This window comes from Manacus candei, unplaced genomic scaffold (genome assembly GCF_025592945.1).
Source record: "Manacus candei isolate 608988 ecotype Guabito, Panama unplaced genomic scaffold, ASM2559294v1 h1tg000063l, whole genome shotgun sequence".
In the NCBI taxonomy this organism is placed as follows: Eukaryota; Metazoa; Chordata; class Aves; order Passeriformes; family Pipridae; genus Manacus; species Manacus candei.
In genome coordinates, this window is record NW_026138111.1 from 2601146 (window position 1) to 2667827 (window position 66682).

The following is a 66682-nucleotide window of genomic DNA, read 5'->3' on the forward strand; positions in this document are numbered from 1 at the left end:
GTTGAGCATTTTGCAAAGCACTTCCATCAGCATCAGTCATCCTTGCTGAGTTCCTTCAGCAGCTGCATCCACCCAGTCCTTGCTCTCACAGATTCTCAGAGACCTTACTGATTTTAGAGGTGCATGGACAGAAACCTGCCAGGAGGGTCTTTTTGCCCCTTTTTCCGAACCCAGTTTTCAAAATTAGCGATAACACCTGTTACAGTGTGCGAGAGCTGTGATTAGCACTCCAACCAGGCAGAGGCTCAGATGAGGGAAGAAAGGTTTGGGGTCAAGGGGGGCCTGAGAAAGAATACGTTTCCCAAAATACATCAAGTTTTGTTTTATCACAACAAGATTGTGAATTGACATATTTCCCTTCCCAGAGCAGAGATGCCACGAAGGCACGCAAAGGGTTTGTGGCAGAAAGTGTTTCTGCTTGGCCATCTGGGCTCCAGTGCCTGAGAGGGGATTTGGCTAACCCTGAGCACAATGCCATCTGCCAGATCCATCCATTTCTCCTTCACTGTCTGTGTAATACTCCTTTTATGTACCCACAGCAAATGGCAGACCACCTGTGTGTTTTATCTTTTAAAAAGAACCCCCAACTTGTCTGGCTCTGAAATCCAGGGTAAGTTGAGAAAAGTTTTCTTCTGGACACAATGTTATTTTTTTAATGTCCAAAGCTGAAGTTGCACATAGAGCCACGTCTGTATTTAATTTATACTGAAGGCATGGATAGCTCATGCAAGAACACATGATTGCGCATTTTTTTATAAGCTCAGTGTTTGTTTTACTGCAGTGCCAAAAACCCAGAATCAAGATTAGGATGCAATTGTGCTAGGTGCTGTACAGACATGATGAGGGAAAGCCATTTTACATTGAAATACAGCTTGAAATCAGAGGACTGTCTGTAGCTAGAAGTGTCAGTGATTATTTCCACTCAATCCAAACGGTTTTGTCTCCCTTTTGAGAGTATCTGTCTTTATATTGCAGTGCCAATCTCATCTCAGAATTTCCAGGCTCCAGGGGGGGATGAAGTGTGTTATTTGTCATGCTGAAGGGAACACAAGCTGCATTTCAGACGAAAGGGTTATTCAAGGGAAATGACACCACCAATACATGCTTTGCTGCAGAACAAGCAAACTTACATTGCTACTTGAAATAAGAGTGGAGCATCTCAAATCGCCCAAATTCCTAAACATGGGAGAACCAGCCAAGTCCCGGTTTCTCAACACATTTTGCTTGGGTCTGTGAGGGAAGACTGTTTTTTGGAGTGTTTCCTCTGGAGCTAGACAGAGTTTTGTTTCAAAAAATTATCAGTGTTTACTGACATGCATCTTCCATTCATCACAGCTATTTACTGATTCACTTGCTGTGATTGATGGGATAGTAAATTATGAATGTTAAATAGAGAACACTCTAAGATTTGTCAAGGTGACTGAAAAATATTTAACATTAAAGAGCAATCAGTATGTTTGGGAACATCCCCTCCTTTGCCTTGTACTTCTTTTTTCTCCCATCCCTTGTGGTGTGTGTCATGGGAGTTTCTGGCTGAGCCTTGGCCATGGCTTTGGCAGCTCTGATCATTGTACAGCTTCTCCAGTGGTGGGCTTGGATGCCAATAGAATGAATATAAATTTGAGATTTCTTTCTTTAAGAGGAAGGAGGGAAACTAGTGATAGCTGTGATTATAATCCAGTGTTCCTAGTAACTGATGCAAGAATATATTATCCCGCACCTCTTCAGATGGTAGTAATTGTACCTGTACACATGGACTATTTGTGTTAATCAAAGTGACCTTATCAGAAGAGCAAATTTAGCAAACCTCAGCCATATGAACAGAACCATCACAGTCATGATGAGGCTGTCTTGAGGGAGATGTTTCAACCACTCTGAGAAGTATGCTAAAGAAATTTCATGGCTCTGGGGTTGTTTGCCAGCTGCTCATCCACCTACTCCTGTTATTTGACTTTTCTCTCCTCAGTCCATTCCTCCATACTACATACACTTTGTGTCCTGCCTGCCCACTGCTTTCCAGAAAGAAAGAGACCAGACAACTTCATGGTGAGGGAGGACTCCGTGCCTGCAAGGTAGTGGCACCACTGAGCAAACCCCAATGACTAGTTAGGATGTTGTGCAGTCAAGGGGCTGAACTGCCTCTGGCTGTTGAGGAGATGTTATGACCTGATATAATTCCCCTTGTCTTGCTGCTTACTCATTAAGCTGTGTTTTGAATCCTGTGGCTTAGACCAGAGAGCATATCTTTTAGGGACAGTTGACTTAGTGAGTAGCTAGAAGGTTGGCAAGCTACCAAGGGAAGTTGAACAAAAAGGTGATTTTCATTCTCCAAACGCTAACAAGCTGAATGCTGACAAAGTGCCAAGCACTTCCTAGCTCTCATAGACCTGAACTCCGAATTCACAGCCCTCCTGAGGAATTTAGGAGTTGCTGTTAAGCCTATTAAATTCCACCGATGTTTTTAACAACAGCTTAGATTTTACCACCAAAAAAAGAAAACTTGCAGGTCCTCTGGATTTAGTCCATCTTATCTCGACAGCTGAAAGAGAACTTGGCTAAAAAGGATAAGGATGCCTTTTTTTTCTTTCTATAGATTTATTAAGCTATTCTACTTGCTTCAGCCCAAAACAGAAAATGCTCTGACGTATTCTTGAGTATTTGATCTGGAGTGATGTAGAGAGTTACTGCTCTGGCACTATAGACACTGCTCTCCCTGGGCAGGGGCAACAGAACCTGGGCAATGAGCTCCTCAGCCATCCTATGGGTGTATTAGTGTGAGTGGTGCCACTGGCACTGATGACAGCTCAGGTTAATTGAAGAGGGGACAGGCTACTCTTCAACTGCCTGCCCCATGGGCCAGGAGCTGAGGGTTAGAGGAGACACCTGCAAGAAATACCATAGGAACACAGAATCATAGCATAGATGAGGTTTGAAGGCACCTCTGGAGATCACCTAGTCCACCCACCCTGGTCAGCATAGGGTCAGCTACAGCAGACTGCTTAAGTCTGTGTCCTAAGAACACTTTTGAAGATTTTCAGCAATGGACACTCCACATGCTCTCTGGGCAACCTGCACAGTTGTCTGAGCAACTTCACAGTAAAAAAAGTTTTTTTTATGTTCAAGTGTAATATTCTGCATTTCAGATTGTGTCCATTTACTCTTCTCCTGTGACAGACCACTACAGAGAAGAGTGTCTCTGTTGTCTTTACTCTCTCCATCAGGTGTTTATTTGTACACACTGATAAGATTTTCCTGAGCCTTCTCTTCCTCTGTGGCAAAGTCCCGGCTTTTTCATGCATCAGATCCTCCAGTCCCTTAACAATTTTCATGGCCCTTTGCTGGACTGACTTCATTATGTCCATGCCTGTCTTGTACAGGGAAGCCCAGAATGACACAGGACACCAGTCCTGAGCAGAGGGAAAGGATCACCTTCCTCAACCTATTGGTGATGCTCTGCCTAATGTAGCCCAGGGAGGCTGGTGGCCTCCTTTGCTGCAAAGGCACACTGCTGGCCCATGGCCAGCTTGTCCACTAGGACCCCTAGGTCCTTTCCTGTAAAGCTGCTTTCCAGAGAGTTGCCCCCCAGTCTGCTCTGCTGCCTGAAGTTATTCGTGCCCAGGTGATGGACTTGGTGCCTCATGAGGTTCCTGTCTGCCTATTTCTCCAGCCTGTGCCTATGCTGACCTCTGAATGTCAGCAAAACACTCTGGAGCATCAACCACTTCTCCAGGTTGCTGATAGGGCACTCTCTCCTGTTGTCCACGGCATTAATGAAGATATTTGACAGTATTGACTCCTGGGGTACTCAACTAGTGAATGGCCTCTGTTTGGACTTTGTGCCACTGATCCACACCTCACTGTGCATTTATCTGCTCATACTTCACTGGTTTGCCTATAAGAATGTTTTGGGAAACAACATCTAAAACCTTGATAACATCAAGACAAACAATGTTCATTTTACCTTGGCCTTTATGAGATTTGCCTTCACAAATCACAGGCACCAAAGACCGGTGGCAAATACTCTTCCTGATCTGGTCTGTAGCAGACACTGATCATAGCATTGCCTACATTTGTCAGCCCTCTTATTCAAACCCATAAACTCCCAGCTGGCTCATTGTCCACCCCAGGCAGACCTCTATCCAGTGTCTCCAATCTTGCGCATGAAGGACAAACCACCTCCCTGCTTTCCCAGCCTGTCCTTCCTGAAGAGCCAGTATCCAACCACAGCATTCATTCAGCTGTCATATCATGTCTCCGTGATCCCAATCAGATCACAGATCTCATATTTCCTCCTGTGTGCTCCCCATTCTGCATGTGTCAGTGTACGGGCACCTCAAGGGGACAGTCAGTCCTACTGGTTTCCCAGAAAAGGTATGAGACCTTCCCCCAAAATTCTGCCCTCTCAATGCTTCCTTATTTCTCCACATGCATTTGTATTACCCTGTATTCACTGCAGGTTACAGGCTGCTGACTGTGAGAGGAGATCCAAGCCTCTTTAAAGACAAATCGAATTTCCTTAGGCCAGAGATTGAATTTCAAATTTCCTAGCCCCTTAGTCACAGAGACTTGAGAGGAAGGAAGCTGTGGCATAAGCCACAGGTCTCATCCCAGTACCATCCTCTGCTGGGGACTGCTCTCCTTTTAGATCACGTCTGTGAAAGCCCAGAAGTATTTCTGACTATGTGTGGCTTCACTATAATAGGCTTGTGTAATATGGTCATATCTGATTGCTGCTCTTGGGTTGCCTACCTCATCCTTGGAAGAAGGTTTGGCAAACTGGTATCTTGGGTATCTGAATCTGTCCCAAGTTTTGTGACACATACAGAATGATGGTCCTACTGGAAACCAAGTCTGCTCCCTGGTAGAGAGAACATGGAGGAGCTTGATTATTTCACTCCTTCTGCCTTTGGTTTCCTGGTCATGATAGATAACACTCTTTTGCAAGATCATTGAAAGATAGTAATAACTTCCTGACCCTCCACAACTGTTGTGAAAAAGTATTTATTGAAATAATAATGAGGAGCACCACGGGATAAAAGTCTGAGAGGAAAAGAACCTGTTATGGGTGTTAGAGTGCAGCAAATAGAACCTCTGGCATCTGGGGAGAGATGAGTTTCAACAGTGGTAGAAACCCTGCCTAGAGGTCAGTTCAAGTCAGAAAAAAAAAGTTTCCTAGCAAGATGTGAAGGATAAAAAATAGCTGTATTGTTTCCATTATAAAGTCATTGTTGACATGTGTTTCAGAATAACTTTACAGTTGATGAGATGGGAGCAGAAATTTGAGAGTTGGCATAATAGATAATTCTTCCTTGTAAAAGCTTCAGAGAAAACAGGATAAAATATAACTCATGGGATTCTCTGGAAAAAGTTGGGTTTGCATAAGGTGGTTCAGGTTTTCTTGGTTTTATTTTCCCATAGGCCACTTCAAGGCTGTATCCAGTGCTCACTGCAGGTAGGTAACTGAACAGATACGAGGGAGCACAATGGTGGGCTCCACAAACTACCACTTTCATAATGGGTTTCTCCTGATTTCCATTACAGGAAACATGATATTTCATCTTTGTTTCTGTTCCCATGGCTTCCCAAGTCAGTGGGTTACTTTGAGGGATCTGCTGATGGAGATCTTCTGAATTGCAGCATATGCTATGAAGCCAGTGTTTCATGGGAATGTCTTGAATATGGTTACAAGATGCATTATTGCCACATAAATGGAATCTGACTTTGTAGTGTGTCAGCTGCTTCTGGGTTACTGTTTATGTCTATAGTCAACAACAAAATAGTAAATTTTGGGAGCTCTCAGACTTGGTGTCCTTGGGAAGATGAAGCATTAAGGTATTATGGTAGTCATCACTTGTCCTGTCAGGTGAAAAACATCAAGTGAGGTTCATTCCTGATCTCTTCTGAGCTATTGTGTTGGGTATGTGTGGGAAATCACCTTTATTTCATATGGCTTCACTCTCCATCATCTCATTGATGCTGACTATGCTTACTGCATGTTATCAGCACTTCTGCTGTGAGAGGGCAGAAAGCCACTTTTCCAGCAGCCAGAGCACAACCCGTGTTTGGTAGTCAAGGGTCTTCATTCAACATCTGTATTTAAGAGAGGTGAACTCAAAGCGAGCAAATACCAGTTGGTATTGTTCTGTAGAGCAGAATGTTTCACCAGCATCTGGTCTGAGACTGCTGGGTAGTGCATATCAGTACAGTCACTGCAGATGAGCAGATATATTTTGGATCTCTGTAATCTGTCAGAGAGAAAGCCCAGTGGAGGACAATTAAAAAGAACATTATTAAGTGAAGCTGGATGCACGTATTTAATGGCAGTACTACTAAAAAAATCTCTTTCTTTTTACCTTCTGCTCTCTTTACTCTGCATCCTCTTCCCAAAAATCTGCCAAAGCATTGCCAGATTTTCATAAGAAATGTTTCCACCATGAAATTAAATACTGGTTGTTACAATATCCATGTTACAGGTTCATCTCCACAAATCAGTTTAATCGGCATGGGAAATGTGCCCTGCTCATATTGCAAAGAGAAAGGTGGAGGAGAAGACTGGCTTGGGTAAACTTTCCCCAAACCTACTGTAAAACTCATTTGAAAAGGATGTTTACGTTTCACTCAGAGCATGGTTTGACCAATGTAAAACACAGAAGCAGCCCTAACTGATCAAGATGAATCCCAGTAATGGCTTTTCAAACAACACACTGTGATCAGATCGATTCATGCACATGGAAGTAGAACCTTGGGGACTACAAGGGAGTTTTAAGCTTGGGGTTTGCAATCATTTCCTGATATTTTCTTCTCTGTAGTTAGAAAGGGGGAAAAAACCACTCATAAAGAACAACAGAAAACCACGCTAATTTCTTTTGGGATTTTGGTTTGCTTCTATTTTTAGAAGTCTGATGACCTTCAAATGTTTTAAGCAAAATGTTTACATTAATATTTTAGGAGCACTGCTTTTTACTACTGTCAAATCCAGTTGTGCTTCAAGAACTGCAGAGTCACAGGCACATCTTGCTCTAAAAGAGGAGAGCAGGACTTCAATCCTGGTCTGAGAAACTGAGCAAACAGGCCCAACAACTTATTCTAGTGAAAATTGGGTAAACAACCTAAGTGGTACATAAAGGTTACCACATGAAGGAATGACACGTGGTAAGGCTCTACTAGAATGTTTGCTGAATCCCAGTCTTTCCAGTTATGTTTACTTACGCATTATACACATTTGTACTTATGCGGTGCATTCACATGCACACGTGTGTATGTGGATACACACACACTCTGCTGCCTGCTGTGTTTTTCCTGTGTAATAAGGCTTTTACTTTTTCTGTCTCTGGACTCTTGGGAGAAGCAGTCAGTCTGAGAAGAGCTGCTGTTGGTACAGGTTGAACACATGAATTTTTGTTGATGACAGGGCAGTAGTGGACTTTTTCCAAATTACCTTTCCTCTGCTGACGTGTCAAGTGGATACCTTCCTTCAAAGCTGCACTGTAGCAGTTTTATCATCAAGTTGTTTACAAACAACTGTTGGCATTGAACTGGTGAGCTTTAAAGGACTATCAGGATGTCTATAAAGCACATGCACTGAAATTGCGTTTATTTTGTAAGCTCTCTTGGGAAATTTTTTATGATTAGTAAAAACCCAGCTCAGTTCTGATAAAGCCTTCCCATCCTTTCATCCTAAGGAGCCTCAGTGCTGCACCCAGAAGGGGTACAGTCAGTGCTACTTGCAGTTTGAGCTCTTGGATGTAATGAGCCTACAGAATCCAATTAGGAGACCAGACGAGGAGGGTGGAAATTACAGCAGCCTGCTACAGAGCAGGCTGGATTGGCCACTGGATCCAGCAGTTGAACAAAATACGGTTTTACACAGTTTTTAACAGTGAACCCTTTCAGAAAATGTTTCATTTTCAACTGATGTTTATTTGAAGACAGTGTTACACAAGGTAAACACATTTTTCAATTCCTGACACTCTCCCAGATGAAATCTGTCCCTAGCTTTGCTCATGTGAACAGTGCTCTTACCTGTGGCAGTAGGAAACACTGTACAACAAAAGTGTGAACATGCAGAATAGGTTCAAGATCCAGTTGGGGCTCAAGCACCCACTTGTATTAAACCAGTTTTGGAACAAAGGCCTTGCAAATCTCCTGTGAAGACTACAATCACAGGATTGTTTAACTTCATACGCTTAAGTAGCCACTTTAAGCCAAAAGAATTGTGCAAGCTTAAGATCAGCATATACAGACATGATCTGCTAATTTAGGACTGTACAAGGGCTGATAACCTGATTATGTAGTCATACTTGATACAAACATTCAGGAATACAGATACCTTCTGATCAAGTTTGGTTTTCCCAGACTAGAAGTGTGTCATACAATCTCTTCCCTGACCTTACTAAGCTCACTATGGCTCAGTACCAAAGTAGTCTGGCTTTTGACCCTGGTCTTGAGGACTTCTTTGAAGCAGGTCCTGAATGTGGCTCCTGACTCTCAGAAGAGAAATGTATCAAAGTACTTTTAAATCCAACTTAGCTATTTTTCTGTTTATGCACACTGAAGTGGCTGAGTCCAAAGCTGTATACTACAGGCATGCACATATCCCTGATTATATTTTCAAATAAATGTCATTCAAAAGTATGCATCTGGAGAATAATGCATAAGTAATAATCATTAGATAATGATTTGATTCAGTGATACGTTGTCGATTAGCATATGTAGGAAAGTGCTTGGGATTTCAATTAGTATAACCCTGATAAAATATCTAAGAGCAGTGCTCTTGACATTTGATCAGTGCCATGTTTTGAGTTTCTGGAGAAGCCTTAAAGGTTAGTGCTATATTTCATCCTTCCAAGTTCTGCATTCGAAAGCTCAGTTCCATGAAGCATCACCTGGTGCCAAGGAAAGGCAGCCATTATTTAAATTACATTCTGACATAAGCTGTGCAAAAATCTCTGTTGCAATCTTCTTTGCAGACAAAATCAGTGCCTTCAAGAATGGCTTAAATCAGATGAAATACTTTTGAAGACAGGTGCAAGATGAGGGGGGAGAGGAGAAGGAGCTAATAAGCCCTGGACTGCAATTTGGCCACCAAAAAGAGCAAATGGAAATAAATCCAACTTGGAAGGGCAGAAGGGGAGGTAAAATATAATTTTCCACCCACAATAACATCGTCTGGGAAGTAAAGAAACAAAAAAAACCGGTGGGATTTAGCATCCACTAGAGAGATTTGATGGACTGAGTCAAAATATCTGGAGGAGACAGGGACTGGAGGGACAATGGTTGTAGGACATCTATGGGTGGAAGGATAACTGCCCTGCTTAATCCAGTTATTGGGCATTGGGACAGTGAATTAAACCCTCCTCTGGACCTTATGTTCACTTTCAGCCCAGCACCACCCTGGCTGCGAGGGAAGGATGATGGGGCAGTCATTAGGGGCGGTTTGTGTGTCATGTTCTCCTTCTCCAGAGCCTGAGCTGGCCTGGGGAGAAAGCCTTGAGAACAGCACCAAAGTGTAAACAAGCAAACCTAGTCTGCATCTTAGGGAGCGCTGAGCAGAGGGGCTCATGCTGAACACCTGCTGCAGCTGTGGGGTGACTTCTGCCCCAAGCTGGAGGAGACACAGGGGAGGCAGAACACCACAGAAATATCACTTTGGTGATACCTTTAACGGGAAGGCTGAGCCCCTGGCACTAGAACTGAGGGCAGTCTTGTGACATGGCAGTGGGAGAATGTCTGAGGATCATTTCTGATGAAATACTGGGGCAGAGTGTTCACTAAGAGCCAAGGAATGAGCTGCTGAGAACTGATGGAACGCTGGCTGGAAACAATACACTGTCCTACAGGCAATTGTTGTGACTCAATGGATGACATAGTCCTTGTCCCAAAATTCTGTCCTTCGTGGATTAGAAAATATGTATGTAGGAATACTAAAAATACCTCTGCCTCCCTCATGCCTGCCTGACAAAAGGACATCTCCAGCAGGTACACCTACGCAGCAGGCACAGGTCTTGCAGAGAAGACACGTCTCTGTGCTTGCACTGTTCATCCTTACACAGCAAGAGATGGTTAAAAATAGCCTGTACTACACAAACCTCTTAAGACCAGTCAAGGAGGACTTACAAAACCATCTCAGGTGCCTTTTTACTTGTGCAGCTGTGTATGCCTTGTTTTTCTGCCTTTATACAAGTCAAGTGCTTGGAAGACACAATTTGTGGTGTGGTTATAAGGTACAAAACAAAGCATCAGATGTCCCCCAAAGACATGATTTTTAAGTCTGCTTTTAAGGCAGCATCTGATGAAACTGTAGAGATTTTTTATTTTGCCAGGAAAGCTTTGTCAACTTTATTTCTATCATGTAGTTGATAAACCAAGACTGGTTTCTGAAGCAGTTCAGATATAATAGCTGTTGGTTTTTTTCAAAGGCAGTATAAAAGGCTTGGAAGAACAATTCTTGGATTTCATAGAATTGCATTGCAGAAACAACTTTTGCACCTTGCTAAAAGTGGTGAAGAAATCTGAAACAAGACATGGGATGAACATGTATACTTACAAGGCTTAAATGGTCTGAGCTGGGAAAGGAAATACTGCTGTATTTGGATATACAGTCCAAATGATACAGTAAAGAAGCAAGAAGCCTGTAGAAGCATGTAGCATTTCTCACTGAACCAGACTCCTAATATCTGTGACCTTTGAAAGAAGAGTTTTAAGCAATAGTGATGACATCTGGTTTGTTCTCATTCCTGAACCTTCTTGTCTGTAACAGCACAGAATAATCAGAAATGCCGTGTACTCTTGGCTGGCTGCTTGCTTTTAAATTAGCATTCCAAGTCAAAATAGAGAATTTTGTTAAACACAGTCACACAGACTGGTAGATTTTTAGTTTCTGCTCTTCGGTCTAAAATTCTTCAAAGCCTTAGTCTTCTCAAAGGAGTAATTAAAAGGAAAAAGTGGGTTTGAAGTGCTTGCAGAGATAGTCCTTGCAGAGCAGAAAGTTCTTATGTCTGGACTGCTTGTGCAAATCTAGTCCCAAGATTAGTTTTTAGTCTCAGGAAATCTCAGTATCCTATTCCACCAGAAATGGGTCTATCCAGGCTAAATTGCTGTGCATCGAAAAGACAGGATCAAGCAGCTCATAGGAGTGCTGACAGCTTTGAACTGGGCAGAATGAGAAGCTTTCATGCCTGAGGAAACAGCTGGGTGCCCTTTGGCAGCTCTGGATTCACGTCAGGCTGAAAGAACTAAGAAAAATGATGGGCATGTGTGCAGTGGCTGTACCCTCATACTCACAGGCTCTCACTCTCTTCATACAGACACACATACATATAGATGTGGGTGCATATATAAGTTTATCATTCATAATTACATTATTTACATGTTATATATAGTATATGTCGTCTGTAGTAGATATACTTTTTATTTACAGGTCTCCCTATAAACATATGGGTATCTGTCTGTGTGTACACACACACATACACACACACACACATACACACACACACACACACACACACACACACACACACACAGACAGTCACAGCATTATTTTAAATTCCAGTGGTACTGGAGTTTCCAGGGTCTCATGGGAAGGACACAGTAATGCAGCCAGACCCTGTGTGTGATGTGCAGAGCCACACAATCTTCTCAAGAAATGTTTGTTTACAGTCTACCAGGTAAACTGTTACATACAAGGCTGCAAGCACCAACAGACACTGATATGGCAACCCAAGATTGAAGCAGGTGGCAATGACAAAGATTTGCCTTAAAGAAACTCCTAACACACGAGAAGCTTCAAAGATCAGAGCGTCACATTTCTTTTAACATAATCAAATGGGAGTGTGATGCAACCCACATTGACAAGGGATGAAGTAAAAGTCTGGGTGTTCCTTGGCTACTGGCAATGGGGACTGCACTGATAGCTGGTGCCATGTGCAGGAGCAAGGAGCTCATCACACAGAGCCAGATTTGCCAGCTAGCCCTTCATCCCAGCTTCACAGGGCAGTGGCAGATATTCACACAGCTGGCTTCCTGCAAACTGACCAGTCATGATGCCCTCTGCAATTCCACTACACAGGCTTGGAGATTACAACAGTGTTCCCAAAGGGAAATGAGGAATAGGATTCTACAGTTTACATCTGGCATATCTTAAATATGCCATAGAAGTCTGTTCTGCTGCTCAGGTACATACTGAGAGCCACAGAGCCAGTAGCTGTGACACAGTAGGTACCACAAGCACTGGATCTCCCCAAAGGGGAGGAGGAGTGCATTGGTTGCCCTACAGCCACTAGGACAAATTGCATTCCTTTGTAACATTTGCCAAGATGTTAAACATTGTACAGCAGGGTATGAAAATATGCTAAAGCCAAACTTTGATTTTCAGATTTACACAGGCCTGAGCTGTGTGATTACCTCCAAACATCAGGCCAGGAAGAACAGTGAAGATAATTTGCCTGAGTCCTCACCTAATTCCCCCAAATTAGTCCTTGATTCAGTTCCAGTAACTACAGTTGAATTTGAGGATATCCTTCAGAAAAAAAATTGACTAAAAACTTCTCCAGGGATGGCAAATCTATGACAAACATCATCCTCATAGTGAAAATAATTATATAATATTTCTTGTTTTAATTTACTTATAAACTCTAAATACAGAAGGTTGTTTTATCTTTACCTGTAACACCAAAACTCTTTGGCAGGGTCTTACAGACATTTTAGAGAAGATAAGTAGACTTTTTTCTCTTCTGTAAGAGGTTCTTTAGGCCTTTAGGCAGTATTTGTCTGTGTTGAACTGTATTGAACTTTCTCTGATCTTTTTATATCCCTCTTGGAATGTGAAGTCCAGGACTGGACAGCACATTCCAGCTGCATCCATGCCAAGTGTGGAGGCAACAAACCTTACAGAGGTCCTGCTCAGTGACAAGCAGGGGACTACATTCAAGATCAGCATTGATTCTGAAGGTCCCAACATCATATTGCAATTTCATTACAGCTGATTATCTATCAATAAGTCCTAATCTCTTCCAGAATTACTGCTCTGCAAGACAGAACATCTTATCAGGAAAACACAACTTGTGGTTTTTTTGTTGTATTTTACCAAACTGAAATACACGCTATTTGCTTGTGCCAGTAATTTACCAATTCCCCCAATATTGTCAATAATGACTGTTTTCTTTTGGATCTCTCCTGAAAAAGACAAAGATTGAATGTCAATTTTGTCTTACCTTTTATCTCAGTCAGAATACAAGCAAAGCTTCCCTACACGAATCTAACTGTATCCAACCAATCGAACATTACTTCTAAAATGAGAATGTAATATCTTTCATAAATCTAGGCTGTGCAATACTAATCCTTTTACCTTCCTTTAATTATTTGTTAGTGGATCACAGCACCTGTTCTTCCAATATTATTGGAGATGGGCAGGTCAGTAATTAAGGCATCAGCAGGGCAGAACAACGAATTCCCTCTGTGGTGGGCAGCAGGAAGGCATCATGGGCTCATTCTTTCCCATCTGCCCTGCCCACAACCCAGGACCCCATTCCAGCCCTCTGGATGCAGCTCGACCCTGCCCTGCAGACCCCCAAACCAAGGATCCCATGGCCTGGGGCTGCTGAAATCCCTGGTTACATTCCAGTGACCCTAGGGTTTCCTCACTGGCAGCTGTTCTGGCCAGACTACTGGTCAGCCTGGTAGGGAGGCCATTCCTTGTTTCCTCCTGCATGCCACTGCACAGCAGCCTCCACTAATGCTGTAGGCAGCTTTAGTGTACATAGCCTTCCATGTACCCCAGCAAAGAGGCCCCCATGCTCCAGCCACATCCTCGTGGCCTCCACAGCTTGTGAGCACCCTGCTCCCACAGCAGAGGCTGAGCAGAAAGGTGCCCAGGAGGGCAAGGTCCTTGATGACGTCCAACAGACTTCTCAGGATGGATGTAGAGGAGCTTTTGAAACCAGAGGAACACCTAGCTGTTCTCTGTCATTTTGAACTGCCTGTGATGATTCCCATATCCCCATCCCAGCCTGGTGGACACCCTGTAGGGAAGAGGAATGGTGTGGGCAAGATGTGCAGCCATTGTGGCTGGACTCATGAGAGTCTTTCTTTCTCTGCCCCAGACAGAACCTGCCTCAACGATTCCTCACCACACCCAGGAGCAAGCCCAGCAGGGTACCAAAGGCTACAAACGGACACCCTGGCAGTGCACTGTTTTCTTCCAGACCCTGGCAGGGCCTGGCATTGTTCTTGTATATTCAAAGATGTTGCTAACCAGAGTGGGCTGCAGGTGGAGATCATGGTGATATCCTCACTGTGGACATGGTGCTTTGCCTGTGTTAATGACTTCAGTCAAATGTCAAGAGTCCCAGAGCAACTGAGTTGCTAATTTTGTCTAGCAGTTGCTTGTTCATACCCACAATGGGTGTGGAAATACAGTAGCAGTGGTAGGACAATGTTGATGTCTTCATGGTGTGTGAGAGGAAAGTGAGAGGAATGGTTCCATGGGGAGGAGGGGCACAGCCCGTGGGCTAATGCTCTTCCTGTCCTCAGAGCAGAGAGCACAGGGGCTGAGTAAAGTCCCACATCTGCTCCACTCTGGGTCTGTATATTGCCCTGGCTGGCAGACATCTCTGGGCAGGCTCCATCTGCTGCCTAGGCTGTACTGGGCTGTGCAGCACATCTGAGGGCACATGGAGGAGTGGTGGCATAAGGTGTGGGTGTTACGACATCCCACAAGCAGGCAGGAGCAGCCTGTGGCAGTCGTGCACACGGGCATGGAGTCAGCTGGAGGGAGGCAAGGACATAGCTCTCTGCAGGGACAGTGCTGATGAAAGTCAGTCCCCATTCATTTAGCTGTTCTCTCTCTCTTTGTAGACATACATACCTAAAAGACAATAAGCAAAACATATATATATTCATATATATAAACAAACACATCCACATACTTCATACACACACACACACACACATACACACACATGCACATATCCTTTCCAAGAACAGTGTGGAAATTCTGTTTGCAGTTTTCTGGAGCTCCCACAATCAAATCACTCAGAAAGGGGGTGGCTTAAAGCTGTGGTCAGAAAGCAATTTCTTTTCAGCTATTTTTTCCTTTTCAGCTAGTCTTTGATAAATTGAGTGGTGTTTGCTTAAAAGTAAGTGTCATGGTTTAACCCCAGCTGGCTACTGATCCCCACAAAGCCACTTGCTCACTCCCCCTACGTGGGGTGGGGGAAAGAATCAGAAGAGTAAAAGTGAGAAAATTCATGGATTGAGATAAAGATAGTTCAACAGGTAAAGCAAAACCGCTGTGCATTCAAACAAAACAAACCAAGGAATTCATTCACCACTTCCCGTGGGCAGGCAGGTATTCAGCCATCTCCAGGAATGTAGAACTCCATCATGCATGATGGTTACTGGGTAAGACAAAGGCCATCACTTGAAACATCCCCTCCTTCCTTCTTCTTACCCCAGCTCTATATGTGGAGCATGACACCATATGGGAGGGGATATCCCTTTGGTCAGTTGGGGTCAGCTGTCCCAGCTGTGTCCCCTCACAACCTCTTGTGCACTCCCAGCCTCCTTGCTGGTGGGGTGGTGTGGAGGGCAGAAAAGGCCTTGACTTCATGCAAGCACCTGCTCAGCAATAATGAAAACATCCTTGAATAATCAACACTGTTTTCAGCACAACTCCAAAACATAGTCCCATATCAGCTACTGCGAAGAAAATTAACTCTACCCCAGCCAAAACTAGCTGAGTAAGGCAACATCTATTTGCCAAAGGACTAGTTGCAGAAGTATTGTGAGAAGGTGGAATCAGGGAGTAATAGAAAATGCCCCTCTTCATATTGCTGTGATGCCAAGGGGAATGTTTCCTCCCCCACTGCCTTTACTCTGCTTCTAAGAAGTTGTTGGTGCTCAAATAATACTGTACTAGTGTGTGATGGCAGCTTGAAGTTCTCTTCTTTGGAGGCTTCATGCATTTAACTGGAGGGGTTGCCAGGGCAGCTTCCAGGAGGTGGATGCTATATGCAGGCATCCCTTAGGACTGAGTGTGCATGGAGTTGCCCTGACTCTGCAAATCCTCTAGACCAAAAGTAGAAATATACAGTCATGGTCCAGAGCAAAAGCAATCAAATCCTCTGTAAGCTGCCAAAAACAGCATTAGCCCAGGTTGTTCCCTTGAGCAGGCTGGTGTGGGAGCCCATGCAGGCAGCACTGCTGCAAAAGCCTTAGGAAAAGTCACTCCTGGAAAGAAAGCACTCACTCGTGATTTTCCTGATGAGTGATGTCTCTTTAAATAGGACTCTCTCCCAAAGAAACAGCCTGCCCTGGGGCCTGGCAAGGAGGACAAGGTGACCAGCTAAACCTTTCACCTCCATAAGGGCTTTGTCAGGATGAAAATGCTGGGACAGGGTGCCATGGTCCTTCCCTGAAAGGTCCAGTCAGGGCACTGGTGATGGTAGACCAGAGCCTCAGCAAGCTCACACCAGAAGTCAAGCTAAGGGTTGTCATGTAGAGGCTGTGCACAGCGTTCATGCACAATCTTGGTATGGACATCCCTGGAGAAGGGGAGCCCTCATGAAGGGTTTGTGGTCTTGGAGGTAAGCCATAGGGTCATTCCCAGGGAAGACCACTCCTTGGCTTATGGTAAGAATAATGAGGGTTGCATGTCCATTGGAAATGGGCTTTATGTTCACTTTACACAACGAAATTATGTGATCTTTTTGGTTTCCAGTTTCTAGTCGCTTGCCTTGTCCGTGCCTTTCTCCAATACTGTAGGCACCTTCCTCCAGACAAGCTCTGGCATTGCCTGAGCATTTGGTGGGGCTGTGCAGCCCCCAGAAAAACCCCTTCTGGCCTATTTTTCCAACAGGTTGCAGTGGACAAGAGAGGGTTGCCAGCCCTCCAGGGACCCTACCACCACTGCACCACACAGCATCACACAGATCACACTGAGCTCCTCTACATTGCAGCCAGACTGGGAAAGCTTGTCCTTTCCCCTGCAGCCCCCAGAAAAATGTGATACAGGGCATTTGGCCAAGACCTTGTCACCCCAGTAACCCTTCTGTTGTTTTGCCTGTACTGGCAGGTGGCTTTGCAAGATGTAATGCTCAGGGTAAAAGTCAGTTTCCCAGACCCTGCCATGTGCAGGAGTGACCTGGGCAGAAAGCAGAAGCTGCTCCCTGTGCTCTCCCCTCTTCCCCACGGACGAGCTCAGCTGCCTCCCTCCCACTCTGCCTCCCTTGACAACCCAGTCCAACTCCTGCATCCGGCATTTTGCGAAAGAAACTGTCTCTTTTGATCTGCTGATCTTTGATCAGCTGGTATAACTAAAGATCATGAATTAATGCTGCTGTCACCTCACAGTGAGCCCAAGTTCCAGATATTCTGTTTGGTCTTGAGGTGCTCTGGTAGTGGCATTTTTATGATTGGTTAAATAGCAACTGTGTGCAGAGAGCAGGGTTGACAGGAAGGTGACAGTAGTCCCTGTTGCAAGGATTTAGCTAATTATAAAGTAGCACTCTGCTGAAGTGAATTGCCACAGCCCTACTGGAAAGCACAAGCCATAAAAATTCACATCAGCGGAAGACACTTCCCATCAGCCAAGAATTTGCTGTAGCTTTGCCTCTCATATATAAATATTTATGTGGATGGATCTGGCTCCATCTTGCAATTTGACAGTCTATGAAATACCTACAGCTTCAGACCTCCTCCTCACCCCTCTGCCTCATTACAGCTCTAACAGAAAGTACTATAAACAACAGACCTATTGCCAGACATTAGGATTTTTATTTGATTCCATGACATCCAGATCATATTACTATTGGCAAAAATTAACATGCCTCTGAAATTGCCTTTGTTATCCTTGTGGATATAGGCTACAGAGATTCATTCTGAAACATCAAGAGATCCAGAAAAAAACTACACATTTCATTTCAAGTTGAAAACTTCCTTTGTTTAGTGTCTTCAAGAGAGCACACAAATAACACATTACGTTTTTAGGGCATTGTCTGCTTAAAGCCTAGAGAACACGGTGGATATTGGAAGAAAGAACAGAAAAAAATGGATCACTATTTTTTCAGATGTTTTCTGAAGGAGTGCTTGTGAGCATGGGTGAGAGAAATAGAGACATGGTATCACAGACTAAGTCATCTGGAGGAGTACCTCTGCTCAGTACCAGGCTGAGGCACACAAATATTGATTTTTAAAATATATTTGGACCTGCAGCTGCACCCCCAGGGAAGGCTGGGGCTGCCCCAGGCTGTCAGGAGGAGCTGCTTCGTGTTCGTGTCACAGAAAAGCCGCAGACATGGCTCCAGCGTGGGCAACCTAGGGACTGACTCAATCCAGTACCCTCACAACACAGCATTGTGACTCATTAAATGCAGAAATGCTGAATAGCAACCTCTTTTACCTAGGGCAAACATGGCAAATTTAATTCCCTTGTGCCTCAAAAGAGGATTTGAAAGGATATCTTCCAGGACCAGGAAGTGTGCTGGCAGGTTGTGGGTGTACTCTCGTGCTGAAGCTGCCTGATGGCATAAAAATGGTTATTGGGCATCCCAGGGACGTTAGAGAACCAAGGACACTCATGGCTGGCACTGGTCTGGAGGTCGTTGTGCTCATCCAGGCTGGGGAGCCCCAATTTCTCCTTATTATTGCCCAGGCTGTCCCTTTGTGGTAGCTGACCAAGTCTCTGGATAAAGTGCAGGAGTAACCATGGGGAGAAGGATTCAAATCCCTTCTTCCTCCTGGCAGGTGCTTGAAATGGGTCTGGCCAGGATGGAGTCAGCTTTCCTCACAGCAGCCTGTACAGTGCTGGTGCTAAACCAGTGCTGATAGTACACCAAGGTTTAACTATTGCTGAACATGCTTGTACAGCATCAAGGCTTTCTCATTTCTTCGCTCTGTTTTCCCCCAGCAAGTAGGCTGGCAGTGGGTAAGAGACTGGGAGGCAATGCTGCTGGGACAGCTGGTCTGAACTGGCCAAAGGGATATTCCAAACTGCGTAACATCATGTCAACAATAAAACTGTGGAGAGGAAGAAGAAGGGGAGGTTTGGAGTTTCTAAGGGTGCTGTTGCTCAGAGGGCAGCTGGACATTGCTCTGCTTGTGGGAATAGTGACTGATTTCCTTTGTGTTACCTGTGGGGTTTTTCTCCTTGTTCCTGCACCTGTTAAACTGCCTTTATTTCAAACCATAAGTTTTCTTGCTTTTGTTTTCCCTATTGGGAAGGAAAACCATTTTAAACTGGAATCAATGGAGTAATGAGAAATATTCTCAAGTGCAGAAAAGGACACGCCCAAAGAACAGAAGAATTAAGAGAAAGCAAACCAAGGTCTGTAGGAATATGATGTGTTACATTCGAAGCACCAAGGACGTGCATCTAAATTTCCTGCAAAAAAAGAAAGCTTTGGAAATGACAATGGCATGCATTAAATATAAGTTAACACAAAGTATTGAGAGGAGAATAGTGTACAATAGTTCAATTCACTGAAAAAAACAAGCATGAAGGCTCAATTTTGATTCTGTATTTCAATGTAATTCTAGAAAGAGAAAATATATTTTTCCATGAAAAAAACCTCACTGCATTAATGATTCCTTCTTTTCAAAAGCAAGCGGGAGAATGCGATGTGACAGGCATAAATGTGTGTAATGTCTAAGAATTCTAACTTAAAAGATTTCAAAGTAGTGACAACTCAAAACTCACAGTAGTAGTAAAATCACATTCCTAAGATGCTGAGAATAATTGGATTCATATTTAGATTTGAATTAAACTATGAAAGCAGATAAACTACTCAGTGAAGAATGTCAGTACTTGCCAAGGACAAAAACTTGTTTGTCTTATGTGAACATTATCATTCTACCTCCATGAGAGGGGGAAGGGGAATGGTCTGGTGCAAAAGGTGCTAGTATGAAATCTAGGTTCAGTTCTTTGTAGCTATCCCCTGTGCAAGTAATTAAGCTGCACAACACCAAAAGCATTTTCTTACCGAACTCCCATCAGACTTTCAGTGAGAGACAGGGATGAGTCAGGCACTCCTCATCTGGGCACCAAGCAGGTGCCTATACTCCACTCCCTCCTTGGTGTTTCCACCTTGGCTAAGCTGATGGGAAAGCCAATTGCATGAAAACCAAGTGCACTCTGGACAGCTGTGATTTAGCTTGAGAGAATCCTGCTGCTGACACTTGCCCAGCATCTACAAGAGCCAAAACATCAGCCTCTGGTTAGACAGCAACCTTGGTACATGCCTCCTAAGGCACTGGTGGCCTCCAGCTGGTTCCAGCAGTGATGGCTCTAGAAGAGAAGGACTGGAGCCACCACAGCTCCCATGAGATGACAGATCACAAAAAAATGAAGCTTCTCAGCACAATTCCTGCAGGAAAATAGGGTGTCAGGATTTTTTAGTAATTCAGATAAAATCATGCAGGACTGGAGCAGATCTCAGGAAATCAGCTGATCCAACCTCCTGCCCAGCTGCCCTTATAACAATTCTGAACAAGAGCTACAGAATGTTTTCTTAAATAACTTCCAGGGATGAAGGCGCTTCTGTAGGAAGCTCAATGTGTGCACAGTGTTTAAAGTGATGCAGAGAGCAAGAGATCAGGAGTGTGGCTAAGTCATGCCAAAGCTCAGGAGGAGATCAACCATTTGAGTGCCCAGGGATGTCCCAGTTGCTGAACCACACCAGGTCAGAAGTTCAGCAGTGCTGGAGCTAATCTGTAATACAAAGTCTGGGAACATGTCACATAAGGGCATTCCAGAAAAAAAAGTAGGACTGGGTCCTAGTCACAGTCCTGCCAGTTATTTCTTGTCATCTTGAGCAGCTCCCCTCTGCACTTCAGCTTCCACACCTGCAAACCACAGCAAAGAGCATGTGCCTACTTCATCATAAGCATTTGCCATCAGAGCTAAGAGTCATTTAGTGTCATTAGTGTTGTCTAATTTTGTGTTATCTTCAATAAATATGGATGTGGCAAGATATGCTCACAGCCAAAAAACTTTTTATATGCTTAATTGCCCTATTTAATGAGACCAGGTGGAACAGCAGGGTCTACTTAAATCATCCTCACCCTTCAAAGGGTTTGAGCAGTATTTTCCTTGTGCAGCATGAGATTGTGTTGCAGCATTGACCACCAATCCCTCTGAGAACAAACATATTCCTTGCCTTGTCTTGTTAATAAACGCTAGAAAATAAAAACATCTTCACACGGCTTAATCTCCTCCTCTTCCTCAGTCACCAATAAAAATACCTTCCTGACTTTACTGGTAAAACATTTCCTGGGTCACTGGAAGCCACAAAAGGCTTTTCTCCCTGAATTAAAATTGTAATATATTATGCAAGCAATTCAGCAATGGAGAAAGAGTTAGAAACCACAACAGAGCATGACACCACAATAGAGCCCCACACAGAATACACATGACTTTGCACTTTTTTCTCCAGAATTATAAAAGAACTGGCCTGGCCAGTTGGGTTAGCCAAGATTTAAATCCCTATGATATTAAATGACACAACCATGACACAACTGGGTTTGCATAATGGCTTTTCACAAATTTGCAAAACGACTTTTCTAACTGTTGGCCCTGGCTATTTTTATCTCATGGCTAAACTCTAACCCTGTAGGAATGCTGTTCCACTAAAATATCAGCTGTTTCACAGGTAAACACTCATCTGGGAGGCTGTGGACCATTTTATGTTTATGGGCCCATATTTTCCCCAACAGATGTGGGATCCCCCTGTGACAAATTTAAGCTTTCTGACAACAGGCTTCCCTTTTGTTGATTACTTACCTTGTAACAGTGGGATTTAATGGGCTGCAGGTTGAAAGTTGTTGATTTAAATATCAATCAACTTAATTCTGCAGAAGGATTTCTTTGCATTTGTCATACTGCAAGAGAAAGAGGTCAACCACTGCAGGCTGTGGGGAGGAGGGGGGTAAAGGATTAACTTACATAGTTATGGGGTGGTTATGGGAGGCTCCTTTCCAGGATTTCATGTTTCAAAGATCTTCTGGGATGCAGGGCTGACAAGACCAGAAGAGTATCCAGTGGAGACAGCACCGGGCACCCCCAGCCCCACAACAATCCCTTTGCATTAAGCCTTCCTCCTTCCAGGGATTACACCTGAGCTGTGTGACCACAGGTGCAATTCCTGGGTCCCCTTTAGGCCAGCATCATTCTGGCCATGTCTGGCCATATCTACACCTTTCTCACGGTGTTTCCTCCTTGACTGCCCTCTTTATCTGCCTTTTGTCCTGGGCCCTTTTCCCCCAATCCAGTGCGAGGGGACTCAGCCACAATCTGCATCTAGTCCCAGCTTAACTCTGGCTCCACAAACAAGCCAGCAGTTAGAGCATCATCTGAGATGAAAAATGTGATGTACTCTGCACCACCCCTCCACTCCCACCCCCAACTTTTGTAGACTCTTGGCCTGTACTGTAACTTTGAGGCAAGTACCAGGGACATTCCCTGCACATGAGAATGTTTTCCAGAAAGGAGCTAGTCCCCAGAAGTGGTGCTGTTTTCCCACTCTCCAGCTGGATTTATGCTGGGGCTTCAAAACCGGAGGTGCAACATGAATGTCCAGTGATAGCTCATGGGCTTTGACACAGAGGTGTTAGCATGGGAGCAACTTCAGGAGAGACCTTCGCTGGACCACTAGTCAAAAACACATATTGCAGGTAAACAGCTGGGGAGGAGGGCCTAGGATTTGTTTGCTCTTCTCTCTGTGTCTTATCTCCCCCTGTTTCTGCAATGTTTTCTTGCATGGTATATTACTCAGTCCTACATTGCATGACAAAAAAATTTGAGACTGCACAAAGTTATGAGTCGGTCTGCAAATGGGAGTTGTACCCCAAAAAAATTTACCCATGGACCCACGTCCTACACACCATAAGGCAGCTTAAGAAGCACCAGCCTGAAATATTTGGTTGTTGCACAAATTCCAGAAAAGCGCTCCATGAACTAGATACCTTTGGGATTAGCCTATTACAAGTCCTTCCATTGAGGCATGTGATATAAAGCCTGATTTTAGGGTTAGAAACTTTCGGTCTAAGCTGCACGTGCAGTGTTGCGCAAGAGGATGTACAAGGGAAAGAAGCACTGTCAGACACTGGCCAGCAAAACTGGCTCTTTGGTCTGGAAAGTTCTGCCTCTGGTTTTGGAGTTGTTGCTCACAATCCTCTTGCAGATTTTACTGATTTTTTGTGAGCTTTGGTCCTGGAAATATTAACTGCTGTCAATTTGTTTGATATGCTGTTGCTGCTCAAGGGTCTGAGTACTTTGAACTTTGACCTGAATAACACAGTGAGACTTCTGTTTGGGAGGAGTTAGAGAGCACCTTTCAGCTCCTGTGTGATTTGAATCACAAGTGAAACCAGAAAACGTGTGGCTGGAGTTAGTTGTATAACAGCAGGGCTGTGTTACACAAGTGCCAAATCCTCTGCTGAAATCAAACAGGGGACTTGTGAATCAGGGGACACCACCAGCAATGATGGGCTGGTCAGCAGATTGCTGTCAGACCTTGCTTACTCATTGACTAAAAAGAGCTGCCAAAATGGTGCTTTGCCCTTCCTCTCACCTCAGGCCCTGATTCAAATGTGTTACAAAGGCAAGGAGAGTGTTTCGGGTTGTTTTGCTCCTCTGTTTGACGAGGGCAGTGGCCGGCCATGGGACAAGGCAGCAGTCAGCCATGGTTCCTCGGGGAGCCTCACCACCCCACTGCACACCAGGGCTGGAGCAGTGGCACTGAGCTCTGATGCAGGGCACGGAGACAGGTCAGGCCATGCCAGCGGTGCATTGGCACTGTCAGGGCTGGAGGCAGAAATTCTAGGCACAGCAGTGGGAGCACTCGAGAAGCCCCCTGTTCCCACACCACAGCCGCACTTGGGCTGCAAGCACCACAGGCAAGGCTTCACCTGGCAGCTGTGAGGGATAGTTCAAAGCAGTATTTGCTTTTAGGTCACTTCAGTAGAGTTTTCAGTGATGCTGGAGTGCTTCCTTCCATGCTGTTCCATGTGCCTGGGGCAGGAACCCACTCAGTTGCACCTGCAGGATAGGTGGACGTAGCTCCTTGCTGCTGGGGCTGGGCAGGCTCTTTGCTGAGTTTCCCTTGGGATGAAGCTCCTGGGGACTTTAATCCATCCCTTGTCACCTCCTGCTGCTGTATGATGCTCAGAGTTTCTATTTTAAGCAGAAATAGTTGAAATGAGTATGTCACAGTTAAGGTGACTCACTGCTCAAGAACACATTCCTCCAGGTTTTAAAAGGACACCATAATCTGGTTTTGGAAGCCTGAGCAGCCCCACTGTATGCTCCAGACATTCCTGAGTAACTTGTAGTAACCCTCTGTGGAGGTTAAGGCAACTCTCTTTAAAGATAGCTGTTTCAGAATGAGAAAAGTGAAATTACCCTGTCCGAACAGATGTGAGAGGACTGAGCGAGGAGGACCAATGTGGTTTTTCTGCAGTAGAGATGTTTCAGAGCACTGTGAGCTGAGGGACCAGTGCTTTGCAAACACAGTGCCCTGGGATGGTCCTGGCAGCCCCTGCTGCCCACCAAGCCACCACCCCCTGCCCAGCACGATGGGGCAGAGTCCCCACACACCTCTCAATGCCTCCTTACACATTGCCATTTTCTCCCCAACTTGTGCTGAAGGGAGCAAGAAAAACTCTGAAGCATCCACCGGGTGCTCAGGGAGGTCACTGCCTTAGCCCTGCCATGTCTCCACCACGGGTCTGTTATCAATGCTCAAATATTGGTTGTTGGCAGGAGGGCTCAGCCTGTGCGCACCCTGCTTGCACCAGTGCATCCTGAGTGCCAAGGAGCAGGAGGGCTGCTTTTCTGGTTTGGTAGCCTTTTCCACTCCCTTGGTAGAGGCCTGAGCAATGACAGTGTTGGGTGGGGTGACAGGGGATCAGGACCTGGTTTTTCTACCATAGCTGCAGAATAAAAAACATGCCAGCATGAATCAGCTGGTGCACAAAGGCACTTAGGTCACCTGTGTCAATGAAGCGTAACTCTGACATTGTTTAAAGAACATCTGCCCAGTGACGTGCAGGAGTCTGACAACACTGAATTGAGGTTCAGTTTTCACTTGCTAAAGGGCTTTATAGGTGTCTTAAACCTCCCTACCAAGCTTTGCTGAAAGATGTGCTGTGAGGGCAGTGATCTCACAGCAAGAGGCAGTGGATTAGTCCAAATGCCTATGCCATAATTCCCACTGCTGGCAGCCTGGTGTATGCCTGCAAGATAATTGGCACATAACATCAGGGCACAGAGCAGGTCTGCAGCCCATGGTGCTGCTGTAGGTCCCCCTGGGGACCCCCCATGTGCCATGCTGCCAGCTGGAACAGCTTCTGTAAGAGAGCAGGGAGCGGGGAAGCCTTGGTGCAGTGATCCTGACTGTAGGAGCACCGTGCATAGAGGAGCTAGCGACCCACGGAGCAGTTAGCCTGTGTGTGCACTGGGATACCTTGTAGCTGAGATACCCTGTATCCACAGGACAAATTTCACCATCAGTTGTAATCCTGTGGGCGAGCTCCCACTTGGTACCCGCAATTGCACTGCCAGTGTGGCCTTGCCTTTGTCAAAAAGCGCAGCAAGAAGTTGTGGTGCTAACATCCTTTCTGTTCAACACAATGAAAATGATGAGCAGAGTTGCTATTTTGTAAGAAAATCCTGTAACAGCTCAAATCACCAAATTGGTGAAACCTTCTCTGTGGAGGGGTCTGCAGGATGTGCTACATGTGAGTGTACAGCTCGGGGTTCCTGGTGTCTGAAGGGATGCATCTATGCTCTTTTATATTTATGGTATTTTCTCCATGTTATGATTTAACTCTAGCTGGCAACTAAGTATGACTCAGCTGCTCACTCAATTTCCCCCTTCTTCCTCCCCTCACACCAGTGAATGGCAGAAGAATCAGAAAAAAGTAAAACCGGTGTGTTCAGATAAAAACAGTTTAATAATTGAAATAAAATAAAATATGGTGATGATAATAATAACAGTAATAAAAAGAGAAAGAACAAAGACAGAAAGAAAGGTATAAAACCCAAGAAAAAGAAATTGTGCCCAATAAAATTGCTCACCACTCCAAGCTGTGATCAACAGCTCCTGGTGAACTTCTCTCAATTTATTTACTGGGCATGATGTTCTGTGATATGGAATATCATTTTGGCCAGTTCAGGTCACCTGTCCTGGCCATGCTCCCTCCCAGCTTCTTGTTTATCTGCTCACTGGCAGAGCACAGGAAACTGAAAAGTCCTTGATTTAGGATCAGCACTATTGAGCAACAACTAAACCAATACTGTGTTATCAAAGTTATTCTCATACTGAATCTGAAACACAACACTGTACCAGTTAATATCCCAGCTGAAACCAAGGCACTTTAAATAAACAGGATTCTAAATGATACTTGACAGAATCTGAGTGCCTTTCTTATGGGGTACACTATGGACCAGTAACTAACTCCCGGTGCAGCACACTGGGCACTGGGTGTCAGGCTGGTAGGAGACATGCTGCTCCCATGAACGGGGCATCCTTGAGTGACAGGGGAGCAACCAGGCTTTTCAAAGGAAATTTAGCCCAGCATCAGTCCCAGAAAGGTAGTTTTTCTGAGCTGGCATAGTACCTCTGGTAATAACAGTAGTGTCTGGCACATGCTTACACACCACGCTCTGCTAAAATGGGTAATGGAAGTGCCTTTTCTGACTGTCAGCATGGATGAATGTTCCAGTTTTTAAAAAAGGAAAGATATTATTAGAGGTGAGCAATAAAGAAACTCCAGCATTTGGCAAACCACCTCTTCCACAAAGCTTCCAGTGTCCATGTTCTCCGTACCTGCATGCTAGCCAGGTTTATTTCTGGGTCAATACATGTGATATTAAATAATTTCCCATGCAAAGGTGTTTTATTACTCCACTGCCTGCAAAACTCAAAATATGTTAAAACTGATAAACAGTATATGGGATCTCTAGCTGTCACTGGTGATCTCTCCCTGGAAGCCAGGAAAGCACTCACCACAGTACCTCTGATTTGCAGCTCTTAAAGGTTTTGGCTCCAAGGAACTTAAACCAAAATCAGATCAGTAACTGTAATAATTACATCCTATGGCTGCTACCATTGCTGTCAACTATTAGAATACAATAAATAAGAAAATAATAATAATAAAATAAACAACATGAAATGAAAACCTCTTGAGAATATTTTTTTCAGGAAATATAATCACTGCACTGAGATAGTATAAATGCATTCAAAAAGACTCTTTTGTCTGTGACATAAGGAGGTTTGTTCTTGACCCTCTAACTAGGACATACTACTCATTGTGCTGTTCATGTTTGTAATAGGTTGTCACCACATCATTACAGGAAGAAAATAAGGCTCCCTAAAAGAATAACATTTCCAAGTGGAAAAACGTTTTGTCTTCCATCACTTCTTACATATGCATTTACAGAACGACTACTCAGAAGAGTCTTTCCCTTCTTCATCTTGTATTTTAGTAGTGTCAGGACTTTATTTCCATTTACTGTGGGAGGAGTGTCAGGAAGTCTACTATTTTTCCTGGTGTAAGTCGAGCTCTTCTGTCTCATGATAAATGAAACTGAAAATACAGGGCAGTGTGAACACCACATTTTGGCAGAGGTGCTCAAGGTCAATCAGAGGATCTGGAACTATTTGACTTCCCTCCTTTTCCTCTTCACTGCTTCCCATTCTGGCACATTGCAATCTGAATCTCCTGAATTTTACAGTAAAACATTGAATCACATGTACTAATCGATGTGTGGAAACTGAGGAAGGGCAAAACTTCTTAAGGCTGTCCACAGTCTTCATGCCAAAACAGATGTGTTTCCTCACTAAACCCAGTTATTTTATGACTAAGTTCAGGAGAAGCCACCAGTATAGTGAAACAAAACTGTGCTGAGCTTCTGGGAAGGCACTGATAATAGTGAAACAAAACCATCCTGAGCTTCTGGGAAATTGGGCTACTGCTGATCTCATCAGCTTTGCTGCAGGCTCACATGGTAATGCACTCAACATGTCAGACCCCTACCTCTCCACTTCCCTTAGTTGCCCAAAACATGCCATGACTATGACCTTAGGTGCCAGATGGACTTCTGAGAGGCTAATTCATTAAGGTTAGTTCATTAAGGTGAGTTAAAAAAAAAAAGATAAATGGTGGAGATATATACAAAGTTTTATTCAGAAGGTATTTATAATTTTTGATAGGAATTACTTAAAGTAGGTAACAGATGAAAGAGAGAAGAGATTTTATCTTAATGATAATGATTTTTCAGAACATAGCACACTGCATCTGTTTCTAACCAGATTTCAAACGTACTTGTATTGGTGCAGCTTTTATTCAAATGCTGTTGTCAAGGGAATTTCTTAGAGCAAAATGGTACAGCAGGTAAGTTAACTGATTCTATATTAGCCAATAGTCATAGCTAGAAAGAGATGAAAATTTTCTAACAGAGTGGGGTGCGTGGGAAAACACTGTTGTGTTGAATCCCAGAAACCCCAGAAAACAGGATGATTTCAGTGATATTTAATAGAGAAAAAATGTAAACATTCATTTGGGCAAGGCTGGAAGTTCTATTTTGACACTGCCAGAACACAACATTTTTATTTCATAGTCTAATAAAAATATTTCAACATTCAAAGCAATCACATTCAAAATATTTCAGCATTCAACATGAAAAATTTGAATACATATAAATATTTTTTAATTGTGATCTCATTCTGATTCTTTAAATTCTGGGCCTTCCTGTCCATAAGACCTGAAGATTCTTGCTCCACATTCTGCAAGTGAGCTGTCTCTGGTTGTACCACATAGCTCAACACAATGCCTGGAAAACCGAGCTGATGTTTTAGTGAGGAACATGCACTAAAAGCTTTGAGTTGAAAATTACACACATGATCATGAGTTACTTTCGCTGGAATGGCACCCAAACCCAGCAATGCCTGAGGAACTTCATTCTTTTCCCACTGTCCTAAGCAACATTTCTATTGCAATACCTAAGTGCAAGCCCTGGCTCAACCTCTACTTTGCAAAGTTTTCCCAGATATCTGTTTTGGCTGAGAGTGTAGGGCAAGACAGTTATCTCAGTCAACATTTTAGAAAATTATTAGGAAAAAAATATTGTTGTTGTAATTGTAGAAAAAATAAAATCCCTTCTGACAGAGCACTGCAGGTGTGTCCTCATTGCTGATCTGGCCTGAGGCCGAAGACCAGGGCCTCTCCCTATCTGTGCCTTACATCACTGAGGTTGGATCAGGACACTGGCTTCTGGTGAGGAAATAAACTCTTTTCTGAAGTGGGGCCAGAACAATCTTTCTTCAAGGAGTCTGAGTGGAACAGCAGAGAGATCAGCTAAAGTTCTTGGGGAAACTGGTGTTGCAATAACAGCAGAACTCCCCCCGTTCCCATCTGCTGGGGGTTTGGAAGCCCAGTTCATGTAGACAAGCTCCTGTAGAACGGGTCAGATGGGTTACCTCTAGGCTGTTACGGAGATGCAAAAGGTTTCTATGACCCTTCTGTTGAACAGCAAAGGCCTCAGGAGTTTGGCTTGATCCTAAAGTGAATGGTGCACATTTCTGATTTCTCAGACATCTGTGAGAGTGAAAACATCTCCATTTGGGTGCTCCTCATGTAGGTTTCTTATTCTATATCTGTTCCTGCTGCAAGAAGGTCTCTGTGCCTGTGTGGCTATAACATGCAGCATCAGCATGTCAAAAGCAAGTGTATTTAAAAGGAAATCCTCTTCTACTTTAGGCCATACAGCATTTGTATACTTCTTACTGCATCTTCTGGGACACCAGTTGATGAGCAATTTGTGCTTTAATTTACAGGAACTTAAATGCCAAAGCCATGCTCATTATCTGACAGAGAGAAATAAGCTGAAGCACTCTGCAGAAGGGGAGTGCAACATGCCTGAACAAAGTAGAGGGCAGGAGACAACAATTACTGGAGACAGGCACTTTGGGCTCCTTCACTGTCTTTGGGCTCCTTCAATTGCTGTCTCTCTTCACAGCAATTCCAATGCTACCTCACCTTTTTTTATGCATGTTTTCTTATTGCTAATCAAATAGCACAATATAGTTCTATCACTGCTCCCACACAGCAGAGCTGTTCACTTTGAACCAGCAAAAACATATAGAGCCTCCATGCCCAATTGTTACAGCCTGAATCCTTAGACAAAAGGAAAAATTCAGTCAGAAATTACTAAATGGCTTATTTGTTTGGGGTTTGGCTTTCTATTTTAAAGTGGTTGAATTTTCTTTATCCTTTTGCTCAGTTCTACAGATTCTTCTGAACTGCAGAGCCAAAAGCCAGCCACACAGGCCCATATACCACAGGAACAGGAGAGCCACCAAGAGGGATGTTTTGACAGCTAATGCTGAAATTGCAACATCAGCCATGTTGGTTTGCTTTGAAAAGCCTTAAGTGGTGTTTATGATGAAAAAGCACATGTAGTTAAACCAGCCAGTCTTTCCCAAAACTTCTAAATTGTTGCTTTATTTATAAATCTGCTCAAGGCTTCAGATAGCAGAAATATATATGTTTTGGTGGTCCTTGATAGCTATGTAGGTCCCAGATGGAGACTATCTAGCCAATACTACCCAAATATTGGCTGGGGCAGAAAGACAAGGCAGCAAACCTTCTCCAGAGCTAGTGATGAGTCCCTGGAATTCATAATCAAATTAGGGACTGGGTTTTCTTTGCAAGTAAGAGTGGGAACATGTCCCTGTCCTCACCTTTCACACACCCAGTGTAGGAGGCGTGTCTGGATGCACAGGGGATGTGCCAGGGCGATGGGCCCGAGGGGACATGCGCAGTCACATATAACTCTATTGGCTGAAGAAGTCACATGGTACACAGGGATTTAAGAGTGGGAATTTTGAATAAACTCGCTTTGTCTCACCACCGCACGAAGAGCGTCATTTATTCCTTGCTGTGCAAGGGGTCCATGCCATAAGTGGCGCCCGAACAGAGACATCTTTAGCTTATATTAAGTGAGATATCTATCCTGGATCAGGAGATCAGCTGGTGTCTCCGGGATCTTCTTCATTTTCGAAGAAGGGAGACTTCACCACAAAAAACTTTGACGTCAATAACCCGTGGTCTTAGTGGGATCTAAGAGACGGACAGTTAGTTTAGTGAGCTCAATAATAGTAAGATAGTGCACGGAAGAAGAGAAGAAAGAGTTAAGGAAGAAACCGAGAGGTCAAAGCAGCCACCGGAGAGAGCGGAGGGGGTCAACGCAACATCGAAAGCGGTGAGTGACTGGGACGCACCCCGCACGTCTAAGACTGCTCCCTGGGCGAAAGCGTGCCTGCAGCTCGGAGAACGAGCCGCGGAGCACCTTAAGATCGTCAGGGAAAGGCCTGTTAGTCCCCTGAGTGTCGGTCATCTGGTAAAGCGACTCTTCGCTACCGACTGTGTGGACCACGTGCAAAAAGCGGCTTGCCGCTGCCGCGTCCTAGCAACCCCAGCCACCGCTGACCCCCGCGGAGCCCCCGATCCAGTTTTCTGTCCAGCAGAAACTGGCCGCGGCTCCCCGCCTGCTCACCGCTGCAGACTGACCCTGCGGCGTGCTTAAAAAGCACTGCCAGCAAAAAGCCCCTGCGCCGTATTCAGACCGCGCGGGCTTCACCGAGGCGCCGCGCCGCGCCTTCCGACACAGCGCACCCCCGACCCCCGCGCCGCCCAGCGAACCGCGGGAGCCCCGGAGCCGCCGCTGCCGCCGCTGCGAACGCCGCGTTCACCGGAGACGGAGCCGGGACCACGCCGAGCCGCCGCCACGTGACTGAGACGCCGCCGCCAGCGCCGCCGCTTCGTTCGCCGCTTCGCAGCCCGCACACGCCGATCGCCGCAGCCCCAAGCCGCCGCCTCTACAGCCAGCCCCCACGTCTGTCGCTACAGCTGCCCGTGCCTGCCGCCGCCGCTTGCCGCTTGCTGCCTGCACCGGGACATCAGCCGCCGCCGACGGGACGCCACAGCCCAACCGACAGTGAGCCAACACAAATCAACAAACCGACAGACCCTCTTCAGCAGCGCACCCCAGCAGCGCCGAGACACAAAGGTAACATGGGGAACTTTTTCCCTACTGAAGTATCACGGGACACAGAAGCACTGGCTGCTCTGCTGAATCCTTACTATGTTCAGGTTACAAGGGCTGAACTATCAGAGTTGGTGCGGCTCATTAAAGCAGCCGTACCAGAACTACCTCTAGTTGAAGCCCTCAACATTCACATATGGGACAAAATAGGCAATCTTATCAAACTCAAGGCTCAGGGAGGGGATTCCCAGGCAAACAATGCTTACCCAGCCTGGCAAGCTATAATGACTGCATTAAGCAGATCCCACCAAAGAACGACGAACACATACACCCCCACTCAGGCTGCAAGCAGCAGCCCCACTTTTACGCGCCGCAGTTTGAACTCACAAAGCTCGGCGGGAGGAGGGGGTGGAGCCGTTCACGATTCTAATACGGGGAAGGGAACCGGGAGCCCAAGGGACACGGACCGGCGGGAGGGAGCGGGGCCCCAGATGCGAGGTTCCAGTCAGTGGGACAGCAGCAGGGGGTCCCGTGACGGGAGTGGGGGGGCTAGCCCAGCTTACTCGCCAACCCATCCCGCGCATGAACGCCGAGTACGCGCCCAGGAGCGGGCACCACCATCTCGCCTGCCACGCGGTTCGGACACCGACCCGTCCTTCCCCGCCCCCGCGCCGTACTCCCCAACCACCACCACCACCCACCCACAGACAGCCGCTTTCGCAGGAGCTGCGGGGGGGAGGGAATGGGAGGAATGGGGGGAGGAGGAGGGGGATTTCGGGATAGCTCCGCCGGCAAGGGATGAAGCAACATACCGAGAAGGTACAATTGATAGGTGGGCTTTATGCAGAGAAGAGGCATTGCGTACTGGGGACTTACAAGTTATACAAGCATGTCCAGTAATTATTGGTCCACGTCAAAGCCGCAGGTTCCAACCATTACCACATGAACTAACCAAAGAACTAAGACAGTTAATGAGAGAAACTGGCATATCATCCCCTAACACGCTTGCATTTTTAGAGTCACTAAGTTCCACATACATCTTCATGCCTCATGACTGGAGAACCTTGTTACAAATAAGCCTTTCTAACACACAATACAATGTATGGCTGAACGATTTTAGAGAAATCTGTTCTGCTTACGCTAATGACCCGCAAGCAGGGGTATCAGCACACCAACTCACAGGGGATGGGAACTATCGTTCCATAGATGCTCAAACCGGTTACACTAGAGAGGTATACGAGGTAATAGCAAAACATGCCATGCGGGCAATAAGAAAATTGCCTACATCAGACAGAGATGCAAACTTGTCATTCACCAAAATAATACAGGGCCCAACAGAACCCTACACAAAATTCTTAGATCGGCTGCAATCTGCTCTGGATAGGCAGATTGAAAATGAGGAAGCCAGAGAGATCCTTAGCAGAAGACTGGCTTTCGAAAATGCTAATGTGGATTGTAAAAGAGTTCTGCAAACCCTTCCTAAGAGGGAAACTTGCAGTATCTCAGAATTAGTTCGTGCCTGCCAAGAGGTGGGTTCTTTAACACATCAATCAGATTTGCTAGCAGTAGCACTGAGTACTCAGTTAAGGACACAACAGGGAGCCAGACCCAAAGATGGTTGTTTCATTTGTGGGGCCCCTGACCATTTCCGAAGGGACTGCCCTCAGAAACCTCTAGCATTGGCACCTCGAAAACAACCCAAAGCAAGGAGGATGCCAAAAAAACTGGAGGCGAGGGGCGCTGTCGCACGCCCCGGTACAGCAATCACATGCGACACAGGGGAACAGGCTGGCGATTTGTGCCCCCCCAGCTCAGCCAGCGCTCTGTGCCCCTGCACCCCAGCCAGCGATCTGTGCCCCGCCACATCAGCCAGCGCTGGGCTGGACTTATCCAACAGGGACACAGTCCTCATAACTTCCACTGAGGTGGTGCTAATCCCGACTGGACATCGGGGCCCCCTTAATCCAGGGGTACATGCACTGCTGATTGGAAGGTCCTCTACCACCAGAATGGGTTTGTTTGTGCTGCCAGGTGTAATAGACTCGGATTCTCATAGCGAGATTCTGATAATGGCATGGACCCCTTCACCCCCCTGCTTCATTCCGAAAGGACAGAAGCTTGCTCAGTTAATCCCCTTCTACAGTGCGTCGCCTGCAGGGGAGGGGAGGAGGGAGCGGGGTTCAGGGGCCTTTGGCAGCACGGGACAACCACAGGTTTACTAGGCAGCAGCCATCACAGCAGCACAGCCGCTCATGACGTGCCAGGTTAATGGGCACCGATTTACAGGCCTTTTGGATTCGGGAGCCGATGTTTCCATAATAAAGGACTCCGAATGGCCACTTGACTGGCCTACTGTTTGCCCAGCTGCAACCATTCAAGGGGTGGGAGGCACACAAAGACCCAGACAGAGTGCTCAAGTACTCACTGTCTTGGGACCAGAGGGGCAAGTAGCAAAGGTAGCTCCATTCATAGCCCCAATCCCTTGCTCTCTGTGGGGACGTGATATACTTTCCCAGTTTGGCACAGTAATGCAAATTCCTCCTGCAAGCAACCAGGTTTTTCAATAGGGGCCATTGGTCAGCTGTCCCAAGCACCGATTAAGCTAGTCTGGAAAAGTGACCAGCCGGTCTGGGTAGACCAATGGCCCATGAAAAAAAGAAAGGCTTGAACATTTAAAGATGCTTGTAGAAGAACAATTGGAAGCGGGACACATTGTGCCAACAAATAGTCCCTGGAACACTCCTGTATTTTGCATTCCAAAAAAAACTGGCAAATGGAGGATGATTCAGGATCTCAGAGCAGTAAACGCAGTCATTGAATCTATGGGGGCATTGCAACCAGGATTACCCTCACCTGCTATGCTCCCAGCAAACTGGCCTCTGACAATAATTGATTTAAAGGATTGCTTTTTCACCATATTCCTGCACCCCGAGGATGCCCCAAGGTTTGCATTTTCCATTCCAGCATTAAACAACTCACAGCCTATGCAAAGGTATCATTGGGTTGTTCTCCCTCAGGGGATGAAGAACAGTCCAACCATATGCCAAACAGTAGTTGCAAATGCTATTCAACCCGTCAGAAAACGTTTTCCTTCTGCAATAATCTACCAATACATAGATGATATTTTAATAAGCATGGCCACAGAAAATGAACTGCAAATTGTTGTTACTGCTTTAACTGATGCTGTCCAAGAAGCAGGCTTACAGGTTGCAGCAGAGAAAATCCAGCGATCGCAGCCCTGGAACTATCTTGGATGGAGAATCACGCAACAACAGATTTCCCCACAGCCGCTGCAGCTCGAGGTAAAAGACACTTTAACCTTACATGAGTTGCAAAAACTTCTGGGAGCTATTAATTGGTTAAGGCCTGTTCTAGGCTTAACCACAGAGGAGCTACACCCTCTCTTTGTGTTACTAAAGGGGGACTCTGATCTGACGTCTAATAGGGCTCTGACAGCAGAGGCCAAACAGGCGTTAGACATCTGTGCCAAGGCGATCGAATCTAGGCAGAGCAGAAGGAGAGATCCTGAACTGCAAATCTGCCTAGCCTTAATTCCCAGCAGGTATCAGCCATTTGCAGTCTTATTCCAGTGGGACCAGACTGAAAAGGACCCACTGCTGGTTCTAGAATGGCTATTTCTGCCCCACACCCCACCTAAAACAGTATGGACAATTAATGAAATGTTTGCTAAGCTTGTTATTAAAGGCAGAGTTCGATTACAGGAACTAGATGGAAGAGATCCAGCGGTCATCTACATTCCAGCCACGAAGGACAATTTAGCTTGGATGCTGGCTGAGGACACCGAGTTCCAAGCTGCCTTAGCAGGTTTTGATGGTAACATTTCAGTTAATCTCCCTAAGCACAAACTTTGGGCAGAAATCGGTAATTTACCTTTAAGAACCACGACTAGATGCAGAAGTGAGCCAGTAAAAGGCCTCACAGTTCTTACAGATGCATCTGGGCGATCACAGAAAGCTGCAGTAACTTGGATAAATCCTGATACCGGACAATGGGAACAAAAGGTACAGACCATGAACCAATGCTCTGTGCAGGTTCTGGAACTGGCTGCCATTCGTATTGCCTTGGAAAAGTTTTCTGAACAACCTGTTAATATTGTCACTGATTCTTGTTATGCTGCAGGGCTAGTTTCACGTCTAGAATGTTCATTTCTTCGGGATGTTTCTAACCCTCATTTGTTGTTTGAAATGCGTTGTATTTGGTTCCTTGTCAATCACAGAAGGTTTGATTTTTATATAATGCACATCAGGTCTCACACTGACATGCCAGGGCCAATAGCTGAAGGGAACCGAGAAGCTGACAAAGCAGCAATGTTCAACACAGTACCTAGGACCCTTGAGCAAGCAAAATTGTCCCATTCGTTTTTCCACCAGAATGCACGCTCTCTAAAGAGACAATTCAAAATTACTATCAATCAGGCCCGAGATATCATATTGACTTGTCCAGACTGTCAAAAAATTACCCCCATGCCATCTCAGGAAGGTGTTAACCCCAGAGGGTTATTATCCAATCAGATATGGCAAACAGATGTTACACACATCCCAGAATTTGGCTCCTTGAAATATGTACATGTAACTGTAGACACACATTCACAGTACATCACTGCTACAGCACACACAGGTGAGAAAGCCAAGGATGTAATAAGACACTGGCTAAGCTGTTTTGCTACCCTTGGCACTCCACAACAGATTAAGACCGATAACGGACCAGCATACGTCTCTGAAAAGGTAAGGAATTTCCTATCAGAATGGGGAATTTCACATATCACAGGGATCCCACACTCACCTACGGGACAAGCAATTGTAGAAAGGGCACACCGCACACTGAAAGAGATGCTAATAAAACAAAGGGGGGGGGAGAAGCTATACAGTCCGCAAGAACGTTTGTGGAAAGCCACATATGTTATCAATTTTTTAAATTGTGACAGTGCTGAAAGAAGCAGATATGAGAAGCAGCACAAATCTCAGGCCTTTACCTCTCCCAGGCCATTAGTCATGGTAAAAGATTTGATCTCGGGACAATGGACAGGACCTTTAGATCTTCTGACTTGGGGGAGAGGTTACGCTTGTGTGGCAACAGGAAAAGAACTAAAGTGGATTCCCTCCAGGTGTGTAAAACCCTATTTGGATACACAATCACAACTGCAGGAACCAGATAACTCAGGAGTTTAAAAACAGTTGTTATGTTTCAGTTTATATTAATGACCAATGTGGTGACAAGCAAACTGCAAATATTGGTGTGTGTATGTGTATGCGTGAATGATGACTGCCGTCGTGTGTGAGATGAGTGAATGAATAAGAGAGTTGTGTGATTGGAAAACATAAAAACACAGAATACCTCACAAGACCACATTACCTACACCACAAGGTCACCTTGAAAGAATTGAGTTTTGATATGCTTACCCTGTTTCTTGAATAAAGTTTGAAATCCCCAGTTATTAAAAAACCCTCAGATTAATAAAGGTTATAGTTTATACACAGTTGGGCTGAAGGCCCCAAGTTAATAAAATAATTATCCAAGTTGCACTACCCTATAGGAATATAAGGTTTTAAAAGGTTTATGTTAGAGTTAAGAAGCTAAGCGAAGCAATGCGCTGGGTCACTGCGAAGCTTGGTAGTTTACAATGTTCTGGTTGTTTGCACTGTTTTTTTACTGTCTTTTGTGACTTCTTTAAGATATTAGAGAGAGGGGATATGTAGGAGGCGTGTCTGGATGCACAGGGGATGTGCCAGGGCGATGGGCCCGAGGGGACATGCGCAGTCACATATAACTCTATTGGCTGAAGAAGTCACATGGTACACAGGGATTTAAGAGTGGGAATTTTGAATAAACTCGCTTTGTCTCACCACCGCACGAAGAGCGTCATTTATTCCTTGCTGTGCAAGGGGTCCATGCCATAACCCAGCCTACAGCTTTCATGAGTGGTTGGTGGTGGTTGTACAAAGGATGCACAGTGCAGAAGTACAGTGCCCAATCCCCAACTTTGCCTTTCAAAACACTTCTCTGCATCTCTCTTCCTAGAGACCAGGACTCATTACTAGGTAGAACCTGTATCCTCCTATGGACAGATAGCCAAGGCTACTTATGATTCCACATTTTTGTAGAAGTATCCTTTATTTTTCATATATTTCAACACATTGTTCCATCAGTTGATTACCTAAGTTTTCCATTTCAAATGAAAATATTCCTGCAAGCTGGATATCTGGGAGAAAATATCATTCTGTGCCATGACCAAGCAATCCAGAGGACCAGAATTCAGAGGGTTGATTCCAAGCTGGCGTATGCCAACACTACTCTGAGAGAATTTAAGAGACCTCTGTGGCATTACTTGCAAATACTGCTGGAGGCATGAATCAAAAGATCATTGTAGAAGATGCTTTTACCTACTGAAACAAAGATGTGTTTGTGACCCATTGTTAAAAATAAGCGACTTTGATTAGTCATTTGGGTTTGCATGGGATCTTTAATGGAATTTGTTCAACTTGGACATTAAAACAAAACACATACCAAAAAAAACACCTTGCAAAAAAAATTACTAAATGTTTCGCTACAAGAGAAAGGTGACAGAGCTGGACAACAGCTGTAACAGTGTTCCCTGCAAGAGTAGGTAGAGACTAATAGTGGTTGTTCAGTGACCTTTATAAAATATATTTGGCCAGAGATAAAGGCCTAGTCAGTGAATGTCCATGTAAAGTAATACTCTGTTCAAATTTGAAAACACAGCAGGAGGTAAATGGTGACAGCTATAAAGGCTCAGATATGGTCTGCCAAGGTGTGGTTGGCTACATTCACACCTCTGGAGGCCTCTGTGGAGAACTGTGAGCTGGTTCCTCCCCGTTAACATACTGTTTCCCAACAAACCCTGAATTTTTCTTTTCCTTTTTTAAAGGAAAACAACAACAACTAGCAAAAAACCCCAAACAAACAAAACAAACAAAACCCCCACGACATCCCCACATTTGTGACACGCTGGAACACGGAGTTGCCGCACGAAGCTGGCTCCTGTGCCGCGATGCCCGAGCCGGCGCTGGCCCCTCCAGCCGTGCCTGACCACCGAGGAGCCTGTTCTCCCTCCTGCTGCTGCGCTTCGTTTCTGCTACACCTCACATGCCACCTAGCGGCTTCTCAAGTGGAAAATTCTTTTTTGAACATGATTTACAGACGCTGCTTCTGCCAGGTGTTCTGTATGTCTCCAGCTCGCTGCTGAAGAAGTGAGTTGAGGCACAGCACACGTAACACACCCCTGGCACCACTGCAAACCTGCCCCGTAACAGCCCAGCCCTCTCATCAGCCCCAGCAAGTTCTCACTCCTCATTGCACCCTCAGATTCCCCCAAGAAATTTCCACCACCTTGGCCTGTCTTTACAGCTCTCTCTTGTTTTCCATCATGTTCAAAGCCTTCACGGAGCCTGCTCCCCTTTGACTGCCTGCCTTATCCCTCTGCCCCACCACCTTAACCAAGTATCTGCTGGAGAGGTGGTTGTACATTTTACTTTTAAGTATTCAGTGATGGTGGGCACTTACCACAAAATTTATGTTAGTTAAAATCCAGCTTTTCCAAGAAAAAAATAAACCGTAAAGGTTTAAAGTGGTCTTTCCCTTTCCCTCCTCCTTAATTCTTACATGGGTCAGGGAAGATTTTATTGTTCAGTTCAACTACTTTTTGTTTTGTCCTACAGCCACTTTTATTCAGACAAAAGGTGTTATACCTTAAAAACACCAGAAGGTGTTAAGCTTTCAGTCAGGACATTTCTCCAAGAAACAGGAAGTTTTGGTTAAGAACAATGTTCTGTCTTCAAAAGAGTTAATTTGATTAGTTTTGGTCCCTTCTCAGCAAGGTCGCCTAACTCCTGTATTAATAAATACCTGTGTGCCTTGGTAAGCCCCAAAGTGCTACCAGCAAAGTGAGATGATGTCTAAAGAAGAGGTTAGTGGAAACCCCTGAAGGACTGCCAGTACCATGGTCTCTTGGGATGAGTCCAGCTCCAGCCAGGATGCCTGTCAAAGGACACAGAGCACATATTTACATTTATGAAAGGAAGAATTTTGTCATCATTATATCTGGGCAGTGGTTGTCCAGGTCACTCCCTCCAGTCAAAGAAAGGATCTGGACCTGATCCATGTTATCTCCAGGACTGTCATTAGGTAGACACAGCAATAAAAAAAAGCCACTTTCCCCAAACATTCATTTCTTTTATTTCATTTCATATGCTTGAAAACACAATAGTCCATCTTGAAAGGGCTAGATGTTTCTCTTCTTTGCAACAAACTCTGCGTTTTTTAGAGAAAAAACAAACAATCCCCCACCCCAAAAAACTCAAAGCAAGTCTTTCAACATTTCTGAAATTATGTACCATTTTTTTCCTTTCAGATCACTGGAGAAATTACTTTGTTTTGTGAATGGCCACTTCCAGGCTTTACCACAGCTAAAACCCATTGAACTGTGCTGATATCCCGGACATAATTTCTCCTCTCACCAGTGTGGTCCTTATCTTGCAGCTGGTTGTACCAGACTCTGAGGGCTGCAAAAGATAGTCCTGCCCTTCAAGAACAGGTTACTCATCATGATGAACACAATGCAGGTGAAATTATTACATGAAATGCTACCTTGAGGCTTGAAGAATCAGCTCTAGTTGCTAAAGTCACGCAGTCATTCTTTATCAGTTAATCCATAGTGGTTGTGTCTGTGCAGAGGAACCACGTGGAACCCAGCTGGAGCCCCTGAGCAGGGTAAGGACTATCAGAGCCAGGAAACATGAGAGGTGGAAGCAAAACTGATTTTCTGTCCTGTCTGCTGTAGGAAAGCCAAAGAAGTGGGGACGAGGGTGCGCTCAGCAGCTAGAGGGCAGGCTCATTTTTCCTTTAAAACTTGGGAACCACTTCCTGGCGGCTGCAATGACTGCTTGAGTATCCAACAGAAGTGACTAAGTCAGTCAGTCTAATTGGAGAAGTCTTCTGTGTATTAACTACAGGGAGGGAGGACCCAAACTCAAAAAAACCCCCCAAAATCACAGATGTACAAACCTGATAATCGTTTCAAAAGGCTTAGCTTCAGCCAGCTGTGCTGATTTCTGACACAGAAGAGGGAGAGGAATCATGCACAAGACAGGAATATTCCACAGAGGTGGACATGGCTGATTGCAAACACCCCACAGAAAGCACACACTGGCCTTCCAGGATTTCATGACAGGAAAAAACAATTGAAAGGATTTACAAATAGCACGCATCAAAGCATTCCAGAGAAATAACTTCCTTCTTTTTTTTCCTATTCAGAAAAGGACTTGCAAGACGAAGTAAGCTAAGCAATCTCTGCAGAGTTTGGTCTCAGATGAGTTACGTACTCCATAACACAGAATTTTCCATTACTTTCTGTGGCCGTAAGATCTGGGAGCTCAGTCTGTTGTGAGGAGGGAGCACAGCATGAGCAGCCATCCAGGCACCCACCTGGTGCTGCTGCGGGTGAGGCTGCCATGCCAGGAGCTGCCACACTGCTGTGCACCCACTCAGATGGGCAGTTTTATGTCTTCAAAAGCAAATTCTTGTTCTCTTTGTTGCTTTGTAAAAGAGCCATTGAAAAAGCAGCTGTCACAGTGTCACTCTGCAGTGGAAATTTCCTTCTTGAAGTATAAGGGGAGAATATACTACACTGCCTAATATCACTGCTCTCTTGCTGTTCACACAAGGACCAGGCCAAGCAACATCACAAGTGGTGCCCAAAAATTAACATACTTATGGGGGTTGGGCCAATGCAGGAGTTCACGATGGCAAAATATGAGGCAGTGACAGCCTGGTGAGGATGGGGGAAGGAACGCCTTGTTGAGCAGGAGGATTTGAAAGCTCCTGGCATACACCAGCTACCCATCAAAACAGCAGGCAGAAGCTTAAAAAGCAAACATATCTGGAGGCATTGCAATTTTTTCCCCATCTTGCAGCAGTGGTTGCATGTCCCAATCTCGTGGGAACCCTTGATGGGCAGCAACATGGGAGAAGCCCACCAGAGAAGCAAGGCTTGGCCTGGACCTGGGCACTTTTGTGAGCTGAGCAGCAGCCAGAAATCAGGAAGGTCCACAGAGGTGGAATCCACTGAAAACACACCACCCTGTGTATTAAAAATACACCACCCTGTCTATGGGCTGAAACGTGAGAGCACGGCTTGACATAAACACAGCCCTCAGCTGAGACTGTTACTGAGAAAATGGTTCCTTTCACTGCACTTCCTCCTGCATATCTGCAATGCCAAATCCACATGATTCTAGCATGGACATATGATGCATGAAGTATTAATAATTAGAATAAAGAAAGGCTTTAAAGAAATTTGGATTTGGATAATCAAGATACCATTAAAGGTCTGAAGAGTGTCCATCCCTGGGAGTGGAGAAAGTCATGAGAAATGTTTGTCTTCTCCCTGTTCACCAGCCAAAAGGCAGAGGCTTCTGTGAAAAAGCAGAAGGAGAGGGAGCTGTTTGAACACAGCTATGTGTCAATGCAGCTGGGAGTGGGTAGGCAGAGGTGGAGCTGCCAGGAGCCAACCTGGTCGGAGGGCTGCCCACTGGCCTCCTCTGCCCTGCCTTTTGCTTCAGATTATGCTCACAGCCACATTTCAAGTGACACAGTTAAAAAAACCCAAACCTTGATGGCAGCAGCTACAGAAGCACCTGATTTCTTGGCAGGCCACACTGATGGAGAGCTGCTTCTGGACTTGTCCCGTGGCTCAGTCATGATGTGTTTGGATGACATTTTATCTTTCTGGCAGCTTTTACCTCTAGGTTGGTATGGCTCCAACTTGCTTTTACCATTTTTTTTGTTTGTTTGTCTGTTTTAGAGAGGTGGAAAACACTTTTCACATGTGTAAGGTCACATCTGATGAAGAACAAACAAGCACTGTTACATAGCACATGTATTTGTCTTGTTTAACCAGACTGTAAAACTAAGCTATGAACAGAACAGGAACATTTCACTCTGAATTGTGTGGGAGAAAGCGATGTAAAAGCAGAAGTAGGATTAGAGGGCAAACCTTCTGCCAGCCATCACAGCCAGCAACAATGCCTGACCTCAGATTTAACATTGCCATTATAAATTGCCCTTGCACAGGCCTCCCATGTAGAAACACAGGAAAAATAAGCTAAACCAGTTCTCAGTGAACAAATTTTCCCTATTCCTAAAAATATGAAGCAAATGACAAAGTCTTTTTCTTAAAGGGGAAGAGAAGGAGGAGAGGAAAACCAGACAGGGAATAAAGGGGGTATGTTGGTGGGAGCAGCAACTGCTGCTGCTGCTGCTGTTGCTTGTCATGGGTGCCTGGCCCTGCTCCCATCTGAGCTCTCCCAGTGCCAGCACCTCTGCTCGATGCTTGATAGTGGCTCCAAGACCCACATGGAGTTAAGCTGCCCAGAGAACTGAGCTGCCTCTTGCTCAAGAGAGGAAATACTGTGTCAACTCTTTCCTTTTCACACATTGACCAAAATCTCTCTTGCCTTGAGTGCCCTGCTCCTTCGTTTGTAGTTCCTCTTACACAAAGAAGCCCTTGCTGGCAGGCTGGCACAGCCGTTTACCCCAGGAACACCGAGACAATGTTCATGGCTGATGTTTCTGCTATACATTCTCCATTTAATGATATAACTCCTTTTTACTAGAAATACCTCTAACACAGCAGGACACCAATGCACCTGCCTGTTGGTTCCTCTCTTCTATTCCATCAGATCTCCATGAAACACCCTCCTTGGTGCGGGTCCCAGCCCAGGACTGTCCCTGCCCTGTGCAGTTGGTCATGGGGAACCAGGGCTGCTGCCCCTCGGGCTGCCTCCCCACCAGCTCCCCCGCTCTGCACCGCACCGGGGGGAGGACAGGGCACAATGGTGGCAGCAGCAGAAATTATCAACCTAGAGCAACTGCAAAACCACAGCAGAAAATCCACTTGCTCTAAATGTACAGGTCTGAGCGTGGAAGTTATTTGTGCTGAAATCTGCTGTTTAGAGGCAGGAGAGGTATAAGGGAGAAAGGAAAGCATGTTGTCAAAATGCTTTAAAGCAGCTTCCAAAAGGCCAGCTGCCTACATGCAAGTTCACTCATGCCTCTGCAACCCAGATCATGGGCACTAGGAGCTGCCTGGGCTGTGCTATTTGGAATGGTCTTGTTTCCTCACAAAAGAGCAAGTACAGAATAGCTATTTGTGGTATAAAATCTCATGCAAAGACAAGGCCCTGAAACCTATTGTAGGGTACATCAGCAAGGTGAGCACCACCACCTCTCCCTGCTCCTTCTCGTTTTGCTCAACCCTAGGTGAAGGAAATACCCTTTCTATACTCTTTGCAACAGCAGAAGACTTGTATATAAAATAGCTCCTATAAAACAGTTAAGGCCAGCTTTGGACTGATCCTCAGTTCACTCCTATAAACCAAGCTGCTGGAAACAAGTATTTGTCAGGATTAACCAGGGCAGATTCAGAGCAGAGCCTTCTTGTTTCTCCTCATTTGATCCCACTATACAGCATACCCAGCCTCTCAGAATTCCTCAAAATACATACAAAATGGCAGCAAGATACTCACTTTTAGCAAACTTGTCATTGATTATAACAAAACAATCTGCTAGCCCAGAGCCCTTGATGGGATTATACATGCAGATCCACAGAACAGGCATGAGAAGGAGCTGACAGAACAATTGCCTTTATAGTTGTCTCTCAGATGGCTGAGATGCTGGATGCTTTAGCAATTCACTGCACAGAATTCCTTATAATAAAGAAGAGGGACTGATGTCTCCCACAGAGAGATAGAGGAGGGCCTACTTGTAGATACAGGAGTAGACCTGTGCTCTCAGTAGTGCACTGGTGACCCAGCCTGGCAGAACATTGCATGAAAGGAGCTACGTCTTTGTAGTTGGGTTCCTGGTAACAAGAAGTTTCAGAGGCAGAGAAAGTCCTGCTGAACCACAGTGTGCTGAGGCTGTTCATGATTCTTTTAAACCACAGTTCCTTTTAATAAATCTCAGCTATGCCGTTGCTGGTGGTAGATCTCCCGTGGCTGCAGCACATGCACAGGTGCAGCACCCAGCAATCTCAGTGCTGCAGAGAGTGCTGTGGACATGGTCTGGTCTTTGCCTGGAACAGCTGCTCTCACTGCACTCGTTTCCAGCCATCCGTCACAGCACACACAGATTCCCTCTGGGGTAGGGAGCACTGCTGGGAAGAGGGATCAATCATACCCTTGTCTAGCAGGTTGTTAAGGCAGGAAGGTTTTCATTAAGTCAACAAGGGTGTTAATTTATAGTACGTTTGTTACTTCTCTCCAAATACTCTTCCAGATGAGAGCTCACCCCCTCACCCTTGCTGCACATTAAGGGTGAAGATTAACAAGCATTTCATTTGGCTACACTGCTTGATGAAGTCCTTCACCCTCACCCTCCACTGTGGTCTCCTGGCCTCTGCTTCAGGTTGAGCTGCTGCTCAAACTGCAGCAAAATATCTGTCTGGTTGAAATAAAACATGTATATGGTTTTTTGGCCTAAGAGTGGCTATTTAAGGATATAATGGTGCAAATGGCTTAAAGCATTGTAAATGCAAAGCCAAATTTTGCAAAAAATGCTGTTTGGACAAGCTCTAAGTTATTGTGTACAAAGAGCTGTGCAGTCTGAATCTCCCAAAGCAGAGCTACTTCCTCACTCACAAAGATTGTGAATTTTGTCAGCTTTTTGATACCAAAAAGATTTTCTCAGAGTTGAACAACTAAAGGTTTATTATTGGATTAAGGACAAACTAGACAGCAATGAAATGAAAATAAATGTATAGAGTATTTTTACTTTATTTTTTTGAGGTACTGCAACTACTTACATCCCATATGCTACAGGAAATTTCTATTAATTGCATCTGAGAGGCAAGATCATTAGTTTTTAACAAAATACATTGAAGTACAAACTTTACATGTAACAAACCATGCTGCATTTTCACATTTGCAGTGAGGACCATGAGAATTACCCAATAAAAGGAATGGTTTCATCGTAACTCATTGTCCTATACCAGTTCAAGTTAATCAAATTTGGTTTTCTCTTTTTTAGAGTACTGTCTCTTCATTTTTATGAAACTTTGGAGAAAAGATAATACCACTCAGGTCTGAGATGTACCTGAAGGACTCTTGGACCACAAAGAGTAAAAGGACTTTGAAGCTGTCTGGTGCTACCAGGAACTCCTTTCCACTGTTTTGCATATTTTAGAGCTGCTTACATGATTTACAGGACCCCTGGTGTTCTAGTGGTTAGGATGTGGTGCTCTCACCGCCGTGGCCCGGGTTCAATTCCCGGTCAGGGAACTCCTCCGGGCAGATGGAGCTCATCAGCCCTGTGAGGCCATCCATCTAAGAGAAGGTCTCTCTAAACAAACCTACGTCCTGAGGACCTCACTGCCACCGTCCGAGCTCGCTCGGCCCCAGCAGATGAACCTCAGGATTAAAGGGTGGGCTCAGTTCAGCGCACACTGTGTCTCACCTAAAAAATCCACTGCGCAGGTTGGAAGGGTAATGACCTTTCCCAAATCTTCGTTCGTGAAGACTGACCACGATGACATGATATACAGTGTACATGACATAGAAAAATACGGTGTCATTGTACTTGTTCCACACAAGCAAAAGTCAATAGAGAGTTAAGTCTACTTTTATCCAGAAAGACATGTTGAATCCACTGCTTTCATTCCAGTTTATTGTGGAAATGCAGATGTAGGTCATGGGTAATAAGCCTGCCACAGCAGCTGCTGGAAGCCCACAGTCAAGAGGAGATAAGTCAGAAAGAAAGGAAAACAGAAACTAGACTGCATACAATAGTGATGTCTTTTTTGCATGACATATGGAGACTAACTTGGAGATGGCAAAACATAAGAAAATGGCAATAGCCAGAAGAAATCCCCAAAATGAGAATAGGAATCCACACAACAAGAATGGAAAACTGTCAGACTTCTTCAGGTGAAAAAAAGGTGTAATGGTATTCCTAATAAATTCCTATTTCTTGTGTCAAATTTTATCCAAAAAAGGATTTTTGATGAGTTAGTACATGCTTGAAAGCCTGGGATCACTAGAGAAAAGCTGGGAAAACAGTAGCTGCTGATGATTGCTATTGGAAGTCATTGAAACACCAGCCCTTATCCCACTTCCTGTTGTAGAGCCTTCTTGCACAGGCAGAGACATTTTGCACTTTGATAATGTCAGTCATTTGTTCTTAGATCAGGGTGTCCCATGTCCATTGACAGCCTTCTCTTGGTGGTGGGGGTTTAAAAGCAGCAGGTAACACCACAGCCTTCTTCCCTCCCTGGATGTAGAGCTGGCTGCTGTATTCTCAAAAAACACTGTCCAGGGTCCGATCCTTACCTGCTAGTGCCTTGTGCAGAAATACCTAAATTCAGTGCTCAGCTGTTAAAAACATCAAGGCTGTGCTAGGGAAGAATTATTCCAGGGGTACAGCCCTGGATCACACTGGCAGAGCTCCTCAGGCAGAAGCAGTCTAGCAGGTACCAGGCTTTTCCTGCCACAAGAGCGCTCTGCAAGACAATGAGGATGGCAGTCATAAACAGTCTCTGCAGAAAGAGTGCATTTTCTATAGGCAACAGCTCCCATTCTCTCCTGTTCCCATAAATCTGGGCATAGCAACAGAGGATATACTGAAGAACCATTGGGACAAACTCATGAGCTTTTGGGGATTTAGCAAAATTGTCTGTGCTCACCTCCTGCTACACAGACTATCCTGTTTGACACATCAAACTCTGTCCCAGGCTGTGTTAATTGTGAGCTTACATGTGTGATGCATGCAGAAAGCTGCCCAGGTCTCACTGGTTCTTATGTAGAAAAGGGTCTGTGCACCATGCTTTCAGACCATCTCTGTGTTAGGGGGCCTGGGACGCTCTATCCCTGGACAGACAATTGCTCTTTGAGATGCTGGAGGTAAAGAGAAACGTAAAAAGGAGTAACAACCAAATTTACAGTCAAGAGACAGCTCTCAGATGCCTGTAACAGCTCATCATGCTGCCCATGGGCATTTCACACTCGTGCTGACATGCACCAAAGCCAGGAAGCTGCTGTGCTGCCATGGAAGGTAACATGCTGTAACATCACTCACACAACTGGAGGGCTTCTTTGGTTTTGCTCTTTTACGCATACATGAAGCTGGAAATATGTCCTCTCATAAAGTGAAGTGTGAGAAGCAGTAGGTATAACAAGAAAAGTGGTACTGCCTCTTGAGAAATAGCATTGTCCTCTGCAGTGGAGAATACACAGCAGAAGGCTGCTGTCAGCACGTCCTCAGTGCTGTTACCAAGTCCTCTCTGCTGTTTCCTCCGAAGCAGAGCTAGCAGATAGCTCAGGAAAAGCCTGAGCACAGAACAAAAAACCCTGGACTTCAGGAGCAATTCTGCCCCTCCTGATGTGTGATGAGTTGGGTTACACCTTGCAGAGATTGGAGAATTACAGTCATAGTGCCCGGCTGGTCTGTAAGGCTGCATTTGAGTGTGGCTATGAGCAGTGGTGTTGGGCAACATATAAAAATGTGAGCAGGCTACAGGAGGTTTTTTCAGACCTGCATCACTTACCTCAGGTGCTCAGACGTGTTCAGATCTGTAGTATGGACCAGTTTGAATGGAGGAAGAAAAATCACTCCATCCCCATGAGAAAAAAGTCACTGGAAAAGACCAAAAGATGTTCCCACATAGAGAAGAAGCAAAGGTCTGGAGACAGGGGCTGAAGTCAATTGTTGCCACATGCATTTTTTGGAATTGCACAGACTTATTGAAAGCTTTTTATGTAGTGCAAAAAGGATGTGGCAAATTCTGAATGTCGTTGAAGCCAACTCTGATTTCCAAATTAACTCCTTGTCTCCCTAACCTTTTCATTAGAGACAGTCCACCTACAAATTCCTGAAAACAAGAAACAGTGCAATGTAGTACTTCCAACTTTTCAGCTGGGAAGCCTAACCAGGAGGTTAATCTCTGAAAGTCTTGAGCTTGGCTAAAATTGCATCCAGTGTTGGAGTTTCATGTTATTACTGCTGCAAGGCTTGACTTTGCCAGGATCTCCACAGGGCTGGGATGTCTGGGGGATGAAGGCGCTTCATGACTGAACTGTGATTTACTGGTGAAAGACAGTAGTGAAGAAAAGAATTTTCAGACTGAGTATGCTCCTTCTTGAGGAATCAACACAACTGGAAGACCATTGGCTCCTTATAAAGTTCCTTCCATCGTAAATCATGTTAAAGCTTGTTGGAAACAGAAGGTATTGCAGTCCTATTCATTCTCACTAGGCAACAGGGAACAATTAACTTCCTTTATGGAATAAACTATCTGGAACAATAGGATCCACCATCCAAAACACAGGCACGTGATGCAAGTCGTCTGAGGGAGCTGAGCTATGCCGGGTATTGCCTGGTAGTACAAACAATGTGTGCAAACCACTTGCTGGAAAAGAGCTTGGAGCTGCGAGCAAAGTGTTTCCTCATGTTAAGCAAAGAAAGCAGTGGTTGTTCTTTGTAAATAAACAGCTAGGTTTCGAAACAATCCTGACACTAGAGAATTGACTGAAACAATCCAAACTTTGGCTAACCACTGGGGTCAAAAAAGGATAATAAATCCTCTTTTTCCTGTTAACAAAATCCACAACTTTATTTTCTATAGCCTTCAAAAACTAAAAATGACATCATGAATAATTTTGGAAATTCCTAAATGTTACTTCAGTTGCCTGGTAGGAATATCCTGTCTTGTCCCTTCTTTCCCTCCCAACAGGCCTTGCAGCAGAGATAGTCTTCCTCCAGACACCGAAGGTTTGGAACAACTCTATTTGACACTATTACAGCCACCTGAAAAAGAGAGTAGAAAGCAGGAAAAAAGAAGAGTATGGCTTTTGTGAATGGCTTAGGCTGCAGATGACAAATGTGAAGGAAGATGGGTCCACATGAAGAAATCTGAAGGATACTGTGACTCTTTGGAGTGGGGAAAGCAAGGAAAAGGCAGATGTGAGCAGCAGAGGGAAGCCAGAGCAGAGAGCTGCAAGCAGAGGTGAGCAGGGGGGTCAAAAATGTTACTATACAGAATTATTGGTAGGCAATATGAAGGCAGATGGTGAAGAACTCAAGAAGAACCTTAAGAGAGAGAATGACCAGCCCAAATAATGGTAAATTAAATTCAGTCTAGACAGATATAAAGCAATGAATGCATTTAAGGGCAAGCAGCTCCAGTTTCATGCATAAATAATGGTTTCTGAGCTCAGTGGTGCTACTCAGGAGGGAGGCCTTGGTAGAACTACTGTATACACTTTCTTGAAAACATGAAATCGCTGCTCAGCAACAGTCAAAGAACAAATAAATGTTTGGGATTACTACAAAAGAAAAAGCCAATAAAGTAGCAAACATCACTGTTCCACTGTGTAAATCCATTTTGCACTCACACCTTGAATACTCTATGCAATTCTGACCCTCGGAAAGGATAGAAAAAAGATGGACAAGATTCAGAGAAGAATAACAGAATGAGCAAAGGTGTGACCCAACTTTCGTGCAAGCAACAGTGCAGGAGAGTAGGACTTCTCAAGCTGGAAAAGAGGTGAGATGGGGACATGGTACAGGGAAAGCTATGAAATCATTAATAACACAAGAGAGTGTGGGTAAGTATCGAGTGTTGATTGTGTCTCCAAGACAATCAAAGAAAATATCAGGAAGAATTTTTTCATGCAGCAGGCAGTGGATCTGCTGAAGAGGTCCTTTCCAAAGCACACTGAGAATGCAAGGAACTCACATGCTCACCCAAGTGTTTGGAGGGGTCCATGCCACAGGCAAACCCCAGCAGGTTCAGGAAATCCTGTGAGCTGTAAACAGCTGGAAGCTACAATGACTGATTGATATGAGTCTGCTTATGGATCCTTTGGAGGTAGAGTAGAGGGATGGGTTAGATGGTCCAAACCAGCACAGCTGTTCTTACCTGGAGTGCAAACAGGTAAGATAGGACTCAAGTAAATAGGGGGATCCCAAAGGGAGATAAAGTGGCAGCATGCAGCACAACAGGAAGTGAAGTCAGGGATTTGGGTGAAACTGGCACAGTTAAACTGCAGTCCAAAGGTGTAGATAAGGATGCAGAAGAAAATCTGCAGTTTCAACTCCATCAATGGAGCTGATGGATGAGCCCAAACATGCCCCACTATAATCAGGAGCAAAGCTTCCACTGACTCCAGCAGATTAAGCCCTAGAGACATAAAGGCAAGCTGTTAAGTGAGGAGTTTCAGGGTCAAATATCTCCAAGATAACGGGAGACACAGCACAGGTGAGTCTGTACAGGCAGAATTTGCAATTTATCTGTGTTTGTTATCTATCAGCCAGATCCGAAGGGTTTCAATCCTGATCAGATCCAAGTAAATTCAGAATTTAGAGATATTCCTTTGTAGAGTCTGCAAGATCCTAAACAATAACTACTATGTAGGTATTGCCCACAGCACAATCTTTTCAATCTTTTTAATAAGCACTTTGAAATAAGCAGTGTTACCTCCACTTCAAATGTGATATAATCCAGTAGTAAGAAATGGCCCCAAGGCAAGCCCATGAAGCCTCCCAAAAGGCCAAGAGTTTCAATTTTCCTTAAGGGCATGCACATTTAAGATACAAGTCCTCCAAGTGTTCCTTTTAAATGGAAGGAACCACTATTCATTAGTTACTCAAAACACTGATTATTACACCAATCAGCAGAATAAATATGTTGCTTCCCAGAACTGAAGAATACTTCACATTCCAGGACATATTCCTAAATATCACAATTTTTTCTCATACAGACAAAAATTATTTTGAGTAATGACCCTGAAATAAGCCTTTCCTGTTCTGAGGTTGTGTTTTTCTGTAGGACTGATCATGCTTTGTTTGGTTTACGACTCCTACAGGCAGTTTCTCAATAAGTGCTCACATTATGGCCAGCATTCTGAGAGAAGAGTCTTTTGTTCTTTCAGCTGAAGTAGACTGCTTTTCTTGGAGTGCTGAAAAAAAATTATTTTAAGAAGCTGATCTGATTAACTGGGTTAAACTAGAAATGTGCCAAATTGCTCTGCAGACATGGCATAGCTGCTGACCTGCACCAAGACTGGAAATCGTTCCAGGCTGTGACATGCCACGTCTGTTCACATCAGCTGTGCACTGGGAAATGCACAAGGAAGCAGCTCACTGAAAAACGTCCTTCAGCTCGGGGCTCAGAAAGATTCCTGTTAAACATAATGCTTGTGAGGAAACCAGCATCTCAGATGCAAGGAATGTAATTTCTCACACAATTTGTTAGGATTTCTCAGTTTTCTTCCGGTGAACCCAGGACAGCATGCACAGATGGACGCACAGCACCTCATGAACATCTGACCCATTCACCTCACCTGGCCCTGTTCTTTGTCCTAATTCCACTAGCCCTCAGCAACACAGGTTGTTTCTTCTTTTCAGCAGCAATTTGGTTTTGACACTGCAATTCGACATCTCTGTATGTACCTTTGTATCATGTTTGCTCTCCTGCATGCTGCTCAAATGCCCAGTTTGCAAAGCTGGGAATCTCTGCATAAACCACTCCTTGATCCCCACTATTTAAGGATGCATTTCTGCAGCAGGAGCTTACATCTGTGAGTCTCAACCAGCTTTTCAGTATCCATCCTCCTGTTCGTCTTCCTTATCACATCTGCTCCTCTTGCACATGTTCAGTGGGGAGGGGAAGTTGGCACATGAAGACAGATGTTTGGAAGAAGAGCAAACCTTCCCCAGCGCAAAGCCTCATGGCCGCTGAGGACATTGCCTAACAAAGCTTTTGTTAACTGTTAGGAAGGAGGAGCCTCAGAGGTCATTCAGGCTGCAGTCTGGTGAGCATTCTCTTTTGAAAGAGTCTCTCCCATCTGTGCCTTTAGTCTATTTTTGTGCTATTTCCATGTCGTGCCATCACAAGTCAACATGCAGCTGCACCATGAACTGGCCTGGGGAACTGATTTGGCTGAAAACTCACCCAGCTGAAACTGGGGAAAAAGGAAAAAATAAAAGGAAAAAAAGTTATTTTCCAGCCAGCTCAGATCTCTGATCTCATTTACGACACAGCAGCAGTAATAGTTGTACCACCACCAGGGAGGTAACCTCTTCCCACAGCTGTGGTGGCTGCTGCCAACTCTTCCTCCGGCAGCAACCCAAGCCTTGCCCTACGGACATGTTCCTTAGCAGGAATTGAGTTTTCTCATTTCATTTCCACTACTGTGGCAATTCTAGCTTGTGTAGACAGGTAGTGACACATGGATGCCCAACATGTGATTTGAGATCTTGTTAGAAAGCACACATGGAGCAAGATCTGCCAGAGCTCTCCTTATAAATACAAAGGCAGTAGGAAAAAAGTTTCTCTGAGCAATTCTTGCTTCCCTTCTTGCTCTCATTTCCCCTTGGGGAATTTCAGTAAATAGTTTATATAGGCAAAGTCTTTTGGTAGCTTCCCCCCTCTGCTTCCTGCTCCTGTTAACCAGTGGATGGATGCAACATTCCCTGCCTTGAGACCTCTGGTCCCAGAGAAACTGCTTGACACTACATTACTTCCCTTTTAGCATGAATTACTGGGTGGAAACAAGAAGCTGGTAACACGTGACCCACTTGCCACGCACTACAGCTCTGTCTGTTAATAGATGTGACCTTTGTGACTAATACAGCGCCGGAAGGGTGCATTAAATCCCTCCCTCCAGCACAGTTGTCAACCTCATCATGTCATCATCCCTCCAAGTGAGGAAGCTGCAGGTTCAAAGCCTGCCAATTCCTGCAAGACACACAATATGCTGGATTGGGTCCAGAAATCAGCCAGAGGATGAGGGATTGGTGACGGGAAGTGACAGCAGGGGTCAGGCCCATGCTGCATCACCCTCATGCCTGAAGCTTGGTCCCCACCAGGGTGAAGCCCCATCGCAGCCCTCACTGTGTGTTTAGCCTCCACCTGTGATGGGTATCCCACGGCTGCATGACACAGGGTTGATGGCTGCAATCACGACATCCCAACACTCTGGCAGGGTCTCTTCCTTCCCTCTGCCCTCTGCCTGAAGATAACAAGTTCTGAGCTCAGGCAAGGACCAGCTGGCTTCCTGGTTGAGGGTATGTATGGCTGCCAAGGGGCCTTGAAACATCTGAAGTGAAAATTCCCAGTGAAGAGCAATCACTACGGTCCATTGAAACCATCCTGCTGCTGGACTTGTGGCTGGGAAGTTTTCTTCCCCAGGTCTTCGGCCTGGGTGATTCTGTAACAGACCCTCCTATTTAACCACTCACACTCTTCAAACCACCACCAACCCACCAAACATTCTCACCCATAACAGCCCACACCAACAGCTCACACTCCAGTCTCCCCTCCAGGCCTCCTGTCCCTTCACCAAAGCCAGTTCTACCCCTGTCATCCCTCAAATCACACTGTCCCCTTGTGACCCTTGCCCCAGCCGCCCTTCTCACCCCATGTCCTTCGTCCCCTCATTCCCAGAGCTTCTCCCTGCTGATTTCCTCTACTCTCTGTGGAGCCAAATCCTGCATCCTTGGAGAAGCACATACCTTGACATGCAAAGGGAGGGGGTATCTCCCCAAACTCAGCACCATGTCCAGTCTCTGCACGCCCTCACAATGACGTGCTGAGTGCAGCTGTCTGGCTGTGGCCCCCTTTTACAGCATTTCTGTTCCCCGTGGCCATGGGCCAGCAACAGGCCAAGGATACATCACAGAGCCCACTTAAAGTAATGGGCCAGCACTCCCTATGGACAGAAAGAACGTTTACAATCTTACAGGTAAGGAAAATATCAGCAGATAAGGGAAACATTTATCTTGGGTGTCAAAGTGCATGGTCAGATAATGTTTGTGTCCCCATCAGGGAAACTTATAGGGAATTAGCAAGCTGTAAGTGCCGAATATGGAGCATGTGCTGGGAACTGCATGAGCAATAAACAATGGTCACACAAGCATGCAGAAGGAAATTGGGAGACAGAGCTGCACCCTTAGCCCTGAACTTCCAGATAACACTAACAAGACAAGCTTGGGGACAGTGGGGGAAATCCCTATGGGACTGGTGACTGTTTCCTGCTGCAGCACCTGGGCCAACACACCTCTGGCCACCCCGAGCATGGGGGTGACATAGGGCTTAGAATAATTCTGCCAACAGCAATGAAGTTGTGGTGGGGATGGACCCCACCATCTTCACAGTAAGATCTGCCAGGCAGTGAGTCATCCTATTTCGGTTTGCTTACCTGTCTCTCCTGCATTTCCTTCACTTACAGTGAATTCACCACCTTTCATCGACTGTGGCTGTTTTAATGTCGATTTCTTTGTTTCTTACTCAGCTTTGTAGACATTGTCCTTTTGCAACAACTCTTATTTAATTAAGAATGAAAAATCTATGGAAAAATATTGGTGGAAGGCATACAAAGCATCGTGCTAACAGACTAAGGATAATTATACAAATTTGAGAAAAAAAATTTTTATCTGAAGATCAGCTTTGAACTTCTTTCCCATGTGCCTGAGAGAGGTATTAGTTTTCCAAATGAACTGGCTTTGGCTCTGCAACTGGGAAACCCCAGGGTTTCCTCTGTGTTTTCACTGTGTGCTCAGCTGGGGTCCTTGCCCCTCCTCCTCCATCCTCAACCTATGCCAGTGCTTTTGCTCTGCTAGCATGGCTTTAAAGCAAACCTGTTCAGATGGTTAATCTGGCTGAAAAATACTTGGGTTTTTTCTGGACAAAAACAAACACCAAAACCCAGCCTTTTGCTGAGTTATACCCTCTCATCTGATTCACCACATAGAGAACAGCTGCTCTAGCAGAAGGAGATGAAGGAGCAGCAAAGAGTGATGGAGAGGTGGTGGCAGTGGCCACACTGCTGCTTTTCTCAGTGTTGCTGGCAAAGATGAAGCCACAGGATCGCTCTGGCCCTTGCCAATTGCCTAATAACACAATCCAGCCCCTCTCCAAAGTGTGGTTACTTTGTCCTTCCCCCTCCATGCCTACTTTCCTGTCCTCCAGCAAATAATTATGAACCAACATGACCTACATAAATTCTCCTCCCTGATTTGCCTCATGGCACTGCCTAGGATCCAGCTCCCTCAACAGGGCCCTTGTCCCTCAACAGCCTGGGAGAGAGGGGCTCCCTGCACTTCTAACGTCGCGACGGAAAGCTCTAGACACCTCAATGTGAGAATCCAGGAACTTCATTTATTGTAGATTGACAGTAGCTTAATATACACTCTATAATAGGTTCATGAATATTACAGAAATCAGGCTCATTATTGGTACTCGGTTAGGTGGTGATATCATCTTAACTGCTTCCCATTGTTTACACAGGTGGCTCGTTAAGTGCCTTTGTTTTGGTAATGCCTAGCTCCTGTTTCTCAGCTCAATTTAGGATACCCAAGGACGCTGCTGGCTGCTGCTTTCTCACGGCCCTGCTATCTCAGACTTTCTCATGGGCCTAGTCAGACTGCGTCTTATACTTTAGCAGCTCATCCATAGCCTTAGCCATGTTCATATGTCCTCGCATTTCTAACCAATCCACTACACACTTCACCAACCAGACATGGGGGTGATGGTCAAAACTCCCCTCTGCTCCCATACATGGACAAAAGAAGTGGTGAGGAGAGCTGAGACTTTGCAGGTGGGACAGGTAGAGATGTTGCAAGTTGCTCTCTGCCCCCTCCCTCTCCATCTGCCTCTGGGGTTCCACTTTGGGCAGCATTCCTGAACTCATCCCCAGGAGATGGAAAACAGAGGTGACAGGCAAGAGTAGGAGTTTTCCCTCAGGCAGGTCTGCCTTTACAAGAAATGTGGTGCTGGCTGGGGGATTAGCCAGAGGAAGCTGTGCTTCACTAGAAACACGACTTTATCTGCCTCTGAACTCCACCCACCCCTGATCTTCATCCACCTCCATTCCTAAAGAAAACCCCATTTTCTTGAGGCCCACAGGAGTTGTGCTGCTGCCTTCAGGTAGGGCTCGTTTCAGCCTTGCTTTGCTGTCTTTGTAAAACAAGTTTGTGCCACCACTTTGGGTGTATTAATACACACCACAGATTTAGGTCACAAATCTACGAGCTCCATCTGGAAATGCAGGTTTTACTTTAAAATTAAGACTTCAACTCCTTTTCTCCAAACAATTCTGTGCATGGCTTTTTGGTTTACAAAACCGGGGAAACTCCAGGGAATAAAAAGCCAGGTCTCAAAAATTTTCCTGAACCACAAACCCACATTTGCCTCATGGAAGAAATGTCTTATGCTCTGGCACTGCAAAGACCTCAGTTCCCTCCTCCTACCATTGTGTGCTCTCTGAGCTGTGCAGCTCTGGGGTGCCATGGCTCTTCTCCCATGGCAGGAGCTGGGGAAGGCTGGGGGCTCAGTCTGAGAAATCAGGGGCTCCACGGGTTGGTTCCTACCTGGAAGGCTTAAGAGAAAGATTATACTGCTCAGCCAAGCACAGGATAGGAACTAAAGGAGGAACAAGGAGTGACACTACTGTTAATGTTACTGTTTCATCTGCTTCGTTGGACTGTAGTCTCAGAAATGGAGAAGAAGCATCATGCAGTTCTCCTCATCCCAAAATAAATACAGCCAGGGTTCAACACAAACTTGGGGGGGGGGGGAAGTATGTACTGTAGGCCAGAAATAAATTTGGAAACTGAACTATTAAAATATTTGTTATATGCAAAGGTCTTTGTCATCCCTGAGCCTTCAGGATCATTTTTGAGATTACTGTTTCAAACACTAGAGATGAAGAAAAATTTCTGGTTGGAGTAGTCGCTTTTTATTATCTTTAACAGGCTAGATGGGAGCATGATAAAACTGGATGTTGTCCTTGATGCTGAGCTCCTCCTTGTACTGCCAGCAGTAATTCTCATTATTTGGACACACTATAATGTTTTCTGCAGCATACTCAAGGCCAAGGGTTAGCTGGGGGAAATTATCTTGAAGTGCTCTGTTCTTTTACTATCAAAAGTCTAAAGAGTGAGGTTGTAGAAGGATATTATGCTGGCATTTTAACTTTATTACCACATAACCAAATAGCACTAATTGAGGAATATGTCTGTCAGAAATATCCTTGTTATGAGACGGAATTTGTTTCTGTAACTCTACTTTTAAATACACAGCAATACATTTCAGAGTCTATTTTTTTGACAGTTTCAAAGGGATAGATTGGAGCATCCCATATTGCACAAGGACACGTGACCAGTGTGAGCTACGTAAAAGCTACGTAAAAGCTCATGAAACAACGTTCCTGCAGGATGGATGCTTGAATCCCAGTTCTGACCAGGGCCATACCAGGCTCAGGGATAGGGATCAAACCCTGTAGCCCTTCATATTTCCCACTCTTACTGCTGGACCAGCAGCCATATTTTCACCCACTTCTAACTCAGGTATAAGTGAACTCTGCTGCGACAGGTGTAGCACACTTAGCAGGACACGTGTCCAGCCAGTTGGTCAGAGTATCTGTGGGTGGCTATGGTGTCGGAGGTGTGACATTATCCAGGTTGGATGAAACTGAGAGAAAGGTATCTTCCAAATATCCATCCTGAAAGAAGAGACAAACAGGATCTCCGCTGAGGGGCACTGAGGCAGGACACCAGGAACAGCTGCACCCACCCTTCTCACAGTCTTCATGTTACTCAAATATCCAAGAGCTGGGGCAATATTTTTGCCCTTTATACGAATAGTAATATAAAAATATAAGGAAATGTTGTTACAGCTCTGACAACTGCCTAACTGGTCCTTCTGGAGAAGCGTGGCAGGGCGTGCATTGGGCTTGCTCTGGGCTGCCCCAGGCACAATCTACATATGGAGGAGCTGGGTACAATCTTCCATCTTCCCACCTCCCAACTTCCCTGCCAGCACTAGAAGGGGTGATGCCCACAGCTTATTCAGCATGTTTTGGAGTTCTCAGAGGTAAGAAGGGAAGTGCTGAGAGATGAGCCTGTGGGCACAGCTGGCATTTGAGACAGCCAACTGACATTTTCAGCTTGCCATTCATGTTCAGGAACAACCGATGGGAGTGTACAGGGTGTCTCACACTTGGCTCTACACTGTCTATGCAAGTATGCTTTCACCAGCTCTCCAGATTTTATCACAGTTTCACAGTGTTTGCTCTTTCCCTTAAATCTAGTTTGCAGAGTCATGTGGTGAATATAAACTTCATATTAACGTTCCCTGTTTGAAGTTACAAAGGTATAACAACTCACAGCTTAAACAGTTCTTAAGGGTTAACAATATCTTGGAAGATATTTTCAGTGCTCATCAGCTGTGACAGATAATTATGGATTTGAAGAGATTTGCAATTTGTTTATAAATACAACTTTAAAAACTAGAACTGAGACATCTTCAGCAAACTGCTCAGCTTCATCATTAATTAGGAAATCACATTTACACATGCATTTAAATTACAGGAGCACTTCCACTTCCACTTTAAATGTTAAATTTGAGAATCTTCTGGCTGGGGAGAAAAGAGAAACCCTGAAGGCTTGGCAAACAGAAAGAGCACAAATATCGTCACACTGTCTGTGTTTTACCTCATTCTTTTGAAATCTCTAACCTGAATTTGTTGTTAGATATATTTCTGACTGAGTGGGTCCAAGGTCTGGTTTGCCAATCTGACTCTACTTCAACTGTTTACCCTAAAATTTATAGATCAGTAGTAGCTAATTTAAGTCTTGGATGTTCTAGAGAGGCAGGGAGTCTATTGCCAACCAATATATTATCCAATCAGAGAATCTAACAGAGTGTGCATGGGGGACATCCAGTTGACATCTTTTCTTTCTTTTTCAAGTAGAACAGGCTCTTCAAGATGTACATGTGGTGTTTCAGCATACACACAGTGAGGAAAAGCTCCAAAACCAGTCTGCCAGCACACGTCCCTCACTCAGCACCAACTCCCTCCCTGTGCGTTCAGGGCAGATGTTTTAATCTTTGGGCCCTAGTGCATGGCTTGAGGGGTCCCCTTCCCAGGCCAGGAGCTGCTCAAGTGGCTCAGCATCCTGAGAAGATGCAGCCTAAGTCCTTTCAGATGTTTCCTATAAAAGGTCCTGTAAAAGGGTGCCATTGCTTTGTCATCACCATACCAGAGAGCCTCCTACATTTACGCAGTATCAGGAATACATTTCATGCTCATTAGGCAATGACTGATGGTGCTTCCCTTATCAAAATCCACATTTCTCACTTCGGAGCGAATTCCTTCCCACATTCCTTCCTTCCAGCTCTGATTTTCAAGGCTGGCATCACATAGCAATGTGAACTCCACATTTCCATATGTGCAAAAATGCAAATCCCACAATCACTCACGTAACAGCTCCACTATAAATCTGTGCAGATGAGATTGCAACCAGCAGCCTCACAATAAACACAGCTTATTAGAGATCCCCCAAGACAGCCAGTCCCCTCGTATCAAAGTACTCTGCAAAAGGAGCCTAACTTTATAGATGTTCAGCTGGAGCACTCTGCACACAGTAACTAATCCATGAACAAATTCATGAACACAATGTGTCTGCCTGATTTGGAAAGCTGGGAACAGCCCTTCTATGTATGCTGGAGCTGGAAACAGGGATGAACCCAGAGCTGCACAACAGAGTTTCCAACTCCATCAATTATTCTTTCTGTCTTGCACACACATGTTTTTATCCAAGCCCATTTTTCTTCTTCCTTGATTCAAGGAACTTAAATATTCAGCCTTGTCCATGGCCATGAATGAATATTCAGCCCCTGACCATGCAGCCTGATTTGGGTTCCATTGAACTTCAAGTGTATGTGAATGTGGGAACCTAGCTCAGATCCATATCTGTTTAGAAACACTCCTGATATGAACAGATAGTAAAAAATATCTCAGTTCCTGTGATCTCCCTTCTAGAATAAATAATTATTCTGTGGGCAGATGGTCTTTTCTGGCTGTTATGCCCCAATCACATTGAAAAGTCCTCCAGAGCCCACCTCAAAAAACATAGAATTCCCTTACAAGAACAAAAACTCCAGCAAACAAGGTAGAGTGAGCAATCAAAATTTCCACTTGGACCCCACCTACTGGCAGCACCCTTAGGGCAGTGGTCAAGGCCACGCTGACAGCAGCATGCAGAGCCTTAGCTACAACATACTACTCCTTAGCACAGTTCACATCCCATGGATAGAGAACAAAGTTACATCCAGCTTGAACCAATGCAAGGGAGAAATTTGGATGTTGTTCTATAAGGACAAAGTTATGGCTTAACATATGAAACAGGGGACTAAAGTGAGCAGCTCAGGGACTGCTGGGTGCTGACCTGCTTTGCTTCATGGTGTTGCTCCACCCAGTCAATAAGGATCATACACTCTCAATTAAGCAATGTGCTTTTTTTTTTTTTTCTGTTCTAGGGGCAAAGTCCTGGACACCAGCACAAGAAACTACTCAAGGCTTAAGGCAGAATTTGTGTCTGTATCTAACAGGGTAGTTTAACACTCAACAGCTATGGGGCCATCCAGCCCTGAAAGCTCTGTAAATTCATCAGGTACTTCCTGGACAACTTTCCTACCTGCCAGCACTGTTGAATTCAGTAAAGTGCCACAGCCCACAGTTACAAGGGATGGGTTTCAAACACTGGAGAAAGGCCAGCACAGTTGAACCTGCTTTGCAGGGCTGTTGGCGTGAGTCCTGTGTGTGGTTAAAGGCCACTCAACAGAGAACATGTGCAGAGAGCACCAACATGTGCCTTTCCAGTACTTCCAAACTCTGGAGTTTTTAACTTCATAACTTTAATAATGTGCTGGTGCCACAGTTTCTAACCTGTGTTTTTGTTCCTAAGTTTTAAAGGACAAAACACATGCTGAAGTCCCATAAACATCAGCATGCAGTTGGTACCAGGTTGGCAGGGACAGCATCTATCAGTAGTGCTCGCTGTCCACACGAGCCTTCTGAACCCTTCACAGCTTAGGTGCCTCTATCAGGTTGTTTTTCTCATTTGGTTTTCAGTGGTGCAAATACTTTGACTTATTTTCACCAGGCTTTCACTTCAGACTTGGCTCCTTCCTTTCCTCTGTTCTCTCCTCTGTTCATTTCCTCTATTCTGTTCCTCCCTTCCGCACCACCTGTTTCTTTTCCCAGCTTGCTCCTCATCTATGCAACTCTATGTGTCTAAAATAAATCTCCAAAACAAACCTAGGGTTTTACCTGGACCAAATGCTTCAAAATAGACATTTGTTTGACTGTTTTGACTAAATCCTGTGCATCGGTATAAGGTAAACAAAGCAAGTTTGTTTGGGTAAGTATTTACCCAACTCACCCAACTGCAGTTGAGTTGTATTGGATTTGCTCCAGTTAAATCCATACCATCATTTGTTCCTTTACTCATAGTTTTGCAAGGTAATGTTATCTCAGGGAACAACCAAAGCCAGCTGTGGCATTGGAAATCTGTTATCTCCCAGCCTTGAACCTGGACATTTTGTATTTAACATCTGTCCACACTCACAAGCTATATTGTGGTGGTTTGAGACTCCCAGAATCCAATTCCCGAGTCCAGGCCTCCCTCCCACATCTCAACCCAGTGTGAGATGGGTTTTCCAGACAAAACACAAGACTCAGTATGGGGGGAAAGGGAATTATATTACAATCACTGTACAAATAAATATTACAATACATCATATACATAATTTTAACTATCTCTCCTATGATAAATCAGTATTTACAATGGACCAATCTCTTCTCCCTCCAATAAAAGTCCAGAAGGGAGAAGGAAAGACCCTTTCCACTCCCAGGGCAGCAGTGTCTCTTTTCTTCCATGCAGCAGCTGTAGTTGGATTGTTGTAGCTAGATCTCTTTCCATTACACATAAGGGGGGTCTCCTCTCCCCCCCTCAGCCCTTCGACGGTCTCTCTCTCTTCTGTGGGCTGCGTAGTAGGGATAAAACTCGCTTCACCACGTCATATCATGGGGTGTAAGACCCCCATGAAGATCCCTCCCTCAGGGGATTCACCCCTGAGTCAGAACTTCTCGGGCAGCTTTCAGTTGAAGGCCTTTGCCTCAAGAGTTCTATCAGAGCTCCTGTGCTCTGTTTCAGGCTGTTGCCAGCTTGGCAGCAGCAGCAGGGGGAGCAAGGTCACCCCCTCCGCATTCCATCTGGCCATCCTGGTCCAGCTCCGGGACGTCTGAGCTTCTCAGCTCCTCTCTCTCCAGTGCTGCAGCACTCCAAGACTCCTCTCAAGTAGGAGTCCATCTCCTCCTCCTCTCTAGGAGGTCTCAGAAGGGTTTGGGGAGTTTGTTTCAGTTCTTACCCCAAACCTCTGTCTGTAGAGCTTAGCTCTCTCTCTCTCTCTCCATTAAACATCTCTGTGTCTTTTCTGCTTGGCTGCATGCTTGTTTCTGTTGCTCCTTATCTCCTTCTGGCTCTCTGCCACTGTTCTCCGGCCACTGCTGCTCTGCCGCCGCTTTTCAGTATCTCCTGCTGCTGCTTACAGTGGAGAAACTCCTTCAGCTCTCAGCTACAGAACCTGGTCCAGTTTAACACTGTTCCAAGTTCTTGTAGCCCCCCTGCCAGGGGCTGGGGGGGGCTAGCCCCCAACGGGGCTCCTGCCCCTTCTCCTCGTGGCTTCAGAACATGGTCACTCTCTCCAACAACAACTACAACATCCTTCTTTTCCGGTCTGGTGTGATATGTTTATATTTTGCAGGAGCGCTCATTGGCTCAACCCCAAGGGACACCACTCCCTCGGGGGTTACCATTTTTTTAACTCCAGGGGGAAAACTTTTTTTCCCCCACCACATATATCCAAGTGCAATTTTATCCACTCTCCACACACAAATCAGCTTCTAAAAGGATTTAATAACACCCCAGTGTGCACAGTTATAAACCAAGTTGAAAATGCTTGCTGTTGAGTCTGCTTTATATGAGAAAGTACGGACCAAAGTCAGTGTGTTTCCCTATGAGAAAATGTTGTTGATGTACTGCAATCAATTTAGCAATTCAGCTTGTGAAAAGGGTTGAACTTCTGTAGAGTTGTCCTCATACTGGAGAGGAAGAAATATCAGGCCTCAGGGAAGGATCAGCTGCTGGTCAAACCCACTCTTGCAAATGCAAGCAAGCCAGCTGTGTCTCCACACTCCAGCCTGGCTGCTCAGGGGTTTCACCCTCCAATTTCTTCATGGGAAGGTGGTACATGTGTATGTTGAACCATGACTCAGCTGAAGCCTCCAAAAACCCACAGCAGTGAAGCAACACATTCCTGGGTAACTTGGGCAGGCTCCTCTGGTGGCTTCTTCAGTGGCTGCCAGGCCCTTCTTTGGGCTTACCTCTTGCTCTTTTTTCCCACTGGCAAATGATACAGCAGAGTAAACCATGTTGCTTGAAGGAGTCTGGTCCTCCACGGAGGCAAGGAACCACTTCAGAGCCCTGACTGCAGTGCCCTACACCTGGGCTTGTGTCTTGCTCTTGTTAGTCCTGATGCCCCTCAGAGCTTAAAAGCAGGGCACCAAACGCATGAGAAGAATCCACAGGCAGCCTATGGGAGCACATTCCTGCTTCCCATCAGAGCTGTTTCATAGGGTCATCACCCATCTGCATGTTAACATTTTGGCTAGTTTTGCTTGTTCCTCCCTGCGAAATTTCATCACTTTTTTTAATTGCAAAAGTCAACCACAATATTCAAGAGATTAATTACCCTACTGCCAAAGAAAGTTTGACATTTAGTAGCTTAGAAGATATTTATGACCAAAGTAGTTGTTATTCTGAAATACAATATTCATTTGTAGAAATTCCCACTAGGGGAAAAATAATCAATGACACATAGAAGGTGCTAAAGCCCCACCGAAATAGCATCTTAATTGTTCCTTTAAATAGTGAAATGTACACAAATGATGAAAAACAGTTCCAAAATTTAACCAGTTTAGTCCTGGAGCAATGCAAGCATTTAAAGACAGATTTACAGTGCACTGAAAATCTGATTATGTAAACTATCATAAATGGATTCCATGTGTTAGAGGCCAACACTATATCTTCAGCTGTTTACTGGGAAAAAAGGCAATAGGGAACTATACATTAAAAGGAAGATTGATTTCAGAAAGTGTAACAGAAATGAAATATGCTGACATAATGAGTAAGCAGAAAGAAAGAAAGCATAAAATTAACAATCATCAGCTCTTGCTCCAGGATTACGACTATAAACTAGAGAATGACATTTATTGTAATGCCAGTCCTTGAGATGAACTGCGAAAGTTTTGATAGAGCTCATCAAAACTTTCCAGGTTCCTGATTCAAAATGTGTGCTTCAATTATGCCTGGTAATTAAAACTAATGGAGACATTCCTGAAAAATTCTATGCACAAGGTCCTGCCTCTTATGTCAGGATGGGGCCCTGCAGGGCATGATTTCAAGGGCCAGAAAGAAAGATCTGAGGGCCGCCTGCACCATTCTGCTCTCACCCAACACCTCAGTGGTTTTCACCCACAGCCTCAGCCAGCTGAAACATTTTGTCAGTTTTATCAAATTGGAAAACATCATTTTGATGCTAGTGGCAAGAGCATCAGAAGCAGGTGGAGCTGAGGCTCTTGCAAAGTGCAGTGTAATCAGGAGCAGGGAGGAGGGCATCCCCAGCCCTGGGCACCAGCTGGAGGCAAACTGCAGTTCATGGATATCTTGCTCTCTGGGACTGTATCAAAGAGTGAGGAAGACAAGAAGAAAGGTTTTCTTCCAGAGCATCAAGGTGGATAATAAGGATGAGAAGGCTGGGTTATGGAACATCTTGTTCTGGATGTGGCTTTTAATGGCCTAGAAGGAAGAAAGCATAATATATGTTTTACAAACATAAATATGTTTATAAAATGGCCCTCAAAAAAAATTAATCACAACTAACTATGATGTAAGAGTAGTTTCTGACAGCCTCTTGCTCAAAACCAGTATGGCCACAAATTGGTGGGATGGCATGTTTCAGAAGTGGAGGTCATTGGGTCTGAATCTTGTTGTTTCAGCACAGTAGTATACACTGGGGTTCACCACACTCAGGGTGGTTTGTTTCAGAAATTACATCACATGAGGTTTTCTAGGTGTTCCTCGGTGAATATTCGTATTGTTTGGTTTGGTTCAAGACTTCACAGCAAAGTTATTGTAAACTCTCTGGAACTTTTATTCTGTCTTTTTGACCTACCTATCTAGGCTGCACTTTGATAATTGTATTTAAATTGCCTTAATCCTTCTTTAAATCTATTTTCATTGAAATTCATTAGAATCCTGAAACAACTTGTTATGATTTGATAAATATTTGTTGTTAAAATGTTATGGCTTTTTTGTTGTTGCTAGGCTCTTTTTCTCTCTCTTTCTCCCCAGAAAGAGTGTTCAGCAAAAGTGGTCAATGCTACAGTTGTACTTTAAAAGTAGCCATTGGCGTTAGAGTTGAGATTAGATATGATCCTTTTACTGGGTATATAAATCAAAATAAATAAATGAAAAAGCCCCCAGGGAAACCATCCAAAGGAGCATTTCAGATCCTGAAAAGAGCATACTATGCTGCCTCTTTTGAAACTAGGTCTGTAAACCCATAGATAGGCAAAATAGCAATTATTCTTTTGAAAGACCAAATCAGTGCCGGTAGGAACCCAGCTCAACACGTGGGCTCCCAGGTGCACTGCCTGCCGTGCCAGGCTGCTGCACCACGATGGAAATCACAGCAAAGCAAGA

At 44.9% G+C, this 66682-nt stretch overlaps 2 long non-coding RNA genes across 3 annotated transcripts; both read right to left on the minus strand.

Moving 5' to 3' along the window:
* Positions 1–38768: 38768 nt before the first annotated feature.
* LOC127478886 (uncharacterized) lies at positions 38769–40811 on the minus strand. 2 transcript variants are annotated; one of them, XR_007907393.1, is made up of 3 exons: positions 40667–40811; positions 39926–40057; positions 38769–39259 (listed from the first exon to the last, which is right to left on the minus strand). It is a non-coding gene; the product is annotated as an uncharacterized LOC127478886 (long non-coding RNA). The 2 variants fall into 2 exon arrangements; XR_007907392.1 differs by having other exon boundaries at positions 38769–39262.
* Positions 40812–50938: 10127 nt separating this feature from the next.
* Positions 50939–54664, minus strand: LOC127478887 (uncharacterized). The gene is made up of 3 exons (XR_007907394.1): positions 54587–54664; positions 52123–52251; positions 50939–50990 (listed from the first exon to the last, which is right to left on the minus strand). It is a non-coding gene; the product is annotated as an uncharacterized LOC127478887 (long non-coding RNA).
* Between the last annotated feature and the right edge of the window lie 12018 nt (positions 54665–66682).